At 41.8% G+C, this 71,438-nt stretch overlaps 4 protein-coding genes across 9 annotated transcripts; 3 read left to right on the top strand and 1 right to left on the bottom strand.

Annotated features, from left to right (window-relative positions):
* Positions 1–592: 592 nt before the first annotated feature.
* uchl3 (ubiquitin carboxyl-terminal esterase L3 (ubiquitin thiolesterase)) lies at positions 593–4,516 on the bottom strand. The gene is made up of 9 exons (XM_083921732.1): positions 4,401–4,516; positions 4,213–4,224; positions 2,896–3,024; positions 2,554–2,710; positions 2,159–2,244; positions 1,796–1,843; positions 1,589–1,664; positions 1,406–1,464; positions 593–1,311 (listed from the first exon to the last, which is right to left on the bottom strand). Exons 1-9 carry the CDS (start codon positions 4,440–4,442, stop codon positions 1,222–1,224), a joined length of 699 nt encoding a protein of 232 aa, XP_083777858.1. The 5' UTR covers positions 4,443–4,516; the 3' UTR covers positions 593–1,221.
* Positions 4,517–10,070: 5,554 nt separating this feature from the next.
* Positions 10,071–12,959, top strand: LOC310952455 (acyl-CoA desaturase-like; the record flags this gene model as incomplete). The annotated part of the gene is made up of 5 exons (XM_083921071.1): positions 10,071–10,302; positions 10,566–10,696; positions 11,442–11,647; positions 12,007–12,239; positions 12,760–12,959. The coding sequence occupies 5 exons, from the start codon at positions 10,071–10,073 to the stop codon at positions 12,957–12,959; spliced, it is 1,002 nt and encodes a 333-aa protein (XP_083777197.1).
* Positions 12,960–15,450: 2,491 nt separating this feature from the next.
* Positions 15,451–20,311, top strand: commd6 (COMM domain containing 6). The gene is made up of 7 exons (XM_083921548.1): positions 15,451–15,650; positions 16,823–16,881; positions 17,964–18,029; positions 18,125–18,201; positions 18,708–18,876; positions 18,984–19,136; positions 19,222–20,311. The coding sequence occupies exons 1-7, from the start codon at positions 15,626–15,628 to the stop codon at positions 19,270–19,272; spliced, it is 600 nt and encodes a 199-aa protein (XP_083777674.1). The 5' UTR covers positions 15,451–15,625; the 3' UTR covers positions 19,273–20,311.
* Positions 20,312–21,285: 974 nt separating this feature from the next.
* Positions 21,286–49,813, top strand: tbc1d4 (TBC1 domain family, member 4). Of its 6 annotated transcripts, none has more exons than XM_083921521.1 (23): positions 21,286–22,351; positions 28,214–28,342; positions 28,429–28,666; positions 29,719–29,957; positions 30,993–31,082; positions 31,517–31,621; positions 31,692–31,824; positions 31,918–32,009; positions 32,174–32,284; positions 32,987–33,109; positions 33,589–33,648; positions 35,599–35,816; positions 36,292–36,444; positions 38,693–38,850; positions 39,289–39,511; positions 41,798–41,952; positions 42,258–42,416; positions 42,986–43,086; positions 43,206–43,349; positions 44,887–45,046; positions 45,206–45,375; positions 46,223–46,399; positions 47,066–49,813. In XM_083921521.1, exons 1-23 carry the CDS (start codon positions 21,953–21,955, stop codon positions 47,294–47,296), a joined length of 3,768 nt encoding a protein of 1,255 aa, XP_083777647.1. In that variant the 5' UTR covers positions 21,286–21,952; the 3' UTR covers positions 47,297–49,813. The 6 variants fall into 6 exon arrangements, with proteins under 6 accessions (XP_083777647.1, XP_083777648.1, XP_083777649.1 ...); XM_083921522.1 differs by having other exon boundaries at positions 39,289–39,501; positions 41,791–41,952; XM_083921523.1 differs by having other exon boundaries at positions 35,602–35,816.
* Positions 49,814–71,438: the final 21,625 nt, after the last annotated feature.

Below are 71,438 nucleotides of genomic sequence, written 5' to 3' on the forward strand. Positions count from 1 at the left end.
TGGATCCACCCCAATTTCTGAAAAACATAAATTGCCATGGTATTTAAAAGAAAATAAATTAAAAATAAATAAAAAACCTTTTGCGTCCCTCCCAATCCTGACATTGGATCTACACCCCTGGACTTGATGCAGCATGTGACTCCATTAATTGGTCATTTAATTTTAAGAGCAGCACTGACAAGCAACGCTACAATTTTGAGGTACTTGTCCAGTGGCACACTAATGAAACAAGATAAAAAACATAAATTAGGATGAATTTTGCAGCTTTTAGAGTAGGCTCCTGTTCGCATTCAAGTCAGCCACCATATGTAAACAGCAATAAATAAACAGCGTTTTGTATTTCCAGGGGAGAGGACTGTTCCACGCTTCTCAGATGATTTAATAGTAGTAATGATATGTTTCATAATTGCAATTGCAGTGTGACAAAATATATCTTTTAATTATCTCCAGTAGGCCTAATCAAGTTGCACACATCAGACAGTAAACCCATCAAAGAAATGTGTTAAAAAAAAAGATACACAAGAGAAATGTTTAATAAATTTGCCTTTTATTTGTCAGAATTTCTAATTCTCATTACAAAAATGTAGGCACCTTCCACAGGGATGTACAGTCTGCATTTTTCAGTTAGCCTCACTTACAGGACAGAGGTTTTGTTTTCTTCTGATAATCTTTTCAGAACATCGTTACTGCATACAACAGCATCAGCAGCTATCTGTTTTTTTCAAAGCTATGCCTGAATTTAAAGCCTTGCAAAACATTGTTTCTTCAGCTGGTTTTGACCATGACATGGTCAAAAACAAAGCACTACATTGAACCCAGAGTAAAAAAAAGAAGTTGATCTCCTTCCGCTAAGAAGAACATTTCTTTCTTAATTGCCAAACACGCCGTGTAAACAACTATAGTGCAGTGTCAAGGTAGCACAGCTGATATCTGTATTACAGGTATCGAGATGGTTCAGCAGTGGCAAATTGGAAGATTTTGATCTAAACAAGAAATACTTTTAGTCAACAGCACTCTAACTCCCTTAGGATGTTATCCAAGACGTAATAAGTGCTATATAACGATAGTGGAACATTACTTCAGAATGATATCCCTGACATTTCAATATTTTTCTGCGCAAGTATTTTGAAAACAACAAATTACAATTTCCAATAAAGTCAGCACTTGAGAATGTTTGGCAGTAATGTTTTCTTTGTTTTCTTCGGACACACGGGAGTTCCCTCAGTATGAATCTTTGGAGAGGGTTATGATGGTGAAGCGCATTTCCTGAGGGTCGCGAGCCATGAAGACCTTACAAACCTCGGCAGCGTCCTGCGGTGCAATCGAACACATCAGAAAACGGCAACTCAACTTGAGAAGATATTTTTTAATGACAATTTGTCTGTTCTATTCTTTGATGTCTTACCTCGAGGAAAGTATCTTCTGAAGTTTTTCCATGAACAATAGGGAAAGGCTTCCGGCCATCTGTGATTGTAAAAAATACAGTTCATCAGGAGGTTTGCTTGTGATTGCAATTATCGTTAACAATGAGACAAATGCTACTCAATATTTTTGATATACACGCATACTCCAGCAGCGGTTAACTCACCTAGTTCATACAACTGTCCTCCGACATTCACAAAAGCTATAAAATGCAGATTCACTTTCTCATCTAAACTTGGGGCCTAAAACAGATGGGAAAGAAACACAGGGTGCTTTTGAGTTAAACACATTCTTTTTCAACACAAATTGAGTGGTTTTATTTCAGTCAGAAGCACCCTCAGACAACATAAATCTGTTAAAACCCAATACAAACCTCAGTCTGTCCCTCCTGTGCACTGGATTCATGTGTAACACGTATACTCTGAAACAGTGAGAGGAAAAAAAGCCAATGATTTGCAGTGTAAGCAGTGGTTCATTTTGAGGGTATTGAAGCCAGTAGCTTTTTAAAGGAAGCAGATTTGCCGGGGGACTTTCTGGTCAAAGCACAAACGCATTACTTGGAGCCTGACAAGATGGATATTTGTGTGACGTGTGAACGCCAATCTCATGTGATCTCGTGTTATCGTGAGAATTCGGTTGCTGTGCAAGATAAAGGACAAAAAAACAAAACTATGCTGAACTGACCACCTCGTCAACCTATCCGTGAGCAAAGATATTGTTTTTAGTGTTTTCTTACCTCGTCGTTTTCCAAGAAGACAGCCCTTTCCTCTGGGGTCATTTTTGAGGTTTTTTCAATAAACTTCTTAAGGGCAGAATCAGCCTCTGAGGAGAAAGGACAACATTCAGTGAAATCAACAGAAAACACTGGGTGACGCGGAAACACACTGCTGTTGTAATGCGAGATAAAGCAATGCATTGTAGTTATTATGACAAAACTAAGTGATACCAAACTGGCTGAGAAAAAAAACCCAATGCTAAAAAGTGTTATTTTGTCAACTCACAGAATTTTTAACCGACCCACACACACAATCAACTCTGCACTCATAAAACCGTCTTGAGGTGTTGCTCTCAAGTTGAAAACATGGGTATCTTGTTTTTTTGCAAAATTACACAAACAGAATAAATAATCACCAAAGTCCAGATGTGCCTGGTTGTTTGCCACGGCATGAATCAATCCTATTGTCCCACAGGCGTTCCCAATTGTTTGCTTGATGAAGTAGACGTCAGGAGAGACCTCCTGTCCCTGACCCTTGAGTTTCTCTTCCTCTTCTTGCTTGAATGCCTCATACTGGACAGAAGGAGGACATAAGAGAAATCTCTGTTGAACATTGTACCTTATGGCATGGACATGAGCCAGTACATGTATAGAATGTGTAAGTTACAACATGCCATGCTTAATGTGGAGACATTCATTATGGTTGATAAGCATGCGATACAAATTTACACCAAAGATGTTGCAAAAATAATAAGTACCTTCTCTGTCACTGGGAAGAGAAGTAGCACTGCGCACACTGGTTTTGGTACCATGCCGAGAAGCTCTGGCTCCAATCCGTATACATCTCCAAATTGCCAGGTTGGTTTCATACCTAAGCAATTGACGAACTACACAAAAAATGAGAGTACATTTGTATGCATACAGAGATGTAAATCTGAACTAAGACTATCTGGCAGACATTTTTAACTCAAAGTAAAGTTGTATTTAATAGCTGGCTGCTTATTAACATCAGAAACAACTGACCTACAACCGACCAAAAAGACTAGAATGCACATGTGACATGACAAAAAATGTAAAACTACATGCAGTTGCAGCTATAAAATACAATACAATAATCTGATGTTTCTGTAATAAAGGCCTTGCCTTTTGCCTTTTAATGTGTATACATTTTAGCTGATACATATTTCTCAAAAGTTGCCCCTAAGTTAAGTATCACTGACAAACTTCTTAAATTGGATAGTTGCCTGAAGATACATTTCCCCATTTATTGTGTACAGCTGACGTGCTGTGAAGTGACTGAATCGTTACACATGCAATCGATTTAAATTAATCGAAAATTTACCAAGTAAACAATTACTTTTCTCTCATACTTTGCACCAAACTACATAGTTCCTGTGAACAATACAAAATGATCGAGATGAACTGGCCTTACACCTATAGACTAAGACAACCTCCTGATATCTTCACTGCGGACTGTCCAGAGGCTACATTGACAGGTGGATGTTCACACACACACACACACACACACACACACACACACACACACACACACACACACACACACACACACACACACACACACACACACACACACACACACACACACACACACACACACACACACACACACACACACACACACACACACACACACACACACACTTTTTTTGACTGTTTTTAGCTATTTTTAACAGTCATTATTTTTTTGCTGTATACATAGGCTACTATAATACTTTGTGTTTTGCATCTGTTATTGGTGCTTTTGTTATTTGCACTATCCTCTTTTGCTGCTGCAGCACTGTAGTTTCCCCACTGTGGGACTAATAAAGAATTACCTTATCTTAACTAAGCTGCGATTCTGTTTTATGTATAAAGGTCGTGGAAAGAGCCAAGACTACTTTATAAAATATATTCATGGACACACAATTACAAAATGCTACCCTTGACTTCTGTTAATGCATGTTGGCTGTAGCATCGCTACAGGGTAAGTTGGGCCTTGTCCCTCTGCAAGTCGCTCTGTCGCCTATTATTCAGACCCATCAAGTGATACATTAAAATCAGAAGAAATTACTCACTTTTGTCATGACCTGAAATGAGAAGACACAAATAAAAATGTTAATAAAATTGCCTTTGGATTTAGCAAAGCAGCCACATCAGCTTCTGCTTTTGTTCTAACTGCTAGTTAGCGATTAGCCTTCACATTTGTGAATGAATGACTTCGATTAAAAACTATAGAGTTTGTAGAAATATCAACAACACGTACTTCTGGATTCGACTCCAAAGGCAACCAGCGTGGACTTGCCATTTTGAAGAAACGTCAACTGTTTTAAAAGTTCCCTTTAACCGAGAGCTGAAACTGATTTTCCAAAATCTGTCTGACAGCTGGAAATTGCTTCCGCGTCAGAAAAGTGCGACTTGACATTTAGGTGACGCGCAGGGGGGGAGTTAGTTGCTTTCATGTAAACTATAAGACATCACACCCACTACTTTACGATATGAACAGCCAGGTGACATTTATCAATTATGTATAACATTATGTTTCTACTGTTGATAGGTATGTCGTGGTTATTTATCTGCAAAATGATTTTTGTTATGTGCTCCCCCACATCAGCCCAACAGTGGATCAGTCCAGCAGCCTCATCGGCGTGCTTCAGAGATACATTCACTCCCGTTAGTATGATCCAGTGCAGATTTCCTACTGTATGTCAATGTTGGTCGACTTTTCCAATATTCAACATCTATTTCTTCTTATTATTATTATTATTGCAAAAAACAAAAATGCTCCCAAATCAGGGAATCGGCTCAATTCAAAGTGTGTAGCCCTAACAGTCGCCAGAAAGGGGCGCTGCTGTTCGTAATGGTAAATAGTAGGGCTTGTGCTCCGGGTCTGCTGCTGGATGCTGCTCGTAAATGGACTTGTACTTATAAAGCGCCTTTCTAGTCTTCTGACTACTCAAGGCGCTTTCACAGTGTTTGTCATATTCACCCATTCACACAGACATTGACACTGATTGCAGTGGACATCTACAGACCATCTAAGCTAACCATTCACACTACATTTATACACTCATGCGCAGCACAGGGAGCAATTCAGGCTTCAGTGTCTTGCCCAAGGACATTTCGACATGTGGACCCAAATGGAGGACGACCCAGTCTGTCACTAAGCCACAGTCGCCCCTTGAACGACTATATCCAAATCAAAGTAAAGAGGTCTTCAACGGTTTTTAATGCCAAGGTCAGCCCTAGCTGAAGGAGAGGCGAAGCAGGGGCCCCCTATCACAAATATTGTATTACATTTAGTTTCATATTATTAATAATAATTGGGCCTAACAGCTAGGGTGACCTAAAGCCTATACACTTACATACAATACTAAGCTATAACAATGATCATTATTAACACATTTGTGTATTTATGCATTATATGTTAATGTTAAACATACACTAAGAAGGCACATTGAATCCTTCAGCTCAGTTGTACCTGTGCAGAGCGACCTTAGTGGCTACCTTGCCTATAAGCCAGTAAACCTATCATGAACGTTGTGGAAATGCATTTATTTATTTATTCACAGATGTATCTTTGCTTATAACATGCTGCATTCATGTTAGTGGATATTTTCAGATATATTTGAAAAAAAAAAAAAGATTGGAAAGATTATCAAACAATTTTGGCAGACTCCATGCAGTAACTCTGAGGACCACCTGTTGCTTCAAAGATTTAGAGTCTATAATCAAAACAGATTCCCGTTTCATCACATTCAGTGTTAAATATTGTAACTGGAAAGTACAATCTCTATTTATACATGTTAGAGAGGACAAGGACAATAAAGAAAAGCAGTTGCTACAACGCAATAGGCCTAATTATGTAATCATTATAGTGTGTGTGTGTGTGTGTGTGTGTGTGTGTGTGTGTGTGTGTGTCATCGTAAATGTTCAAATGAGAGAGAAAACCTCCATCTTGAGTAGATGAACGTATAAAATAAAAACAGCCTTCTATTGTCAAACTCTGCATCATTCTGCGCAATGAAGGTCAAACATCCAGGTGAAGAAAGAATAAGCAAAACACAGTGAGTGAGTGTTTGTGGACTTTAAAATTCATTTTTTTTTCTGATTATAATGTTGTAAATGACAACTAAAATCAAGCCAAAATTTGGCAACATGAGCATCAACATCAGCATCAATACAGCGATTTGTGACGCATAAACATTCTTCACATTAATCCCCTGAATATTGTTCACTGTTAATGAGTGTAAGTAATGTTTCTAAGAGGCTCCCCCGTTTATGCAGGATGATCCTACATCATCAAGACAACCTTGGCTTGAAGATAGAATGTTACTTTATCCATAGAAATAGAATGAGCATAGAATGAACATTGACTCTGAATGCAGGTGGCCGGGGGAACAGTGGTTAGAGCATTCACCCCATGTAAAGAGGCCGAAGATGCAGCGGCCGTGGGTTCAACTCCTACCTGCGGCCCTTTGCATGTCTACCCCTCTTTCTCTCAAACCATTTCCTGTCCGTCCTATATAATAACAGGCTTGGAAAGCTGCCAAGAAATCTTTAGGGCGGTAGTAGCTCAGTCCATATGTGACTGGGCTTGGAACCGGAGGGCTGTTGAAGGCACCAAACCCCCAACTGCTCGGGGCGCCGGTCACTGGCAGCCCTCTCGCTCTAACATCTCTCCATTAGTTGTATGTATATAGGTCCTGTCTGAGCATGTGTGTTTATTTTGGGCCCGTGAGTGTGTAAAATGAAAAAATAATAGAGTGACAATTGAATTTTCCCCATTCGCGGGACTAATAAAGGAAACCTTCTTCTTCTTCTTCTGTGTGTTAACTAACAGCAAGCACTACTTTCTACATACTATACCTTTAAGTCCTTATTGCTCCGTCCCCCAATTGGTCGATGGTGAAACTGATGCCTCCGTCTCTGAACAGTCAATGGCTGTTTGTTTAAAAGATGTTAACCAAATATCCTCACAGTGTTTGATCAGTATATGTCATATATTATACACATTGTTTCAGGGTTTTTTTTCTCTGCTGATCTATTGTTGATAATCAAAATTGTTGACGGATGTAGTCAGACATGTATATGTTGCTGCATTCATGCTACAACATTGTTGGTGTTATTATGATATCCGTTTGTTGCTGCTGTTGAAAGAAGTGAAATCGAATCTAGAAGGTACCACTTGACATATAAGAGGGGAAAAAAATAGCTTCATATTTATATGAGTACTGTTCTGATTAAAAAGAGACTGAGCACATGCTTAATTGATAAATGTGAACTGATCACATGTCATAGTGACTCATCATGAGTCGTGCATTAGTGTAAGCATTACATAAGTGTTTCCTTTCGTTTCATGTAGCAGCTGTTTACTAAAACTTCAAGAGTGCTTGTATTTTATCTCTTTATGTTTCCCATAATTGTATTTTTTTTAAAGATTTCTTCAATGTTAATGTGACATCCAAGGAAAATATAAAAAAAGCTTGGGAGGGTCTCAATTTTTCACCTATTCCGCCTCTCACCAATCCTTAAAGTTTTTAAAGGCGACCTATGCCCATTTTCAACATTCATATATGTTTTGAGTATATAGGGACATTTTCTGTCTCAGAACTGGGAACCGTACATTAGGATAAAAGTCATATGGGAATTAAACAACAGAAAACAAAGAAAACCAATCTCCCCTTCATGGTCTGTGGAGCGGCTCCAGACTTTATGCTTGATGACATCACAAGTCTGAGACTTACCACTCTGGTGTCTGGCTTTGAGAGAGAGGAGCTCATGTTGAGAAAAATATTGATTGACCCTTCCTAAGCCATGGAAATAACATATTGGAATTCCAATTTAGTTCCCCTTTAAGTACTGTCCTTGTGTTGAAATATGGTTCTGAGTTACTGCTGTTTTGTGTCTAATTATTATGTATTATTAGCTGAATAATAACAAAATGGCAATGTCCATTTTCTTCTATACTTGAGAGAAAAACTCTGTAGCCGTTACAGATCAAACACTTTGTTTAGGTAAACATCAGTTAAACAAACAGCCATATGACATTTCCAGCCGGAGGTAACATTTTCCCAACCGACCAATCATCAGACAGAGCAATAAGAGGGCTTAAGTAACACTTAACGGTGTCCTTTACACTCAATTTTTCTTTAATCTTAACCTTCATCTCACAGCACCTTGATCTCCTGCAGATGTGGGACCTTCCTCTGTAGGGAAAAGCAGTTGGAGAGCATTCGGTGAGTCAGCTCAACCTGGGCGAGAAATTACCTTTTTTTTAATTTTTATTTGTATTAGGATTTGATAGCAATAGTATTTTACTGAAATACCACTTTAAGAACTACACTTTTATTTATATACGTTAAGTTAAGTATAAGTATATAAGTGAGTTATAAAGGTACTAAATTGTTAGAAAATGAATAAGTCACACAATCTTTCAAATTAACCGGAATTACCATACAAGTGTAAGCCTTTCAAATGCAGCAACGAATTGGACAAAACTTCAAATTCCAGCCTATAATATACATAGTATATAAACATAGGCTTGAATTGAAGGAATCAATCCCGTTGTGACCGATCCAGCTATTTGAATCAGTATCGGATCACTGCATCCCTACAATTAAATGAAATAAACAGTCTTTTTTGGGGGCGGCAGTAGTTCAGTCCATAGGTGACTTGGCTGGGAACCGTAGGGTCACTGGTTCAAGTCCCGATGTGGACCATGTATGGAGTGTGGACTGGTGGCTGGAGAGGTGCCAGTTCATCTCCTGGGCGCTGTTGAGCAAGGCACCAAACCCCCAACTGTTTAGGGCGCCGGTCACTGGCAGCCCCCTCGCTCTAACATCTATCCTTAATTGCATGTGTAGGTCCTGTTTGGGACTGTGTGTGTGTAAAATGATTAATAATAAGAGTGAAAAAATTCAATTTCCCCGTTGCGGGATCAATAAAGTAATTCTTCTTCTTCTTTTAAGGAAAATATTAACTGTGAATTAAAATATGGATGGCATAGAGGCACAGAAGTTGGCAGCACCCTTTGTAAACTACAGATACACCTTTTTCTGCTGCATATAGCCCCAACAACTTTTACCAACAAGGTATACAGCCTGCATATAGTCTATATTAATCTTGCACAATTACTGTAAAGGAGACAAGATCATTGTGAAACAGTGAGCAAGTTACAGAACTTGTGAAAGTCTCAGTAAATAGCCAGCAGCTGATTCCATGTGTGGAGACTAGGATTATGTTTAGTCACATCATGTTTGGTCTACTTATAGACTGTCACAGTTGACAAGGGAAACAACACTAAAGACAATGACAAACTCAGTAAATACCCTGCAGTGCGGCAGCTGCTTATAAGAAAATCAGAAAAGGTGAGGGGAGGCCCCATAGCCGGGGGATATTACCCTCTTGGGCGTATGACACTACCAATTATATTCTCCATATGCTGCTCACTTGTATAGACTTACATGACCAGGCTCCACAGTGTATCAGTCATCTTCTGCAATGTCATACCACAAGTTGAGCACTTAGTTCCTCTGCCCAGGGCTTTTTAAGTTTACCTCGGACACGTTTTAATATTCAGGGAGATTGTGCCTTCCAGTTGGTTGCCCTTAAGCTTTGGAGTACTCTCCTAATAAGCCTAAGGTCTTAAGGTATATAATGTTTAAACTTGTGTCTTAAGTGTGTTTTCCCTGTATATTGTATCTGGTGTTTTTATCTTTGCTTTATTATTATTTAACTGTATTTGATTTCACTTGATTGTACTACTTTGACTGTGGAGGTGCTATATAAATAAACTTTACTTGCTTGCCGTTTATAAGCCGCACACAGCAGCGGCATAATCCCGATCATCACTGGAATATGTCAAGAATCGGTATATGGCGTTATGACATTGTGACCTTAACTGAGTAACATGTCCCCTTTTTCTGACAGCATAATGACAGAAACAGAAACCATAAGTTATCATGCTGGCAAGCAACCTAATGGAGATGCCACGGCAGGAACATCGGAGGGGAAGGATGATTTTGACAACACCTATAAAGAGAAAGCAGGGTCCAGACCGGTGGTGGTGGTGTGGAGAAATGTCATACTGATGTCCCTCTTACATATCGGTGCGCTTTATGGACTGACTCACATTTCTTCTGCATCGGTTTCAACTCTTTTATGGTGTAAGTATATAGTAAACAGTGCATATAGCTTGAGGGGTCATGCCTGTGGGAAATATGGAGAAGGAGTCACTCTTAACTCATCATAGATGTGTGGTTGTAAGCCTCCTAATCGATTGTGTCTTTCAGAGTTTAGGTCTGTGGCTCATTGTCAACTAAAGTTGTCTCAGATTAGAAATACGTGAATGTCAGTGGTAGTGAATGGCTGATTAATTGGTGACAGTTTTCCCTACGATGTCTGTCCTTTTCACCTCTCTTTCTTCCAGCTGCAGCGTGCTACTTCCTCTGTAATCTTGGGGTGACGGCTGGAGCACACAGATTGTGGAGCCACAAATCCTATAAAGCTTCTTTTGCCCTGCGAGTCTTCCTCGCTGTCGCTAACTCTATGTCCTTTCAGGTAAAGCAAAAAACAAAAAGATAATATTCTAATTTATTTCCATTTATTCCGTAGTAGCTGCTACGTTACCTTAAGCTATGCTTTATATCCATCATGTTTACTTGTTACAGCATTTACTATCAAAAATAATTAAAATGGTACAATAAAATAAAAGTAATCAGCTTGGTTTTATTGTTTTACCATAAGATGCCTAACCCTAAAGTTCCCATATGGTAAAATCGGAGATTTCCATGTCCTTTTTTATTATAAATCAGGTCAAGATGCAATATACAGTACATACTGTCAAAGTATATAAATGCTCAATTCACAGAGAAATGCACACAGTCTGTATTCAGAAACTGTGCCTTTTAAATGAGCCGTCAGGACTTCTGTACAACTATACTATATAGGAAGAAGGTGCTGCTGCTACAGAGCTGTTATAGTCATTCCCCGGCTGCAATAATGGTGCAGAGAAGCCGAGAGAGCAGATGGGAAGACCCTGAAATACTGACCAATCACAGCAGACTGGATTTTTCGAGAGGGAGGGCTAAAAGAATCAGGCGCTTCAGAAAGAGGGTGAATAAAGGTATATTCAGACAGACAGTATGAGAAAAAATTAAATATTTTTGAAGCATGTAACCGTTATTCTAGTAGAAAGTATGAACCTGAAAATGAGCATAATATGAGCCCTTTAATCAGATAATCTGACACTTTCATGTTTATTTTTGGACGCCTCTTATAATCCTGTCTATCTCTGTGAGTGCAGAATGACATATATGAGTGGGCGAGGGACCATCGTGTCCACCACAAGCACTCCGAGACGGACGCAGACCCCCACAATGCCAAGCGGGGTTTTTTCTTCTCCCATATTGGTTGGCTACTAAGTCGCAAGCATCCCGATGTCATTGAAAGAGGGAAAAAACTAGATCTGTCAGACCTGAAGGCAGATAAAGTGGTTATGTTTCAGAAAAGGTGAGCAAACGTTGACCTGACCCTGAGTTTTTCTTTGGATTTACTGCTGTCGCTTTTAAATATTAATTAAGTTAAATTTGTCTCTCTGAAAGGAGCTCAAACATGTTGACTAAACAGGTCTGAGTCCTCCACATATATTTATTAATTCACAAGTCTCAATGTTGCAACTATTTGTTGTTAAAGTTACGGGAATAAAAACACTTTTGATTGTTGTCAATGTCAAGAGGGTGGATGTAATGTGGCCTGGCCAGAGGTAAGACAAAAAAAAGAAAAACTCTTTTATTTAATTCAGCCTCAGATTGAATTACGGCCAAGTGAGAATTGATCAGTGACAGATATTATTTGTTCTTTCATTTCAGGCATTACAAGCTCTCCGTGGTGCTCCTTTGCTTCCTCGTGCCCACACTGGTGCCCTGGTATTTCTGGGGCGAATCCTTGATTGTGGCATATTCTATCTGTGTACTCCTGAGATACGTTTTGGGGCTCCATAGCACCTGGCTGGTCAACAGTGCTGCACACATGTGGGGCAACAGGCCTTATGACAAGACCATTAACCCGTCAGAAAACCCATTTGTGGCTTTTTTCGCCCTGGGTAAAGAAACATCATGTTCTCTATTATTTGTGTTCACTGTCCTTAATTTTGCATATTGTAGTGTCCCTTACCTCGGGTATAAATACTAGTATTATACTGCAAACAACATTGAGCATTGTTGGCTTCAAAATGGAATTAAAATAAAAGTAACTTATGCATGAGAGTGCACAATCTTGGCATGTCTATATTTCAGTGCAGTCTTATCTGAAAAAACATTGTCTGCCAATTCATTTTCACCTCGTTTTTAGTGCTTCGAGTTTCATAATTATTATTTATTTTTAAAAACAACAAAAATGTATCCAAGTTCCACAGATTTCAGTCTATAGCTTGATCAAAAACATTAGCTGTGTGAGCAGCAGAGTCTTAGGCTTATTTTCTAAGGTAGTACTTCAATCCTGTGATGTGTTCAAATCGTCTTAAAGTATGTTACTCAACTGCTGCCATGGATATTTTCATTCATGCATGTCTGTAATCTTGTTGACATTCAGTGAAACACTAAGCTTTTCTTTTTGGTTTTCAGGGGAAGGCTTCCACAACTACCATCACACATTCCCCTATGACTATTCCACCAGTGAGCTCGGCATCTGGATCAATCCCACCACTGCCTTTATAGACCTCATGTGCTTACTCGGTTTGGCAAAAGACCGCAAGTGGGTGTCAAAGGAGATGCTCACGGCTCGAATACAGCGAACTGGTGACAGAAGCTACAAAAGTGGCTGAGCCAAATGTGCTACAAACTGATTAACATGCTTCTGAGTGTATCCTTAACTTCCCTCTGAGTCTAATATATGCTTTAAAGAATTGTAGAGAATTAGTGTCTGACTTAGCAAGCACAGTCGTCTCAAACAAGTTGTCAGTTGGACAACCAAACAGGTCTTTGTGAATCTATGACTTATTCATTCATGTGATATGTATTGTTAGTCTGTGGCACTTTGTAAGATTTCTAGTGAACATTCTCTGCAGGCAATAATTAACTACTTCTGATTTTAAAGCTATTTTTCTCCAAATTCTGTCTTCGTTCATACTTTGCTCATTCCACTGAGAGTAGAGTTTAATCTTGATATTGGGTTGTCTTTTTAAGGCTAAGGTTTCTCTTTATTTTTGGTAAGTCCGTCGTCTTAGTAAACCATAATTGACTCTGTTCAAGTCGAATCCAACAGTATATCAAACCATCCTCACTTATTTACCAGTAACTCTATTGACTACTGTTCAGATGTGTTGTACGTCATGATACTTTTACACACACTGTAAAAGGCACATTCTTTCAAAGAATACTTTTGTTCACTGTATGTACCGTAACAATAAAACTTGACTAAGATGACTGATCATAAGAATCTCTGACTGTTTCTATCTTCATCTTGCTGCTACTATAATTGAACCATAGCAACTTCAACATCTCCTCCTGCTGTTTTAAGACATGTTGGACTTGTTCAATTCAATTCAATTCAATTTTATTTATGGTGCCAAATCATAACAAAAGTTATCTCAGGACACTTTACAGAGTAGGCATAGACCCAACAATTCCCCTGTAGAGTACGGTGGCAACAAAAACCTTCCCTATAACAGGCAGGAACGTCGGACAGACCCAGCTCTGTGGAGGACGGACATCTGTCTTGACCGGTTGGGGAGGAAGAAAAGGAGAGAGAAAGAGAAAGACAAAGACAGACAAAAGACAGAGAGACAGACACACTTCCAGAGATGCAAGCAACCAAAGAGTAACAGTAACTATAACAATATCTATAGTAATGTGAATATGACTTATATGTAATGGCAGTTAATACAGCAGAATAGTAGGAACACACACATCTAAGGTAATAGAAAATAAAATGATAATAATTATGGCAAACATGATCAATGATGAGTGGGGGCAATAGCAGCTGCGATACAGCAAGCCATACCACTGATGGTGTTTTTATGGCTACAAATGTTAAAATTTATAAGACTAGTCACATTATATATGACTAATAGTTATAGTAGTAGCAGGAAGTGTCATGCAGGACCACGGCAGCAGGCACCACCACGATCAGCAGACACCTACACACAGGACCACGGCAGCAGGCACCGAGGAGTGTTGAAAGGAGAGCCTTGTCTTCTTTCTTCACAACTGATGGGGATCTACCTTTCACGCTGGGCTTACTTGCAGATATTGTTTGAATATAATTTAAGGGTTCAAATAGTGCATAAACCAACCAAAAAGAGGATCTTAGGATCTTATCATCAACACTTTCAATTCAATTTGGAGGATAAGTGCAATGCTCCCTCTGCTGGAGAATTATTGTATGGCTAGTCAAAGAACCAACTCAAACAGTGCATCCTTCTGAGTAAAAGCAGTAAATATGATTTACCTGTTGCAACAGAGAGCAGAAACCTGAGTGCGGTAAAAATGTGCCTTAAGTGTTATGACGAAGAGTCAAAGTCAGAACAGGCTCACATTAAAAAAAATCTCAGTTCAATAGGCAAGTACCCATAAAAATACTGAAACTGTTTTACTTGCTGCAATTGTCCCCCCCTGTCTATTTAGAGCAGGGGTGCCCAATCCTACTGCCCTGCATGTTTTAGGTTCCTCCCTGCTTCAACACACCTGAGTCCAATGGAGTCCTCGTTATCAAGCAGCTGAAGCTCGTCACAGGTTTGATAATCATTAGAGTCAGGTGTGTTGGAGCCGGGAGAAACCTAAAACATGCAGGGCAGTAGCTCTCCAGGAGCAGGATTGGGCACCCTTGATTTAGATTTAGAGATTCCTTATAGAGTGCAGAAGATGGAGTACAAATGTCACTTTGTGTGTAAAAATACATTTCAGAGTTTAACTGAAGCTCATATCATGTTTTAGATTTTAGAGTTAAATTAAATGGGTGTCTTCTAAAGCTACAGTCATTGTCATTGGAAATTCCTTACTGTCCTTTTGACAGGGCTCAGCATGGAAACACTGACATGAGGATGGCATCATACAATAATAAACACTACTAACCACTAACTGTGGAAGATATTCTCATGGCGTGTTTAACACAGATTGTTGGATCATCATATTCGCGTCAGATAATCCTTGGAATACATATTTGCAGGGAAAGGGGATTGTGGGTTTTCCCCACCATCAATTGTATTGGAAAAACATTAGAGCAGAAGACCAGCATCCAGAAGGGGGCAGTGATGCACCGACAATAACCCCAAACTGCCGTAAACCTCAAGAAGAAGAAGAAGACACACCAAAACAGAAAGGAAAGGATTATTGTCGGGGTTCCTCTGCCCAGGAACACACTATAGTTCTTACTTGGCGTTTTTGTTGAAGAATCTTAATATATATATTTTTGGGAATAGTCGCTTAAGGGGTCTTTAAGGTTGCCAAGCGAGAAAGTCCAAAGCCAAACCTGCAGCCTGACAGGGAGAAGATGCCCGCAGCTGAGGAGTCACATGGTGGGTTTGAACCATGGTTTGAACTTGCATTATACAGCGTTTCTTAGTAGATTATAGTTAGACTAGAGTGACTAAGACGCGGGTAAGTATTGTGCCCCATCCAGGCGATGTATTAGAAATCAACTTTTTAATACGGTATGGCCGGAGGAGGTGTGTCCCACCTTTCACCGTTGGTAGAATTCAGTTCAATTCAATATGCGTTGTTGGCACGAGTGTACAGAGGCAATATTGTTTGCCCTGTGTCGTTAGTTGAACCAAACTTAACCCCAGCTAGAGACCATATTGTGATCTTCTTGGGCCAGGGGCGTAAAGTGGTGGGGCAATGGGAAATGGCCCCTTCCCAAGCCCCCACCCAGGTCCCCCAGGCCCCGCGCTCTAATCGGATGCCACAGGTACTGCAGCACACGCCTGTTTAAGTGGCGGTCCTGTGCCCAGAAGCATATTCACCCATTCACTCCCAAGGAAGAGGAGTTCACCACTGAATGTTTTTTTTTTTATATCAATCGAAAGGCTCATAGTTATCTTCAGACCCTCTACTAAAAAAATGGGGTGGCATCTTGAGTGACAGCTACCCGCTGGCCCTCACTTCACCTCTGAGGTATACGTCATCTAGACGTACACCCCCGTGACATCAATGCCCTTTTTGGTAAGAGTAAATGAGGCAGAGTCAAAGTCTGACAAGATGGCGACTCCCGTTGGCGAGTACAATTGGATCACATTGAGAACGGACCCGACGGAGAGGCTACGTCCATTTTTTATACAGTTCTCTTTCTCTCTCTTAGCTGCTTAGTTTGACTTCACAGAGGTGCACCTTGGGGAAATCGATTTTTCCTGTATCTACTTCATGTGTTAACCCTGCTTATTATCCCCCCTGTGTCCTTTCTTCATCCATGTCCTGATGTTATGTTTTGTCTGTTTACTAAATAAAGGTCTGAGAAAAAAAGGATTTATTTAGGGATTTAGATTTTACCTCAGGTAAAAGAAAACTCATAACAATAGGCTAACAATGTGCTCATATCTGTAACAGTTTTATTTTAAATACATCATTTACAGAATAAATGCTATTGCAGCTGAAGTTGCTTGCCGGCTTTTAAAAGGTGAGCACGGTGGTACCATGATTACCACAGTCAGACTCCTATAACACTGTGACTTACTTCACTTCTGTTCTTCAGGTGTAAACAGCACTGTGGACATCATCTGTAGGCTTTCTCCAGATCTGCTGGCTGAAACAGTGAGTATAATCCATACACTGAACACTGTACACTGAAAAAACTGTTATCCATCATGGATAATCCTCTCCACCCTCTCCAACTCACACTGGTCAGACAGCGGAGCACCTTCTCCAGAAGGCTGCTTCAGCTTCGCTGTCGTAGCAACAGATAAAGGAAATCTTTCCTGCCACAATCCATCACTGTATATAATAACTCTCTCACCTCTGCGCGACAGAGAACTCTGCTCTCTCTACTGGTTTGTTGTTTATATTATTAGTGTTTATTGTTTATAGCACACTGTGCACTATATATATACACTATGTATATATTGGATTCTATTTAAGTTATGTACAAAGTGTTTATTTGCTGACCCTCTGCTGCTGTTACAAAATAATTTCCCAGTCTGGGATCATTAAAGTAATTCTATTCTATTATATTCTATTCTATTCTATCTCTAGTTGTATTGCATATCTAGCTTTGCATCACCAGATTCATTTCAAATGCTAATTATTATTATATTATTATTATTATTGCTTATTATAATGCTTGGTTTCTGCCAGAACAATTGAAACATGAGTTTGGCAGGTTCATCTGGTTTCCAGGCTATTGTTTATCCCCTTGCAGGCTGAAAACATGTTACAATTTTAAAAATAGGTAACTAAGCATGTAGCATAGTCCTTCATAAACGAAGAGAAGCACCACACAAGTCACACACGATGACGGCAACATGCACCTTCACACTTCACCTAATAAGAGTTGAAATAGCAGTAAGTTGTCAGGGAGCAAACCTCTGTGGCATTAACAATTGAATGGTAAATGCAACACAATGGTGTGCATTGTAGGGCTAATAGCAGCTCTGCACAAGGTCTGCACAGGGAAGTGATGGTGTTTCTGTAGAAAAATATAATTAAATTAAGTTCAATATGAAATATTAATTTCTGTAAATATTCAGTTCTGTAAATTCAAATTTGAGTCTTTTCTAATAAATGTTTAGTCTGTATAATATTTGTTTGTATATCTGGAGTTTTGTAAAAAAAAAATTAATTATGACAAGTATTTCTGAGTCTGATATACTGTAATTCTAATTGTTTAATCTCCACAGTGTCAGCACATTCTGACTTATCTTAAAGGGCAAACTAGAGGAGTGGATTCAGCTGAAATTTCTGATGTGAGTCAGCATTTCCTTACAATATTTTTTTAACTTATAGTAACCCATTTCCCAAGTTCCTCTTTCATTACTTGTTTTTTTTTTTTTCTGGGCAGAGATTTCATAGAGCTGGGGTCAGACTTGATCATGACGCTCTGCAGAACATGATCAGATTCCTCTTGTTGACATTCAGGTATCCTTAATACATTTTTATTTGCGCCTCTGTATGTGGTTTGTTATTTGGTAACTGGAGAATGTGTCCCACATTTATTCCTATATTATTGATCAAGACCCAACGTGTTGATATGTTTGTCCAGTTTGATGTATTTGCATGTTGGATCCTAATCTCCCTGATAAAAGAATGATAGCATTGGCTTCAATTTAACATATTTTATCTTGGGTTATGTTTCCTGCAAAGAGACTAGACCAAGGGTGTCAGACTGATCCAGTAAAGGGCCGTGTGGCTGCAGGTTTTTATTCCAACCAATCAAAAACACACCTGGTCCAACAAACCAACTGTGTGAAGACAGTTCAGGTGATTGAGTAAGTCGAGTCAGGTGTGTTCTTGCTTGGTTGGAATGAAAACATGCAGCCACACAGCCCTCTACTGGATCACTTTGACACCCCTGGACTAGACCATACATAAAGAAGCACTGTGTTGTACTGTAAGGTGTGTCTAGTTACCATTTGTATCATCAGGTCAGCTGGGAAGAGCAACCTCTCTGGGGCTGACCTTGTGTCAAGGCTGGAAGATGGCAGTAACAAGTGGTCCAAAGCTTCCCTTCAGGTGCTGCAAAGGCTGTGGAGTGAACATGGTGCATTGGTCCATGCTCAGCAGGAGGTCCAGGCCATGCTCAGCATCAGTCGGGTATGACCAAGTCTCAATTTCAATCATTCTCTGATGACCTGAACACAGAACTTGCCAATATTCAAGGCCAATGGGACTTAGTTGTTGTTTTTGCCATATCTTTCTAGTTAGTGGACATGCAGTGGAAGCTTGGCATGGCAGTGAGCTCCGACACCTGCCGATCTCTCAACTCCCCGTATGTGACGCTACTGCTGAAGTTCGTAGAGCCCTCTGGACAGCTTTGTCAGAGGTCTTTTGAGATGACCATTCCACAGTTCCAGGTATGCATGTGTTGATGTTGAATGCAGTGTTGTCGGTGTCATTTATTACAGGCTTGATTTTCTGACGATTTTCTGTCCTCTGCAGAACTTTCACAAGCAGTTCAAGGAGATGGCAGCTGTTATGGAGACTGTGTGATGGTTGCAAGCACACCTATGTTGTTGTTATTACACCCCAGTTTACATGTTACTAACGGAAGAACAGCTTGATACAGGTGTGTGTTTTCAGGCTGTCTCAAAATGTGGTTATGAATTACTGCAAATATCAATTGTCTGCTTTGCACTTCCACTTTTCCACCGATTGCGTAAGCTCCTGAATTATTTACCTTTAGGACCTCCTGCTCAACATATCTGTCTTCAATTTGCATGCAAGGACTTAAGTGTACTTCTTATTAACTTATCCAAATATTAAGGAAACATGCGGTCTAATACACGATACAGCCTACCTTAACAAGGGTTACAATGTTCAGTATTTGGTTTAAACTGTTCTAGGCAGGTGTTGTTGAACTATATTGCATTAAACAGAGAGGTGCTTTTGTTATTTAGTCTACCTTCAGTGGTACGGTGGACAAAATAATAGAAACACTTGTTTTTTTACATTATAACCTCCCTAAATTTACATTTGGATTAACTGCATTAGTTTTAGCTTGGTGTACCAAATCAACTGGTAACTGAGTGTATATATACACTGCTAATAATGCAAAACCCTGACTAATATTTAAATTGTGCCTAATTTGTTACAAACTGTCTTAACAAAGTTATGGTTTATATTAATCCTAGCTTGCACTTGCACTTCAGTTTACCTCTAAACTAAAACTGTGCAGAATAAAAAAACACCACAGTGGCCACAGTTGCTGCTTACATGGTTATATCTATGTATATCTATGAGATATTTTGGTCAGCCCACTATTCAACATCCTGTAGACAATATAGTTCCGTTTAGTGGTTAAAATGTCATATCTACTTTTCAGAAGAGTTTTTAGTTTGACAAGCTTGTGAAGTGAAATGGTCCACGTGATATGTTACATTCCTCTTGCTTTTTGTTAATGTCTAAATTATGAAGACTTTTGCTGTTTGTGTTTTTCCCTGCTAATGCTGAAATGCATATTGTGTGGTTCTAAAGATACCTTTGACTTTTTTCTACTTTGGTCCGTCCTTTCTTTGATGCCATACAACAGTGATGCAATAAACATTCATTAAATGTAAACCTTCATTGCATGGTTATTTGATCCAAACTTCACAGCTAAGAGCAAATCATAGTAAAACAACAACTATACATTCAATCAATTGGCTGCTGTAAATAAGTGGCAGTTTACCATCTGACTCCATCCACAGAGAGATAATTCTGACTCTCAGTAGGATTTCTGGTGGGATGCCTAGGGTCTGCTGGTAGATAAGAGATACTTTAATTAACTGGTGTGTGGTTTTATGATCACATGTCATTAGTTTACATTTCCACTACAATGCATTGACAGTCAATTCAATAAAATGTCAACCCTCAAAATAAAATACAATCATATGATTTCATCAAATGGGGGTCTGGTGTCTGGCTATTTGTTGGGTTGCCCTGTAATAAAAGTCAGCTACGGTTCAAATGTGAATACACAATATTCCAGGACTGGTCCTGTGGGGTCTGGTAGGCTGCAGAGCTCTAGTGGATACTGCCTCAGTGATGAGGTTATATATGGCACAGCTTCTATTTTGGGGATAGGTGGAGTGCTTGGAATCATGGCATTTGGTAGATGGGAACTCCTCCTGTGCGGAAACCATATCCGATTTGATTACAGCTCTGCAAGACTATGAATCAGTAAAGCCTGCTTGTAAACAGTTGTGAACTGCCTTGGAGAAGTATTGCATTATGATGCCAACATATAGTATTTAGCCAAGTCTCGTCCTCACAACTCATGCTCATTTTTACCAGGTGCAGGCAGTATAGGTAGGGTTACAACAACAAACAGAGTAGAGCCCGGAGGACTACTGCCGCGGGGGCTAGATACACTTTCCCCACTACCATGAAGAGGCTTTCCAGTTATTATGCACTGTGGAGAAAGGTGGAGCTCCGTCCTGTCACGTTTTACACGGCGGCTCTGCCCTGCCCACTCCTCCGGCACATGGGATGGTTGGGCGGGCCGTCAAGGCGCACAGCCGCTCCGCCTCCAAGGCGTTGTGGAAGAAAGGAGCACATTCGGGACACTGCATTAAGGCGATAAACAAGCATCAATGTATGTATTTTATTTGAAAAAGAATGCAATCGCGCCGACTAAGCTTAGGCAATATGTAATAGGGTTTTAGGGTTGGGACTGTATCAATGCGCCGCCCCATTTATGCGCTCAGGAGCACCGCGTCAAAGAAATCAGATTTCTCAGGGCGACTTGTGTTTACACAGGAGCCATCCAAAGCCACGTTTTAGCAAGTAAGCAAGCAAGCTTGGTTGGGACAGTACAGTACAGGACTGTTTACCATTTGAGTCACTGCCCATGCAAACAGTGGAGCACCAGAGCAGAGAAGCAAGCTACAAATCCATGACCTTATAAGTGAATTTACTTGAAATCCAAGAAGGAAAACAGTCCATCGGAGACATTTGTGAAAACATGGAGTGTTGCAGCTGATCGTCAGGGCGAGCACATGTTGTGCACGTAGAGAATCATCGTTTCGTTGTATGAACTTTTGCAGTGGATGTGGACATGGAAACAGTTGCAAACTAACCACAACTACGCTATTGGTTGCAGGGAATGGTACAGATCTGCATCATTTTTGAAAGTAGTTTTTAGTCCCTCGTCGCTGTCAACGAGCTTCGGCCGAAAGTCTGCTGGGTCGACATGGAGAGTCACGATGAGAGGGAGAACAGTCCTCCGAAGTCGGACAGGAGGTTCGCCCTGACTTACATCGGCTGGTCCTCGCTCGACAGGCGCACCACCTTGCCCATGCTGCCGTGGCTGGTGGCGGAGATCCGCAGGAAGGGTGAGAAAGGTGACTGCGGCCCCGTGGTGCAGCCGAGAGAAGTTCAGCTGGTCCTCAACCCCCCCTTCGTCCGATGCGTCCCGTCCAGCAGCAACAACTCTTCGGTCTTTATATTTGAGCACAAAGCACAGCTCATCTCTCGCTTCATTCACAACAGCAATGACCTCACCTATTTTGCCTATCTCATGCGGGGCCAGCCCGACAACCCCGAGTCTGAGATGTCCTGTCACGTCTTCAAGGCCGGCGACCCCAACAAGGTAAGCATGTCTAAATGCTTTTACCCATGTCCTGACACAAACACAGTTATCACATGAAGAGAGAAGTACACACAGTACCATGGCAAATAACAATAGACTGAGAATAATACAAAATATAAAAAAATATACAAAAATACTGAAAGAAAATAATGGTATCAGTAGTAAAATCACTCAAATAATAAAGATTATGTCTGGAATATTGCTATAGGCACTTAAGGAGTGAGGTTTTAGGGACCTCATACTGCTGAAAAGTCCAATTTAAACAATACCAATCTTATGTTTTTATGATATTCCAAAAGTATTATAATGTAAAAGTCATGATGCTCCTTAACAGTAAATCTATGATGTCAGGATTTACAGTGAGGTCCACTTGTTTAAATGCTATGATGGGCTGAATCTAGCTTCAAGGTGTAAACACAAGACGGAGGCATGTCCTGCAAAGCCTGAATTGCAATTTCTCTTAGGTGATAACTATGTCATTTAATCTCTAACACAGTAGATTAGTCCAATGGTCCAAACATGTTTGCTTTGGTATTAAGTATTTAGGCCACTGGTCAATGGGAATGACAAACAGAGCACCCTGGATTTTTGGCAGTTAATCTATCAGTGTGCTTTCCTCTTCAGGGGATCAGACATCTCTCTGGTGACTATAGTGTGACAACAACAACTGAATAGGCACAATATCGAGTCAGCACATTTACATGCTGATCAGCATGCCACTCTTGAGTAATAAACCGAAATGTGGTAAACAGTCCAAAATCAGGAACGTGGCAGTGATGGACATGCTGTCATGTCATGTTTTTAAGTCTTTGCTGAAAAGCAGTTAAGGTCATAGTGTCATGTGTGAAGACACACTCAGAGGCTTACCCCAGTGGCACTGATACTGTATGCCTGTGTGTGTGTGTGTGTGTGTGTGTGTCTGTGTGTGTGTCTGTGTGTCTGTGTGTGTCTGTGCGCCTGTGTATGACTGTGTATGACTGTGTATGACTGTGTGAGAGTGAGTGAATGCTTAATGCATGTTTTTTTGGTGTGTTTATATGCAATATGAATCATGTATTGGGGGTTGTGCCAACATGATTATTCACCTGCTCTACTGTAAGTCAAGCTTAAGTCTTACACTCGCCCGTGTTATTATGTTTTTTCCCAATGAACAAAGGAAGCCTTCACAAATAATGTTCACAAACAGATACCCAGTCATGCTGACGTTATGCATTGATTTCACATACGCCTGTGTTGGATCATGTTTCCTGTGGTATGTGCAGTTTTGTTTGTCTACTGGTGAAAGCTGAAGAGGCAACACGTTTGAGGCAGACACACTTTAGAGGTGTCTGGTCTCAACTGGCATCCAAATGTTTGCAGCAGTCAGAAAGGCATCTTGGACATACATCATTCAGCATTATTAGGCAACAAAAACTGGTTTGGCAGCCAGCTAGCTAGCAACACGTGCAAGGTGGGCCACGTGGAATGCATGGGTTATTCTTCCAGTACACTGCTGCCATGTACAGTACAACACCCTGCTGCAGGATTGTTAATGGTTTGATTATTTGCCAGGTATTTCCTTTTTCTAATACAGGCATTCTTATTATGCTACTGTGTGAGGAACTTTTGAGGACACAAGTCTTTGCTCTGTGTTTTAGTGAATGGCATGTATTTAAAATCTATTCTTAGCTGTAGATATGACACGGGTACATTGTGTAAAGCCTGAGGAAAGACCCGTGGCATCACCAATTTGATGTGAAGGTTAAAATGAAATGACACACACATCAGCTTACTCAAGTACAGTTTATTATGTTTTATATGCAAGGAAAATAAAAAAAAGTTTTAACAAGAGGAGATGCTAGCAAAGTATTCATATGCATGGAATGTCTCATTGTGTGTGTTCCCTTGTTTAAAGGTCTGGTATCAAGTTTAACTTCCTCAACTAGAAATACAACTTTGATCCTTACGTTTATAAACATAAAAGGTTTTTGGTCTGCCTTAATCAGTTATGCATAAGGTGCAGCCATTCTGGCATTTAAAACTCTGTCACTTGATTGGTTTATCCATGACAACAGGCAAGCCATAATGTTTGCTAGACACTGTTTTTTAGTTTAATTGTAACAGTTTGGGATACTCATTTACATCCTCAGTGAAGCTCTCTCATTGCCTGCACAAATAAAAACACTGACCTAACTCATCTCTGTTGGGCTGTAATCAAGCCAGCAGTAGTTAGTCCAAGCCTGCACAGTGTAAACCACAGGCCTGTGTGTTTTTCACCTATGCTCCCACTTGGAGCTGGACCACAGTGAAAGGGTGACCTCACATTGCCAGACCTACCTCCACAGTGCTGTGTAAGCACTGGAAAAAAAGTCCTTCTGCACCACTTATCATTTTGTTGAAGGGGAAAAAAACATTTTTGTGCTCTTGCAAAATAGATAGCGGCGATAGTGGAAGGGAAGGCTGTCTAAAATAGGCGGCCAATGGCAGGCTTTATACCAACAGTCTACATACGGTGAGTCCGACTACACCTCTGCGAGGTTTGGTTAACCAGGGCATGTCAGGTACCAAATGAGTCCCTATATTCTCATCTGGATGTTATGAGACATGGCACACAGTGCTTAATCTGCTCTTTCATTGATGCATTGGAAACCCATTGATTTTATATGTTGACATGTGTTGCATCCAAGCAGTATATTATTAAAGTAGCTCTGCATGCTTGAAAAATATTGCCTGCAGTGGCTTTACCTCCAACTGTTGCAAGTGATTCTCTTTAGCCGTATAATTTGTTTGAGAGTGCAAATCTCTGATTGTAAGCACACTGTGAGAGTAAACTTGTTCTAATAGAGAACTGAACCGAACATCTTCTAGCTAAAATGTAATTGGTCTATTTCTGACATTGTACTTTAATGACATACTAAAGACACACAACATAAATCTTCCATGGAAAAAGTGTTTGATGCAAAACAAAGTGTACAGGAGGATGTGAAGGAAAGTTAAGGAAACTCACTTAATTTCACTCCCGCCTTTGACACATTGTTTTTTTGCTATGGTGATACAAGAGCATTTTGTCTTGTTTTGTTTTGAGTCCGGACGTGAACTGTGTTTAACTACGGTGTCCAGTTTGTCCTCAGGCAAATGGAAAAGCACTGGGAGGACGTCACAGCTGTTGTGAGAACAGTAAGGTGCGTTTAGAACCAATCGTTGCAGAGCTCCAGCCACTCAGAGACAAATATGTTTGAAGCAACAGTATTTATTTATCCAGGTTTGAAGTTATACTAACAAGCAAAAGAAATCCTAATAAGGTGGTTTCTGATTTTCTTTTTCTTTTTTTTTTTTTTGGCTTGTTTGGTTGAACAGCTAAAAGTTGACCATTTTAATTTTGGACAAATTAAGTTAAGCTGTAATTGACATTCAGTCTTGTATTTATAATTGAGTAACTCACCAGATGTACAGTGCTGGGACAAAGTGCGCCGGACGTCAGACCCCTTCTGCTTTCGCCACTATCTATTTTAAAAAGGCGCCATAACAGCATTCAGGGCTTAGCATCGCCCAAGACATTTGTGATTGATTTAAAGAAATACAAACAAGCCACAGAATGTTTCCCCCCCCCCATCCCAATGATAAGCCGGTGTAGCCAGACCATACTCCAGTGCTGACACAGCGCTGTGGACATGGGTCTGGCTATGCAAGACTAAATTAGGCCTAATTGCTAATTGCTGTTGGCAACTGCGTTGGGTCCTTAATGCGGTTTGAATTAATGGTGCTGATAATTGCAACAGACCCATGTGCCAGCTACTGTTTGATCAGATATTTATAGGGCCTACTGTAGGGAGGTTTGACATGACCTGAGCCATGCACTGAGAGTGCTCAGGACTCCACCAGCTCAGAGAGGACAATCCTTGTGTTTGTTTTCTCCTAAGCTCTAAAGCTGCTCGCCTTTATGTAGACAGGCTTTGGATCACAGTCAGTGTCATTGATATTGTTTGATAAAGCCAGGCAATGATGGGTGAAGGTTAGATGTAAAAACCAGTTTGAAGAACCGTCATATAGTGGGAGGCTATGTTTGAAAAGATTTCCAGTGGAAAACACATAGCTTATCCTCTATTTCTCCAACAGCTTTTGCCTGTCTCCACCCAAGGATTGAGCACCCTTTTTTGCTCTGTATTGGGTTGACTACAAATAATTAATCGGATCAAATGGTGCTGTGGTGTCATTTTACGCATGTATAATCCAGCAGTGCCTTTCAATGTTAAGACGGCGCTGTTTTTCCTACACAGGCCTAGTGTGACAGATCCAACAGCTGTGATTCTCAGCCACTAAGTCCACCAAGTGAATTATCTTGACCTCAAAGTATCAGAGCTGCACTTTTTTTGGTCCTCATAATGGTAGCCACTTTGATCTCACATACTGTTTTTCCCACTTGGCAAATTAGGGTGACATCTTTCTGGTTATTTAGTGTATCTGTACCTAGAAGTGCTGTTACCTCAGAAGATTCTTCGAACATTTTTGAGGACAGTGGAAAATGTAAGAAATAAACCAGCCAACAGCTGCAAAATCAATTACACAGGTCAGTTTTGTTCGAGGGAACCCATTGCTGAGTACGTATGAGCAACCACCCACCACCTGCCCCCTTCCTCATCTCAATGCAGCCCTCTGTCACCAGCCACGCACAACTCAGCCCTTGGGAAGGCAGGCACTTGGAAAATGAGGCTTCAAAATAGCTCATGAAGCCACAAGAGCAATATGGTAGACAAGGTTTTAATCCCTGTGCCTCATATAAACTGGCCCCAAAAATCAGGGATACACTTTCTCTGGTTGTTGTAGTTTATTCACCATCATTCCTTACCTGTTTGCCTTGCCCTCCTGCTTCTATCCTGTTGTTCTGGTCACACCTGTGCAGTAAGACTGATGTTGTTACATAACTTCCCTCCCTAGTCTACATAATAAATGTATTTGCTCAACATTCAGTTGGCAGTTCTTATCAGATAGGGCAGGAGATGTGTGCTGTGTGTGGAGCCACTGTTTGTTTTTAGTGCTTATTGTCGTCTTAAACACGGTACTTGGCTGACCTTGGCTCCAGCCCCAGTTCTAGGCACTTTCACTTTTTAGAGAGAAAGAACTCTGAGGCTGTCTGTCCTGTTGTGTCTGCCAAAAACACTGTAATCTCAACTGTCTCATGACTGAGAGATGGACTGGCTTTAAATTCCCAAGTATTGCTTAAGAGTGTGCTTTGAAAGACTTACATTTTTCTGTCTTGACTTGTTTTTTCCTGAATCAAGTTACCAGTTCCTGCTTGGATGTTTCTAGCTGTTCCTGCAGGTGTTGAACAAGGTGCAAGTGTCCAACACAGTGAAGCAGAAATGGACTCAGTGACCTTCAAGTTTCTGATTCCTCTTTGTTTCGTCTGCTTTCCTTTAGAGTGCGGGTGTTTCCTGTCTCCTCGCCTACTTCTGTTACCAGTGTTGTGTTTGGTGTCCCTTTTGTTGACTAGCCTTAGATGGTTCAAGGCTAGTGCTGTTATTTCTTTTAACCTTGAGTTATTTAAAGTTGCAACATGAAGTCAGCTCATGTCAAAACAAGCTCTTGAATGAACTGTAACTGTCAGTTGGTGTATTGAGTCTATGCATGTCCAAAGCTCCTGCAATGATATGATGTGATTTGCAATTTAATAGAAACAAGTCAGTAAACTGTATTTCAAGGTAATAGTGTTATTGCATTTCTTAGTTGTGTTGTTATTCTCACGTTGTTCAGCTGTAAGAAGAGCTGCAGAGAAAACTTTCTCTGGTGTGGTTCCAGTTCACTTCCCTTTCTCTTTTGTTATGGTTTTCCTCCGTGCCTCTTCCTATTCATCATATCTTTTCATTCCACTCTCCTTTCTTACAGGTCCCTGAGGTGATCAGCAGTATCCGCCAAGTGTCCAAATCAGCCCTAAAGGAAGATGCCAAGCCCAAACAAGAAGCAGACGAGGCCTTTTACAACTCCCAGAAGTTTGAAGTGCTTTATTGTGGCAAGGTAGAAAATAAAGCACTCCTCAAATGTAAAGTGTTTTCATTTTATTAGACATTTTATTAATGTGGCTGAATATAAAAATATTCCAGGTGACCGTTCTGCACAAAAAGGCTCCAGTCACTCTTATCGATGACTGCATCGATAAGTTTCAAATGCATGAAGTGGAGCGCAAGCGCCTGCGACTGCTCAACGGTCAGCGAGGGTCCACAGAGCATGCCCCTGTGGAGTTCCTCATTGGGCCAGAAGGAGACCCACTCTCCTCTGTTCTGAAAGGGAACGCAGAAGACTCTGAAGGCCCTGGACTGGAGGACATGCCTGCAGGTGGAGGTAAGAGCCTCATGCACGTTTAGGATTATCATTAGCCATTTTATGGAAATAATGTGCGCGCACGCTTTTGCTGTAAGAACAAAAGGTCAAAGCTGAATCTGAAAGTAGCCTTAGTCAGATTTTTGCAGCACACAGTTGACCGTTCGCCTAGACCCGCACCCCTTGGTTACTGTTGCTACGCCTGTCAAGATTTATGTTCTTGCGGTTCACAATTATACCAGTGGCTGATTTACTTCTTGGAATTCATTGTACATTTGGAAACTAGCTAATAGGGCTGGCACTTTTAACAGTCAAGTTCGAATTTGAACTAACATGTAATTTGTTAAAATTACTTTGAATGCAACTTGTAATGCATGAGGTACAATGTGCTGTGTGTCACCAGCAATGTTCATCTGCCGGTAGTCAGAGTGTCTTACCCTTCAGTGTAGTTATCACATTTTCCCATATGGTGTAATTTTCTCCTTTCTGGGGCTGCCACTACCTTACTTGGGTGGAAGCTGGCAGGTGATTCCTCTTATTAGTTGCTGTTATAGAGTGGGACAGCCGCTTTTTACAAAATCAGCAAACGCTTTAATTTTTCCATATATGGTGTAAGAAACCAAAAATACAGCCACACATTGCTCCTCGGTAGCCTGGAAACCAGATGAATCTTCCAAGCTCATGTTTCATTTGCTACGACAGGTACGCCTGGCCCCTGTTCCATTCAGTCAGACTTACCAGCTGGCCAATCACAACCCTTTATCTCATGTGGGGCGGGTTTAAGAAGACGACTGACAGGGCAGGGTATAGCATAGTATTAAACATAACAGGAGTTCTCTGGCCTGTGGAACAGTCCAGGCTCACGAAACTCGAAGTCAGAGTGAGATGTTCCAGACTAATAAGAATTTGGAAATGAATCTGATGATGCCAGGCTATTATTATTATTAAGTATGATAAGGGAAAATCTAAGATTAGATGACGATATCGTTCAACTGGGTAACACAATCAAATTTGTCTTATCGGTTATGTGGTGTCCCCTGTACATAAAGTGTTTCTTTGCTGCATGTTTAAAGGCCTCTGTAACAGCACCAGTCAGGGCAGCCTGCGAGGAGCCTTCCCTGAGTGCATCCTGGAGGATTCTGGGTTTGAGGAGCCTCAGGAGTTCCGTACGCGCTGCAGCAGCTTGGCAGGGAGTCTGCAGAGGAAGCCGGGTGAAGGGGTCATCATGGGTCCCACTCGTCGCAGACACTCAAGCGCACCAACCCATGTTCAGCCATCTGATTCAGACAAGAACCGCACCATGCTCTTCCAGGTAGAATGATATATAATCATGCCATATACTTCCATGAAATCAAATGATGGGCTTTACTTTTGCTGATGTCTTGGTTTCCGAATGAGTGTAGCGGCTCAGAGGTTTCTTATCTCTGCGCTCAGCTGTCTGTAGAAGCTCAGTCCGTTGGTAGACCACAGCACTGAGGACCTTTATCGTAACAGCAATGTTCTCTCATTAAAACCTGAAGCTTAGTTTTCACTCAAATGCCTGGCCTGGACCAAGGGGTTTATTGTATTTGAATTACAATGATTTTAACTGAAATGAATGGATACTGTGTGTGATTGTGGTATAGTTGTACTGAGTTGTAGTAATATTTTACACTCTTTGGCCTGTCTCCAAAACTGTTGTGGATCTAGGGTTTATGGGCAAAATTCTAAATATACTCCCTTTGTCAATGAGATTGATGGATGTTTTCTTTCACTTGACTCCCACCTGTCACACCAGAAAACCAAATGCTTGCTTGCTTCACACCGTGTCATTGAAACTCTCGCTGCAATGAGGTGTGAGCGTCTTGCAACTGCAAATCATTTTTATGTACATGTGGCAGGCACTTATGTACAGAGCAGCTAGGCCCAGTGTTACCGCCTCAGCTAAAGAGGCTGTAATTTCTGAGTAGAATTTCTGACTGCGGCGCTAGTTCTGTGTAATTGTAAGGCGCTTTATGAAAAGCATGTGGACTGCAATGTGAGCAGGCTGCCAGTCGTCATACACCATGCCCATTTCTTCACAAAGCTAATTTTAAAAACTAGAGCACATCGCTCAATACGTTACTCCACATAGCAGTCCATTATGGGAAAAATCGTTGATGCAGACCTGTTGACCTTGGTTTTTAGAGTGTGCGAGATTGTTTAGGTTGTTTATGTCATTGAACGGATCTCACAATAGTCGTAGTCCTTGCCATGATCCACAAATAGTATGATGACATTATAGTTTTGTGTCGGTACTTTTTTGTATGCATCTGTATGTGTTCTTGCATGAATCTATCAAACCATAATATACTTTTGTGCTTCACAGGTTGGTCGTTTTGAAGTGAATCTTATAAGTCCAGACAGTAAAACAGTGGTGCTAGAGAAGAACTTCAAAGATATCTCATCCTGCTGTCAGGTTGGTTTATTTTTACTTGCTGTATTTACATTAAGAGCCTATGTTTTCTGACTCTGCTGCAGTTGTAGTGGCAAGATAACTAACAATATGCATTTATTTTCTAGACCTTTAATCCATTACTTCCTGTCTTCACACAGCAGCAAGCCTTTTATTTTCAGTCCTTAATTTAATGAAAAATAATGTCTTTATCACTTATGTAGAAATATATTCCTTTTTCAATTTCTTGAAATAGACTTCCTGCATTGAGATAATGCACTGTTTAGTGTGAGCAAAGTGGTCATTTTACCTATTGAATGTAAAAGGGAAATGGAGTGTCATTGGCGTGTGCTATTCTTAGTTGCCTTTTTGTGATTTGTATTGCTGGACTGAATACCCTTCTTCCGTCTTCGCTTGCTGTAATTTATAATTTCCTGTTTGTCTTGAACTTGATGCAGGGCGTCAAGCAGTCCGACCATTTTGGATTCATCTGTCGGGACCAATCAGAGTCTGGTCCCAGTCAGTATGTGTGCTACGTTTTCCAGTGTGCCAGTGAGTCCCTGGTGAGTCACGCTAAACTTGTGCATTAAAATTACTTTAGCTTTTGCTCCTAACCTTGACCGTATGTGTCAGGTGGATGAAGTGATGCTGACCCTGAAGCAGGCCTTCACTACAGCAGCTGCCTTACAGAGCAACAAGACCGAAATCCAGCTATGCGAGGCTTGCCCCATGCATGACCTGCACAAGCTGTGCGAGCGGATTGAAGGTAAGCCACATAAAGCTCAGTCACTGTCTCTGGCCTGACTTATAAATATATTGATGCATAAAAGAGCATTTCTATTTCCTCCTCTGTTTCCAGGTCTGTACCCACCCAGAGCAAAGCTAGCCATCCAAAAATATCTCTCCCAGGTGACTGACAATGAGCAGGCAGAGATTTTTGAGCGAGTTCAGGTACGGGTTGGCTCTGTTTAGAATAAGCACACTTAAGTATCTGAAAAAAGAGTGACATATTGACAGTTTGGTGATTGACAGTGGATTTTTACGGATCGTGCATCTGCTTCAAAGCACTGTTATTCCATCTTGGGTTTTGAGTGATTGTGTATCCATATCTGCAGAGATTAAAGCCCGGGTCAGACCAAGAGGAGAATGAGCTGGTGATTCTCCATCTGAGACAGCTCTGTGGAGCCAAACAAAAGTCCCACCACCACATCGGAGAGGCCCCACAGGTAAAATCCCAGACTTTGTAGAACATGGATGCAGTCTCTGTGACATCGCCCATAGGTTTCTGGAGAGACATTGTCAAGTTCAATCCGTCTGCATTTAATTATACAGAGACGAGCTTGGGCATGTGTTGAACTTACATTAATCAAACAGTCGGGCCACAGCACGATTGCTTTTAGCTTATACATCATCATCGTTTTCTTTCGTCCAACTGCTTTTGAATATTTTCATCTGACCAAATCTGCAGTAAACACTTCACCTCCGCATCAGACCACCACAAACCCTTCAGTGGCATCTTTTTGTCCGTTGCATATAAATAGTCTTCAGGACCGCCGTCAGTGCTCATGCTCGTGTTCGTCAGTGCAATTGTGCATTAAGGACGGCACACTTGTAATCACGTTGGTCAAACGGTGCCGTCCTAAATGTAAAGTTCATCACTTCCTGCTTGGAAGTATTATCTCCCTACAAAAGACATACGATCGTTATTAAATGAATCACTGTTGTATTCCATATTGTTGCGGGGGAACTATGACATTACACTATGAAAGGGTTATGGTTATGGAGGTTTACTTGAGCATGATCTAGCCTGATTGATTGTATGGTAAATGTTATCATTGAAATGGCAGAACCATGTGTGTACTGAAGGCTCAAAGTGAAAGTATTAATTATTTGTGTGATTATTTTTTTCTATGCCCGTTGTCCGACAGAATGCAGCAAACAGCTCATCAGCAGGAGACGGCTCAGCCACCAGCAGTCGCTTCAAACTTGATATCCTCAAGAATAAAGCACGCTCCTCCCTCACCAGCTCCCTGGAGAACATCATTGCAAGGGTGGGTCACAAGAAAGGACGCGTCTATCTTAATTTAATACCCTGCCGTTATTTTATCTTTTTTTTTTTCTCTCTTTCTCTAAATTTAATCCCCCGTCTCTGTCTATTATGTATCCACCCCAGTCAAGAACATAGCCACTGTAATTTGTAGCTTTGTATCAGTTGCCGTTTCTGTGTCATTGACGTCCAGGGGATTTGGATTGACCCATATCTGCCAGTGAGACAGCAGAATAATTCCTTAGTAGAGGGATCCAGTCAATCTGAGACCTCTGCTGCCATCTGCTATTGTCTCAGAGACTTATCTGAACAATGAGACTGTTCATGTTAAGTCAGAGAATATTAGTCCTTTTTTTTCTTGACATTTATGATGTATGCGCCTATGTACCCTTTCTGTCATACACTTGGTACACTTTTGGAAAAGGATTATATAAACATTTATATTATATCGTGTATTTCATTGTATAATTATCTCTGTCACAGGGTGCCAGTCGGATGCGTGGCCGTTTGGGAAGCATGGGAAGCATCAGCAGTTTTGAAAGGGTGAGTGTCCTTGATGGGGAACATGAGAATTCAGAGAACAGTGCTCAAGGGACTCTGGGAATTCTCACTTTATACCCAGGGGCTTTTGAAAGCATGTTATATTCCATCTCTGTCCTCAGAAAAGGACAAGTGTGATAGACATGCTTTCACTTTTCCTACATGGAGAAATGATTCTGCCCTGCATTATTCCCACATAGTTTCATGACCCAGCTGCATTGGCCCAAAGACAGAACATAACGGCGGGGAGTGCATTTACAAAGCAGTCAGGGAACCATTTGGGGTTGCTCCACTGTGTCACAGCTGTGCAGAATGTGGAGTGAGCGTGTGATGTAGTCCTCTGACTCCCCATCAGACATGATGGATTTAAAAGTACTCCACCGATCTAGCATTGTACATCTGGAACAATGTCGGACTCACGGTGGACAGTTAAAAAGAAAAAGGATCAAAGTTGATGACACAGATCCAGAGACATCATCTTTTTTTATTCTGCTTTTCCTTATCAAAATCTGTGCCTACATTACCCACAATCAACCAGCAATAGTTTAGTCAAATGCTTCGTTACAATTGAACTCGGAATTCTAAATTTACAAGTTACCAGTCGGAGATCTCTCGTAACTCACAATGTTACTACAGTGTTTGTAAGCACAGAATACAGCATAATGCATTATCAGCTGGCATTGCTAACAATGGCTAACCTGGCTTAACCGTTAGTATAGTGGTTCTCCGACTTTGTAACTGGAAGATTCAAGTCTTTTATGTTTGTAGCCTCAAGCCGCTAGCATCCAGCGTAGCTGAAGAGCTACAGAAGTCTGTAAACTCAACACCCCCAGAATCTTTTCATTTTTAAAATGTAGGTCTTTTCCCTAAATGAGACGTCTGGGGACTTCACAGTTATCAGATTTCACATAACTCCCTCTGGAGCTACCAAAGGCAGAATCTGGTGTCTTCGCTTTCAAGGCTCACCTGTGCCCTTCTTTCTTATATTAGTGACAGTGAGAAGAATGTTGTTTTCCCTGACAATAAGCCAACAACTAGTCATCTGGGGATTGTGTCAGGATGCCGATGTCAAGCAGGAAATTCAAGTCAGGATGTCCAGTTGTGCTTCTGCTGAGCCATGCTTGTCTTGGCTTCCTCTTCATTAGCCCTGTCATAGCGCTACACGAATCGAAGTTTATCTTATCATTGTTTCCTAAAATCTTCACATCAGAATCAAGCTGAAAGTAACAGGATTTACATGTGCAACAGACAAACAGGCCTTTTGCAACCTGCAAAGTGATTAGCAGTGCAAGGACTCATCATAGCACCAGTAGCTCTGTCAGACCTTGCAGTTGTTTTTACTTATTTGATCTTTGTATTCAAGAAAAAAGAAGCACACATATCGCTGAATCCCTTCTGTCATGTCAGTTCTTAGAGAGGAAGGACTGTAAAACCGTGAAGGGAGGTGATTGGAACGTTTGCGTGTGGAGTTGAGCCACTTGGGCCTGCCCACCAATAGTGTGTGATGCTGTGAGTCACAGGACATTGTCCATTAGAATACAATAGATGTGGGAGTTGTACTGCCAGGCATGAGGCAACGCTGAGTCCACGAGTGTTGAGTGGAAAGTTAAACCTGGAATGAGTCTTGCTGTAGGATTACATTGGCTAGGTGAGTGCAGACCTGTAACTTGAGCATTTGAGGTGGTGTTTTATTCTGCTTTTGGAGTTACTAGCTGTGTGTGGTTTGACTTCCAAGGACATTTAGCATGAATATTACCCATTTGCCTGATATCTAGGTTATTGACCTGCTTAGCTGTACAGGGTGTTTTAGAGGAATTTGTTATTATTCACCATGATCTCATTGTTTATCAGAAAATCCAGCCATGCTTAAAAATTTCATAAATGCACATTAGTGTCAAAGATTTTTACTAATGCACTGACATCTTTCTCCATTTCACGTTCTGTCCTCCTCAGCAGGATGAGGAATCTCCCGGTCACTCTCCTCCAGGTTCCCCTCCTGCTTTCCCTGATGACGACCCGGAAGCCGGCCTGCAGTTCCGTCGACGTGCCCACACCTTCAGCCATCCACCTGTGAAGAAACGCATCTCTTTCGAGGGCCAGCCGGCCAGCCAGGGCAAACAGGCACCACTGCGCAGACAACAGTCTGTTAACCCAGAACTGCTGCAGAGCAGGTAACTTAAACTTCACCTATCAGTCACTGCCCTCCTAGTGTGAACATGTGGGAGAAAGGTATGATCAATGCAGTATGATATCTCTACAGTAATGCTGCAGGAGTGGATGTTTTGCACAGGGGGGTTGTACTAAAATGTTGCTATAGGAGTGAAGATATGACTAACGTTGACTTTGCTTAGAAAATCAGAACCTGTTGCTTTTCTTTAAATCATTTTAACACAAACTAAATATGAAGTTAACCTTTGATGTACACACACAATGTAATCTATTTACAGTGCTTTGATCACTCCGCTGCATTTCTCCACCTCCTGCTCCACTATCCTTGAACAATAGCATCACAAGTTTCCTGTCACTGTTTTGATCCCTCATGTGTTCCTCCATGTTTTTCTTTGCTCTGACCAGAAGCTCTTTTCTTGTGTGTAATGTGTTTGTTTTTTTTTGTATTTGTGGGCATTTCATGTTTGGCTCGCCTAGTCCGGTGGCTGTCTCGAGAACGCGCAGCGTTTCGGAGAGCGAGACCACCTTCAGCCTCCCCTCCTCCTTCTCTGCCCCCACATTCCTGAAAAGCATTTACCAGGGCTCACTGGGTTCCCTGAGCTCCCTGGCAGACAGTGGGAACCTCAAGAGGTGAGAGGGGGTGCTCGGACAAACCCCCCTACTTAGACCCAAACGCATCGCTCAGGGCCAGAGGGGATGAATTTGGTGGGAGGGACAAACTGGTCATTGCTGGGATGGCAGAAGCCGCGTACTCATTGGCTGTCCGAACCTTTTAACACCTAGCTTTTTTGTCCCTGTATCTTCTTACCTTTTTCCTGTCTATTCACACATAACGACCTTTTTATTGGTAAAATACTTTCCAGCTACTCTTTTCTCGGCTCTGCAGCTGGACCGCCCTCTTCCTGTTTCACTCAGAAGTAGAAGGGGATACTGATATACCCCTCTCTTGTTGTATTTGCATGTGAATTTGAAGCTTTTTTGCATGGGAGATCTGTATTTAACCTGGATTTATAGCCTTTATTAACCACACGTCGCATTCATGCCTTTACTTTTCCTTAGAGGTGCCATCAATGATGCCTTAAGATTTTAGTGATGTATTTATTTTGAAAGGTTGCTGTTAAGGCTCAGCTGAACTAATCAATCAGCTAATTATACTATGTTCAAGTAAACAAGACATACCGCTGTGTGCCTGAGAGTCTCCTCTCAGCTCTGTCTTGACAGGGTCTACTAATTGTCTGGATGGCAGAAAGTAAAGGTTAACATTTCCATTATGAATGATATTCAGTGGCGCAGACCATTGTAAAATGGCATTTCCACAGGATGTTTTTCTCCTGACAGCAGTCCAATCCTCTGAGCACTCCTCTGAGAGCAGGTTTAAAAGAAAACCTCTTGAAAAGCCTCAACCTGTTGAATATAAATGCATGAGAACGCCAACATATTCAGTCGGTTGTACTTTAGATGCTCGATGCTTGAGATGACTTAACTCCAGTGCTGTCTTTTATGTGACACTCTTTATGATAATAAGAGGCAATATGTCAAGTGAGGAATTTTAATCAGTTAAGGAGGCGATGTGCTGAAAAGCTGTGAGAGTAGAGTCATGGTCTCAGGTCACATTTGTCTCAATAAAGGTCACTTCCTGTTTTTCACTGTCCGCATGATCAGACAGGCGCTTGTGTGCTGACCAGGCTTATTAACTACGGTAGCCCTCTCAAGTGGTCCTTAAGGAGTGACATAAAAAATGTTTTTCTTTAATGGAATTTGAACCAATCATTCATTAGATCTCTCCAGTTTTTGACATTCACATTCAACAGCTTTGGAATACATTTTATAGTTATGAATGCATTGAAAAAAAAAAGAATCCTATGAGTAACAAGACAGAGAACAGATACATAGATAGCTAGAGAGATACAGTCTGTAAAAATGGTTGAGTGAGTGTAGCATTATGAAACTAACGTCACATGTATACATAATCAGATCTGGTTGAATGCAGCCTCACTAATTATGTAAAACGACCCAAACTGTGAGTACTAAGTATGCTGTGCTGCAGTCCGTAACTGCACGGTGCATCATTATGCATGTAAAAAAAATTAAATATTGAACTTTAAAGTTACAATCTCAGAAGAGCTTCATTGAATTTTCTTTGGTGGCGCCTTTGGCATAAATTGCAGGACTGTTTTTGGATTTCACTTTCACATGTTTTTGAAGTTCCAGCACCCTCAGTCATCTTTTCTTTGTTTGTGCGGCCATAGTAACTATTTACTGTCGACGCTAGCATAGACCATAAAAAAACAGTAAGCTGCTTCACACACAAATGTGTTGAAGAGAGGGTGTTGGGTTAGCTCCGCCTACCTTCTCTGGCAGAACAACCACTGGTGGGTAATGGAAAACGCGTCCCTAACTGTGCACTACTTGTGATTATTCCATCGAATGTTGCCACAGACAACCAGTTCGTAATACTGTAAATGCAAGTTTTACAGAACTGCAGCAGCTCAGTAACCAAGTTTTCTTCTCCACTCACAATCACAACTTGTTTTTCAGAACGAACCAACAAACAAACAAACATGCATGCGCCTCAGCTGTGGCTGTTTGTGTGGGTGATGACTGTTGTCAATTTACATAACAACACTGCCCTCTACCCTAATAGCATGAACACTGGGAATCAGTCAATTCCTGGCACATGTTCGTCTTCAGTGTGTTTCAAATTGACCATTTCTCATCAGCACAGAGTTTGTTGATGAGAAGCTTGTGTAAGGTTTCCTGTGTTTGTGTTGAACCAAAGGGTGGGTGTGCAATTGTAAAAGTTGCGAAAGAGTGTTGGTGCAAGATGATACCTGACTCGTTCAACGGGTGCCTGTGACACTGCTTTCTTCTCTTGTAGCAATGGAGAAGGCAGAAAGAGGACTCTGTCTGGCTGCAGCAGTGACTCTGTGAGTGGAGGTCTCCCTCCGACCCCACGCAGGGTCTCCTGGAGACAGAAGATCTTCCTGAGGGTCGCTTCACCCATGAACAAGCCGTCTGCATCCATGCAGCACCCAGGTCTGGTAACATAATCCCTCATGCGGTTCAGGCAAGGCACAACATGATGCACAATGAGTACGCTCTGAATAATCCACAAGTGAATAGAAAATGAGGAAAAGGCAGGGAGGACATTTGACGCTAGCGGAAAAAAACTATTGAGACTTTTGACTTTCAATTTGCATGCATATATATGGGGAAAGTAATAATGGTTGAAAGGACAGGGATTTTCCCCTTCATCCTTCCTTCAACATGTGAAAGCGATACCCGTCAACTGTTTTGACTTTAACAAAATCTTTCTTAGCTTTCCCAAGGGAGCTTAAAAATGTAGCATGTAGATTATTCCCAGATCCCAGGAATTCATAACATCTTTGCCGCACAAACTTGGATAGTACACATTTGTCATGTCAAATATTGTGTGTACTTCCTGTTGATGTTTTTTTTTACATTGTGTTTCAGACCATTCTGATGTCAGGGAGCTGTTGCCTCTCTCTCCTCGTGGCTTTGACTTAAATCTGGATCCTTTGGGGTGTCTGCTGCCACCAACAGGTGACCCCATGTCTGGGGAGAGGCGTAAGAGAACTGGGGCTGATTACCAGGCCCTCTGGAAGACTGCCATCCACCAGCAGATCCTACTGCTGCGCATGGAAAAGGAGAACCAGAGACTGGAGGGTGAGTTGCTGTTGGTACTGTGCACATAAAGTGTGATACTTGCCCTAGGAGGAATCCATCCTTTTGTCACATGAATGCTAATTATGAAGAACATGATTTAATGACGTAGTTTTATTGCTGCTAGATCATCAGATCAGATTCAGTGTCCCTGGATGTTTAGTGTTTTTGTTTTTCTGCAGTTACTGGTGGTGTTCATAATATGTCATGGGGCTGTTCTTCCATCGGCTCACACTGGGTCTTATTGTTAAAGTTGCTAAGATATTTATCACACTGGTAAATTCCACTTCTGTCTTGCTGTCCCTAACCGAAGCTTTATGAGTGCGGACAGGAATAGAAGGCTCAGCTACTCCTTACACTGTCATTTCTGTTTATTTTGAGAAGTCAAATGTTGCCATCATGGTTTAAGATTCTGGAGCTCAGCTATATTTAGAGCAAAACGTTTTGGTGTTGAACACACACACACACACGCACGAACACGCACACACACACACACACACACGCACGCGCACACACACATTAGCGCATGTAGATATGCAAGAACACTCAAACCAACACTCAGTAGGTTAAAGTGCGTGTATGAAAACAGTAATTGTTTAAAGAACAGGATATAGCATTTGAAAAGATCGCCCTCTAAATGCACAGGGCCCTCATTACAGAAAAGCTTGTATCATTAGGAAAATTCTTATCTTCCTATTAGAGAAGCTATTCCTAAACTCATGGTTATGTACTATCCTATCTCGGACCTTTTGTCTTATGGAATCCTATAACTGTACATTTGATTCTTTAATCGGCACTCATCCTGTCACACCTTTATCTTTCATTAAAATGTACAACTAGGCTTTTTGAGATGGACAAGCAGTAATATCAACAGCTCTCCCTTGTCACTAGCTAGCTAGCTTACTGATGGACTAAAAACAATGAGCATTTCATTTTAGCTATGAGGAGTCGGAGGCGTTAATTGTGTTAGTTAAGGAGAGGAAAATCCTCCTTTTGGGGAAGTTTTCTTCTTAAGAATTCATCATCTTGGCAGTCAATATAAGTATTTAATAACCCTAGCTGAGATATTAATATATACTGTATATACACACACACACAGGTATATATGTCCATGTTCCCCATCTTCATTGTCATTGCCATGTAGACATAACAACAGTGTTTTTTCTATTTTGAATTTAGAACAGGGTCTATGCCATCCTAATTTAGTATTCTTAACTTGGGACCTCCCTAAGTTAGGATGGTTCCGTAACAGCTAATTTCATATCCTAAGATAAGAGAGGATCCCCCCCAGGTTAAGAAAAAATGTTTCTGTGATGCTTAACATTCTAAATTTCCTCCTAAACTGAGATAAGAATGTATTTCAGGCCGAGTATGTGATGAGGCCCAAGGTTATATAGGGAGTATCCCAAAGTTTATTTTATCACTCCCTTTTTCTCCTCTAATCCCCTCACAACCATTTTAACTTCTAACCAGGAATTCCCATTTGGGACACTTAAATATCTACTTTGATATAAAAAATGCATCTTTACAGTGAAGTGAAGTAAACCCTACCTTAATCATAAAAGTCCATAATGTGTGTCAGTTTTATGCATGCTTAGCTCAAACAAAAAAGAACAACTTCTAACATTTACGTCTTGCTCACAGAGAAAAGGAGGAAATGGAATAAAAAAAATTCAGTCTTGAGATGCGTCTGCTATCTGTAGCCTTTAAATTATATTATACCAACACATCTTTCCCTTTGTTTGTTACTATGAAACCAATGCTGGTCTGAGGACCTAAGTGTGAATATCCGTTTACAATAGAAGGTAAGAGATAAAGAAAAAAATCAGCCCTTGGGATCAAGGCAGTTGGATGTTTTGCATGATTCCGGGTGTTGGTTATTATGTTCATTGAATCCAGCTCCTTTTGTTTGCATGTTCAGGGACAATCGTACTTCTATGGTTGTGTTTTTGTTTCTTTTTTTCCATTGTACCTCTCCCCACTATCTTGATAGAGCCTCCGACAGTATAAGGATGGCTCTTTGGTGTTAGTGTGGCTTGTGTCTATATTGTAGGCTTTCCACGCTTACTGTTGCTAAATTGTATGAGGCATTATATCCAATCTTGCTCTCACATCTGGTGTCTTTTAATAGGCTTTTACAAAAGGAAAACCAAAGGGCTTTTTTGTTCTAAGTACAGCTGTCATTGTTGGCCTTTGATCTTGATTTTCTGTTCCGACAAGAGAACCTTAACTGACAAATTGATATTGAATATGTTCTTTACGTCTCCTTTTATCCTGGTGATTGTGTTGCAGCGAGCAGGGATGAGCTGCACATCCGCAAGATGAAGTTAAACTACCAGGAAGTGGGCCAGTGCTCCAAAGATGCGCAGGCATTATGGGAGAGAAAACTGACAGCCCCGGGCAGAACCACAGTCCCACAGGACAAGGAGGAGATGTATCGTGCACTCTGCCAAGGTGAGAGGTGTGTGTGTGTGTGTGTGTGTGTGTGTGTGTGTGTGTGTGTGTGTGTGTGTGTGTGTGTGTGTGTGTGTGTGTGTGTGTGTGTGTGTGTGTGTGTGTGTGTGTGTGTGTGTGTGTGTGTGTGTGTGTGTGTGTGTGTGTGTGTGTGTGTGTGTGTGTGTGTGTGTGTGTGTGTGTGTGTGTGTGTGTGTGTGTGTGTGTGTGTGTGTGTGCGTGCATTCAATCCAAAAGTGGTTGTGGGGACATGCTAATGTATTTGTGTAAGTTTGTACTAATGTATTCTCCATTCATGTGTGCAGGTGTTCCCAAGAGCAGGCGTGGGGAGGTCTGGTTACTCCTTTCCCATCAGCACCGTCTGCGCCACAGGCTGCCCCAGCGTCAGCAAGCCCCAGACACCCCCTACCATGACCTGCTCAAGCAGCTCACCGCACAGCAGCATTCTATTCTGGTGGATCTAGGTGTGCACGCAATTATATAAAAGGGTTCCCACAGTCACAGAGCACAGAGAAAAGTTTGATATTTTAGACATGGGAAAATGATTCAGGACAGATGTCAAGGATGTTTAGAAATTTTAGGACAGCTTCAGCCTCAGTGTGTAGAAGCTATCATTATTATTAGTAGTAGTAGTTGTCATAGAAGTAGTACTTAGGTTGTTATTCTTCTGACTTGAATTTATTCATTGGCAAAAAAATAGTTCTCCTTAATGCTTTTCATCATGTTGAAAGCTCACAGTATTAGAGACCATCTTGCAATTGGTTCACACCAGCCGCAACACCATTTGGGGCCAGGGGTGTTAAGTGGTGTCCTTACTTGCTCAAACACACACACGCACACGCACACGCACACACACTGACCATGAACAAGAACGGGTCCTGCCAGCTGAATTCCTCCATTGGCCATGATGGGAAGACACACACACTCACACACACAGATTCCCAAGGTGAAAAGAATACCAGTGTTGCTGTCGCGGCTGGTAAACATTTAGTAAATGTTCAGATGTAAATATTATTTATGCCTTCCTGTTCAGGCCGGACCTTCCCCACCCACCAGTACTTCTCAGCCCAGCTGGGCGCAGGGCAGCTTTCCCTCTACAACCTCCTGAAAGCCTATTCTCTGCTGGATACAGAGGTACATACTGCAATCCTGTCTCTTTTCCCCACAGTCCATCACCATGGCAATACCGACCAGCTCATCCAATACCATGACATTTGTAGAACATAATATTACATTTTTTTTGTGCCCCACAGGTTGGCTACTGCCAAGGTATCAGCTTTGTGGCTGGAGTGCTTCTGCTACACATGAGTGAAGAACAGGCCTTTGACATGCTGAAGTTCTTCATGTATGACCTCGGCATCAGGCAGCAGTTCAGACCTGACATGATCTCTCTGCAGGTCAGTACGTGAATTGCTGGGTGGATCAGGAGAACATGTTATAACAATGACAGATCTTGTTACTATTTGAGTTACATAATCATTTAATTCCTGCAAGATCATTTCAGAAACGGACATGATTACTTGTTTCACCAACATTTAATTTAAAACTAATGCAAATCTGAGCCACAGCTTTTACCTGGCGGTTAAATAAAGTGTTGTTCATTTGAACATTTGACACTGCAGGAAATAAAATCCTCTGGACATTAGAGCAATTGTGAAAAGAATTTGACATTTTTAGTGCCCCACATACGTAGTATTGAAAAGACACCGTATCCCCTACACCTCCCCTAACAGAGCTGACCAAGGGACACTGACATTTTAAGCAGCAACACAAAGACTGCTTTAGTTTTCACCAGCATTGTCCATTTTTTCAATGATAATTTGGGCTCAGAGTAATTTGAGCATTTAGTTTGGAACATTAAAAGAGTTATAATCACATAAAAACTGCATAATAATACGTACATTTCATATAGCGCTTTTCCAGGTGGTCAAAGACGTAGGCGTTTTGAAATCTTAATGTTAGAACATATCCCCGCTGTCTGGTGGAAACCTCCTGTCTCCATGTTTTCTTCATTTTTTTTATATTTCTTTATATATCAGTGCTTTTGGTCACTCACTTTGTGTGCAGGTTTTATAAAGTTTTAACCAATGAAAAGTATGAAAAATTGCTGTCAGCAAAACCTTATATCCTTGAAAAAATAACAGTTCATTTCTAACCTGTTAGAAACAATATGTGAGTAAAAAGCCCACTGGACTTTCATTCGTGTTTTAGCTGTCATCTGCATTTTCTAAAATCCGGGTTATTACTTAGCAACAGCAAACAGTAGTCAAGTGTCTCCACCTCCTACTCAGACCACACCTGAATGCCTGCTCTGTTAGCTTCTGTTAAACATCAGCTGACCTGAGATAAAAGCATCAGCAGGCGTGGTAATGTTTAATCTACAGCAGGTAACCAAGCAGTACCCTCTTGGGTCTCTACACTGCTGTTCTGTTCTTTTAAGACTAATCTCTGTCTGAGATAAAAGGTTGCACAGCAAAGAGGAATATTGGCTTTATCTGTGCAGTGGTTCAGTACGAGGAGGTAAAGGCATTGCTTGTCTTCTTTGTTAACGGTCAGGAAATTGTAAGACTGATAATGGTCTAATTTTAGCTTGAGCTAACTTCTGCTTCTCTTTTCTGTCTGCCGTGCGTTTTACTGCAGCATTTGTCAGGATCACTGTAAAACATTGTTGGAGAGTTAGCACAGCTCATCAGTGGCTTGGCCTTGGTGCATGTCTGTGCAAGTCTCTAAAACAACACTGGTAATACTTAAGGAGCTTCCAGCTTGGGTAAATGTTCATTTGCCAGCTAACAATTCTCAGATTGCTCTTTAGTCCTCTTTCCCCTGCAGATCCAGATATACCAGTTTGTTCTGGCACAGTATGTTTTTTCCTGTGTTTGTAATCTGTTTGAATTTTTCTGTTTTTCCCCATGCACACTGTTTGTGTTATCCCAGGTTCAGATGTACCAACTCTCCAGACTGTTACACGACTACAACCGCGACTTGTACAATCACTTTGAGGAGTACGAGATCTGCCCGAGCCTCTACGCAGCGCCGTGGTTCCTCACTCTCTTTGCCTCACAGTTCCCCCTCAACTTTGTGTCCCGCGTCTTTGGTATGTGTTTTGAATAAGGCACATGTGTTTTTGCTTATCAGCACAATGCTATTTTCAAAAGAGTATGACATTGAAATAGCCCTGTAGTAATTACAGTTTGAAGGGAAGGTGTGTCAAACATGGTGATTTTATTGCTGCGTTTGTATGTTCTTTCTTCAGATTTTGTATTTGTCCAAGGGACTGGGGTGATCTTTAAAGTGGCACTCTGTCTGCTGAGCAGCCATGAGGGGGAGATAGTGGAGTGTGACAGCTTTGAGAGCATTGTGGACTATCTGAAAACTACACTTCCTGCCCTTACTCAGACACAGATGGAGCAGACCATTGCAAAGGTACATTATGAAATAGAGTCGTAGGTTTCCAGATAATAAAGTACAGTGACGCATGTAAACTTAATATTTGTTCGTGGGTGGCCACTTAACCCCACCATTATCGTAGTGGTAAACTGACAGTTTGTTGATACTTGTGATATTAGAAAATGGGTTAGAGGTGTCACATTGTTAAAGATCCAGTATTCTTACTTAGTATAATGAGAGACATGGTCTCAATGCGACTACATCTTAAATTAAGGATTAGATAAATTTGAAGTGAAATAGTAATTCGATTACCGGTAGTTTTTCAGATTTGATGCAAACAAAACTTTAACAATAGAATTTTAATTGATTGTGTATTTAAAGTATATAGACAAAGAATTGCATTCTGTTGTGTGCTGTCTTTAAGACAATAACTAGCCCTTACACGTTCTCTGTGACAGAACCTGCAAAAGTACTGGTCCTTTATGTTAAGCCAGTCATGAATAAACTGATTCAGTTCCATTTCAACCCATTTGGTTTCATCACAATAGTCTACTTTTTTGTAGGATTTGACTATGCACATATCATACAGCAAATAAACATAAAATGATAAGGTTGGTGAAATTGTACATTTTTGTTTTGTCAACAAATCCCATGAAAATAACAAAAAAACGTTTGTTTGTCGTTTCCAACTGTGACACTCAACCCCAAGCACATTTGTTCATACTGAAGATGTAAATCTTTCAAATCAATGACTTATTCTTTAAACTCTCTAAACAGGCTTGTTTTGTTGGACCTTAAATTTTCATTTTTGTAACCGTATCAATATTATAATGACTTGTCAGTTGTTGGCATCTGTCTCACTGTGTATCCTGTTGTTTGCCAGGTAATGGAGATGGACATCTCCAAGCAGCTGCACGCATACGAGGTGGAGTACCACGTCCTGCAGGATGAGATGTTGGATGCCGGGCCACAGCCTGATGACTCTGAGCGGCTCGACAAACTAGAAAAGACAAATGTGCAGTTGAAGAAACAGAACATGGACCTGCTAGAAAAACTTCAGGTAAGAAAGAGAAGAATCCCACTCAATTGTTACCTTTCATCTACATTAGTGGGAAAGATTTTTGGAACCAACAGCAAATGCTTGGTATATAATGTGTATATAGTTGCTGTGTAACTGTCGGAGTCCTTCTTTCGTTGGATTGTTGAACGTCTGCCCGCATATTTGTGTACAGATCCACACTGATGCCACTGAACATGCCTCAGATTACCCATAGGTGGCACTAAAACACAAGTTAAGGATTCAATAGAAATGATAGCAGGACAAAGGGATTGGACACTACAGTATATGTCCTCCAAATGCTGATAAGTAGTTTGTAAATCTGGGCAGCAGGACTGGTAAAGTCACACCTGATGGTCTGTATATTAATGAGGGTCATAGAGTTACTGAGCTGTTCTCAAACCTCAAAAAAATAGTTCACTGTTAGACTTATAGTGTCAGATAATTGTTACTTATCAAGTGAATTACACAAAGCATGGTATCAATTTAGGTATGAACTACAATCCTATTTGATGGCACTTTTGATGAGACCATATGCTATGGTTCTGGTACAACCCCATACTAGTGTTGACCTCTTGTGGGGTTTGTAGCTTCTGTGCTTTTTGTTTACCTTGTCTGTCTTTGTATTGTGCCTCGTATTAACTTAGGTACAATATTTGTGTCCTCCAGGCTGCACGGCAGAAGATTCAGACACTGGAGACAAGCGTAGAGAACTTCCTTTCTCGGGAGAGCAAAATGAAGCACATGATTCGCTCTCTGGAGCAGGAGAGGGCAGCTTACCAGAAGACGATTGAACGCATGCGCTCATGCCTTCCCCCTGACGCCCTGACAGATGTGGAGATGACCCAGATCAAAACAGGACCCAACGGGAAAGCCAAAACTGCAGCCAAGAAACCCTGATGGCAACCAGGGGGCTGGCTGCTCTGGGCAGAAGCACAGGCAGAGACTGAAGTGAACAAATGGAGACTTGCTTTTGTGGAAGGCTGCTGAGCTCCACAGCTATTGTTGTACTGCTGCACAAGAGTAGCAGGGCTTTCTAAATGTGTGATGTCTGGACATAAGACGTGCGAACTGTATAGGAAATATCTACGTGGTATTTGTCAGCATATAATAGAGCAGTGGGAGGATGGTTCAGTTCAGTTATATTAGAAAACAAATTGTTCCATCAGTGCATCAAAGCTGCTGTTGTGCCTCATCTGTTTCACTGCCAGTTTGAAGTTGAGATCAAGATGCACATCCTTCCTTATTCAGATCTTTTGGTAATCACGGGGGGATTTTCTAGATTGACACAAGTGAGAAATGTGTCTGCCTCTGCAAATCTTTTTTGAGCACTGCCTTGATGTATTTGCTACCAGTCTCAGTAGCACCAGAAAAGCAGCGAACAGTGGTTGCCTGTTGGCAAACACTCGCTTGGACTTCAGGTTCAACTTATAGCCATTACCAGTGTGTATGACCCTGGACTTTATGCCCAATTGTTTTGTGTTGTTTTTGAACTTGTGGCTGTTCTGCCTCAGAGTAATCACATTGCTTTGTCATTTTCTTGTGTTCACTTGAAATGTGTGAATGTAATTTGTCTCCAAAGATCATTGTGATAATATTGTTTTTCACAGGAGACATCTGAGTGCATGTCTACCATATAAGGCTTTAAATTTCAGAAGACATATATGGTATCTTGTTGCTCATCCCTCAGCACCGCATCACTTCCTTCATGTGAGAGATCTTTAGTACGTGCACTTGTTGCTCTTAAGAAGGAAGTGCTTCTTCCAAAGCTCAGGTAGGGCGTGAGGTTGTCTGCCTTCTCAGTTTCCTGCATGACACCTTGTTTTAGCACCACCCTCAGACACTGACTGGGGCAGCGTTTACACTCTCAAGGAGGCATTGAAAAACAGACTAAGGTGGAGGATTGATCTGAATATGCATCACACGTTTCTGTTCTAAACATGTGTGACATTTTTGTTTTTGTCAGCCCGTGGTTAGTCAAAATGAGCAACACCCTCTCTTCCTGTGGTTCTCAAAGGTGAGACTACAAGCAGCTAGTGTTGTCCGGCTCAAGATTTCAAGACGGCACATGAAGTGTATGTAGTGTATCTGTAGTTGCATGACTGTCAATCACATGACCAATTTTATGTTTGCAGTGTTTAGGTGAATAGAGAGATTATAAAGGAAATGAGTAGAACTTAATTCAGTTTCCTTTTGAGTTGGTATGAGGCTCTCCTGATACTGGGTAATATATATACAGTATATGCACACATACACTCAAGCAAGCTGTGCGGTGAACTGTCTGAATGTAAGAACAGACCGTTCAAATGGGTTCAAAAAGTGTCCCTGGCTCTCTCCTCGGTTCTGTTTTATCCAACCTCAGTGTCTGACTCACCATCGCCCGCTCTGATTGAAAACAAAACAGTCCTGGGCTCAGCTCCGCTTTCATAAAACACCCTTACATTAAAACCAAGGTGATGTCTACCATGAAAAAAAAGTACTTACTAACAGTGTTTATCAGTCATCTTGTCCTTGGTGATATGTTGTGGTGAAAAACTTGTCTTTCAGTGTGAACCTTTTCTTCTCAAACTTTAGTCCAAGCAGACATATCGTTTGGCATACAATCCTGTACAGGAGCTACTGTACATTTATTCACATACATTTTTATAGGTTGTTTAATCCAACTGTAGGTTCTCTGTCATCATGAAATGTTCTTGTGGTAACTGAGGTGATGTAAAGGCTTATCCCAAACTTCTAATGAATAATAGAGAAATGTTCACCTCTGAATAGCAGGGGTTCTCTCAACAGTTCAGAAAGTCAACCATATCAAACAGCTTATTCTGAAATCTGGTGAAGGTTAGGTAGGACACAGACCTACACTGCTTTCTTGCCTCATTTTGCCTGTATTTTTGCTCATCTACAGTATTTGTGTATAATACAAATGGACAGTTGAACCAAAGGTGTGGTTGCTTTTTAAAAATGAATGAATGAATCAATACAAAATGCAGTGATGTACGTATTATGTTAAATGTTTCGTGATAATGTTTTCGTCACTACACATTTTCAGCTTTCTTTAGGTTTGTACTAAGACATGATACGGCTTGACAAGATACCAAATATTGACAGTAAAAACTTAAAAAAAGACCATGGGCAGACCTGTTTACTCATCATTGTCATCTTATTCCTTTGTGCCAAAAATAAAAAAAATCTTAATTCTGCATTAGTCTGAGATATGAGACCATTTTGTCAATATCTAAGGTTAAGTACATCTTCATGGTCTTTATTTTACATTAGGTGCTCTGAGTCCTGACTACTAAACAGTGCTTGTATCACTGTGCTGTAAGGAAAGACACTTAATAATTGATGGATTGTTTTTCTGTCAACACGAGGGCTACCCAAAAACAAAGAAACTGTCAGGAATTCTTCAATAAACTTCACCTTGCCTTGTTTTTTGTCTGCTCATGTCTGAATGTCTTTCCTGCTCAGTAAGCTCTCATAAATCATGTTCTTTTTCTGCTCTACAAGGTACTGTAGCACTTCAAGTGTAGGACGTAGCCTCAAGCTGAAATGATATCTGTGTGTAGACATATTATTGCGTAAAAGGCCAAGGTATAGGCTCCGACAGTTTTAGAGAGTCTATTTAAAGGCCTTTCAAGAGTTATACTTTTGTCAGTGCCTTGGGCATAGAAAAATACATTCTCCAATGGGGGGAAAAATCCTCTATGAAAATGTATACCCTTTACAAAGTATCTGTAACAATGAACGAAGTGTAAATCAGTCATACGCACTAGGCTATGTATTGTGATTGGGAGTGCATGGAAATAAGGAAGTGTTGTAGCGAGTCTAAACAGTTTGCTAAAAGTAACGGATAAATGGCTGAATTATATAGTTAAAAGTATGGACATCTATTCAACAGTTAAGCGTAAGTATTTAATAAACCGTTAAAATAGTTAATAGTAATGGATGGTTTCTTAAATATAACTCAAAATAATGGATAAGTACTTAGCTAATGTTAAAAGCAGGCTACTCGATAAATGGCTCAAAGTAATAGTTAAGCAGCTTAAATAGTTAGCTAACCTGGGAAGTAGCCTACTGAATAAATTAGGAAAAAAACGTAAATAGTTAGCTAATGTTAAAAGGGGAGCATACTCAGAGTCCTATGTTCCTCGCTTTGTATATGATGCTTTGTTTGTGGCTGGGGAACAGCGGACCTTTTTTTAAAAAAAGCTTCCAATGTTCTCCGCTTTTCACAGCAATGTTCCTATGTTCCCAGGTCTGTTTTTTTTTTCCCACAATCAGTGCTGAATTCCCCACCAAATAGGCTTATGTAGACCATTACACTACCCCCTAACCGTGACCCTCACCCTGACCCTAACCGTAACCCCCTAACCCTAACAAAATGCTGAATTAAAGCAGCGAAGGCAGAGGCTTATGCAACCAGGGAACATAGGATCCTTTTCTGGAAAAAGGTCGGGGAACATTGGACCCGGGGAACATAGGACTGACCCCGTTAAAAGTACTCGAGAAATTGTGAAAAAGCTAAAAGTAATAAATAAACAGTTGAAATAGCTAACATAGAAATAGAGATACATGGTAAAAAAGCTAAATGGATAAACAGTTGAAATAGTTTGATGAAGTAATGGCTAAATGGCAAAAAGTAATGGTAAAAGGTTGAAGTGTTTAGCTAACATTAAAGGTACTGGATAAATGGTGAAAATGTGGTTAAAATAGCTATAACTTCTATAACATATGGGTTTTAGGGGTTCTTCAGACAAAAAGGGCTGGGAATCATTGATCTCTTAACTAGTTAACTAGTCTGTCGTCTATGAAAATGAACCACAGCGAGAGCCTAGCAAGAGCACCATCAGCCATTTGAGGGGCTTTGAAAGATAGCAGCGAGACCAGTCGTTGTTTTCCTAGGAGGGTCTTACCCAGAAAGGTATGTTGAGTGTTGCTCTGATCAGCCTCTGCCAAGCCTGGAGCTTGTCACACATACTGTAAGACACACAAATGACCGCCAACAAGGAGCATATCGCACACTAAACAAAAGGGGCCACATTCTTTGCGTATTCCCACACGAGGACACATCCTGCAGCAGGGGAAGAGTGGGATACTGGGGGTCCACTGGGGATTGACTGAGAACGACACTTCCTCTGCCGAAGGTCTTATCAGCTCTGTTTGTGCTTTTTTTTCTCTCTCTCCATCTTCACTGTCTTCATCTTTCAATCCATCTCTACCCCCCACTCTGCTTCCCGCTCTCTTCTTCCCTCCCATTGGAATTGTGAGGCATGATCTGAAGCATTGGTATAATATTGACTGTATTGTGGAGCTTACAGAAAATGTAGCAATGCAGATGCCCAGACAGGTCAGCGAGTGAATGACCGACTGAAAACACAAAATGACAAGTATCAATACTAAAACTGAACCACCAGTGTTTGACACAGCCCTCTATAAAATATCTGCCTGTGTATGTGTGTGTGTGTGTGTGTGTGTGTGTGTGTGTGTGTGTGTGTGTGTGTGTGTGTGTGTGTGTGTGTGTGTGTGTGTGTGTGTGTGTGTCTTAAGGGCATCCGACCACGGTCAGAAAGGCAAGAGTGAACTGACAGTGTGAGCTGGTTGCTGGAGTGAAAGGGTAGGAGAGGGAGTGTGGAGTAGGAGGGAGAAGGACAGAAAGGGTCCTCCTGCCTTATATGGGAATTCATACAGCTCCGCTTGTGGCGCAGTCTAAAAGCTGGAGTTGTTTCAGTAGAAAACACTGGGCTACAGCTGTCATTACAAAGTATTATAGGTCATGAACTATCTATGCAACAGCTCAACTTTTATTTTGCAGCACATTCATCCACCATTCAAATCAATAATGTGGTTTGAAGGAAAAAAACGCAAACATTACGCAACTGCAGAAAATACATCAGCACTGTACAGTGAATGTACAGCTTACAGTTGCAGATAGAGATTGGGAGTTACTCAATTTGGAGGAAGGAGATAAGGGTGATGGGGTGGAGGGTGGGAGGTGGAGAGGGAAACAGCTGGAGGGGTGGGAGAGAGACTCAGGTGTGCTCAGTCTAGTCCAGGGAGAGGAGTTGGCTCCCGAGAGGCCCGTAACACACAAACACACACATTTCACTGCAACCCTTGATTTCAAGCCCCATCTTTCCCCCTGTCCCCCTACTTTGCAAATACACCGGCTGCTGCAGCTCCTTCCTGGTCTCTTCCTTCTCTAAGCTGTAAAATAAACTCTTCACTGCAGCAGCCTTGGCTTTCTATCCATAGCTATCCATACTGCACAGACACACACAAGCATGCACTCATGGCATCACCACACTGACATGTTTTAGTTAGCACAGTGACAGATTTGCTTCCTAAAGAGTACTTTTCTCTCTCTCTCTACCTGTCATGGATGCAGCTGCCAGAGGGGCTCATGGTAAATGGCCAGAGCTGGGAAAGGCAGAAAGAATATGGCAAAAATGAAACCACAGAAGAAACACAGAACTGAACACAAACCCACACTCTTCCTATTCCCATGAAGTCCATTCCTTTGGTTCTGTCCATTGAGAGTAGATCCACCATCAATGCCTGGGGAATTTTGTGATGAATGACACGCCTGTCATGTCTACACCCTCTTCATCCTGAAGAGAGAAACTCTTCCTCTCTTCACCTCCCCAACCCTCAGTGGTCTGGCAGAAACACCACTCCAAATCCCCCGGGGCCAGCTGCAGCGCATGTTGGGGAGTATCGCCTGGCTCACCTAACCCAATGCTTCATTCAACTGTGTGGCCTCTGGAGGCCTGAAAAACACACTCACGCAGATCCTTAGATGCACACAAATGGGGATTACAAATACATGCACACACATGCACTTTAAACTGCCACAGACGTGCTGCCCATACCCTGTATTCCCTCTTGCCTCTGTGTTCTATGACCGTGTTCAGAGATATCAGACAGGGCTGGTGCACACTTACAGACCCTTTCAAAACCAAGGTCAAAGAGAGGAGCGTCACTGTAGTAACAAGAAGATCTTATTGAGGCCATTTTCCACCTGGAGATCCCCAACAAATGTGACAGAAATCCCAGGTGATTGGAATGATCAGAGCAGAGACTTTCTGCCTGAGACCTTTCTAATCACATTATCCACTGACTCTGCGTGGCCCATATCACCTCAGCAATGATTAAGACAAACACAGGCGAGAGAGGAGGAGAAAGAGACAGCGAGAGACACAAAGAGAGTGCTGGCAGGCTGAAAGGAGGGGGTGGTCAGACAGACCGAGGAGTGAGTCAGACAGGCAGATATCCTCCTACATGTAAGTCTGTCCAATAAAAGTGCAAATAATACGTGAAGATCAAGTCCAGAGCTGACTTTATCTGTTTGTGTGTTCAGGGTTAAGCCCTGCAAGACCTGGGCGTATGATATCAGCGATAAGGGACTCTCTGGGTGTGAGGTGAGGTTGGAGAAGCACTTCTGACATCATACAATATGTGTGCGCACATCATTTTCACAAGGCCACTAAGGGCACAAACACAAAGACGAGGTGGTGGGCAGAGCTTGCATGTGTGTGACTCAGTGTGCTCTGGACACATTCTGACGTCAGCCTCTGGAAACTCGATGAAAGCAAAATGATTTGTCCAAGCAGAGAACTCCAGAGGTTTAAGTGTCCACCAATACAAGTCTCCCTGAGCATCACTGGGTTTTGTTTAAAAAAAACAACCAACTCTGAGATTTAGTGATTCACAATTCTCCTCTCTCTTGTTCCCTTTTTTTTCTTTTCGCCAAGCAACCCAGCTGTTTCTGTGAGCACAGGCTAACACACTGGGTTTTATTATGTTGATCTGACATTGCTGAAGTTGGGAGGGGAGACAGCTGTACTTGTGTGGCCTTGGGCGCACCAGCCATTAGTGCCAGCCTCACTCCACTCTTCCTCCATCCCTCCCTTGTTCCAGATTTCTCTCCCGCCCTCCTACATTGTTTCCAAAACAGCACCACACCCTTTTATAACATTTGCTGACCTAATTTCTGCCGGTCTTTCCACCTGTCCATCCTTCTTAATAGGACTCTGCACTCTTGCACATCGTCACCTCCCCACTGACTGCCACCAAGATAACAAAAAACAACCAGTATTGTGTTGGTAAAAGGCTGAGTGCTGTGTGCTTGCCACTTAAGATTTTCTTGAATAGATAATTTCCAAATTGATTCAAGCTGGGCTCACATCTAATGGTCTGTGTGGGCTCTAATGCGAAAACAGGAGATAATCAACACCCTGGGTTTCTGAGCTCTGTTTGTCAGTCATTTATATTTCTGTGAATGTCTCTTTCTGCTAATTTTTCTTCATTGCCTTCCTTTATTTTTCTCTCAGGATCTCATCATCTGCTCATTTTCATGGAACCCATTTCTACCCATACTCTTCCATGCCTTTACCTCTCTATCCCATTTCTTGCGATACTATCTGTGATACTTAGAGGTTGATTTCCCACTGTGCGTCATTAACCTTTTCTCTTGGTTAAACCCAGTGAGTACATTCAGCTGTTCGAGGCGCCGGAGACTTGGGGAGCATGCTGAACTCACTCAAGTGGGATGGAGGTTTCACCATTGATCATAACAGCATCCTTATTAGCGTTTGAACTGACACTGTAACAGCACTTCTCTCTCTTATCATATACCAATATTTCTTCTGCCTTGCTCTATAGGCCTACATGATTACATACTTTCTACCAAATCTTTATTTATATGCCTGTGCACAGAAGAGATACTGTAGAGGTGTCAAGCAAAATGACTCTACATGATACCAATCTCACCTCCTTGTGTCTGCTATGTGACACACCATGCGTTGAAGACAAGAATGCACATGCCATATTGTCACAGTAGATGTAGTCTGATGATATGACCTGGTACTTTGTCGTTGATACGATGCTTCGTGCCTGCAGGGAGAGAGAAAGGTAATCTGCGTGCATGAAATAAAGAGTCTGTCGACTTCCTCTAAAAGTGTGTCTAATCACAATGAGTGAGGTGTAATTAATGCTTCACTGGTGTGCTGTGTATGTGCAGTCCAGGACCGTGGGTGAGAGGATGTAGTGTGCAGTCTCTCTAACAAGCTCCCACTCACCCCAGCGGAGGCAGGCAGGGAAGGCTGGAGTGACTGCGAGGCTGTTAGAGCAAGTGGGTTGCGTTGGACATGTCCATGTGTGTGTGTGTGTGTGTGTGTGTGTGTGTGTGTGTGTGTGTGTGTGTGTGTGTGTGTGTGAGTGAAACTGTGTGAGTGTGTGATTGTCAGTGAGTGTGTGTTGGTGTGTGAAAAAGTGTGCATGTGTGTCCTTTTGTGTGTGCTGTACTGGGATGTGGAAATTGAATGGAGCCTTTCAGTTCTACTGCTCGTCTCCCCGGGGGTGAGAGACTGGTTGCCATGGTTATCCTGGAATCCTGCCGCTAATGGGTGGGAGTTTGTGTAGCTCTGGCAACCTGGCCTGTCTAGGGTGGAATACGAGTGAGTGTGTGTGTGTGTGTGTGTGTGTGTGTGTGTGTGTGTGTGTGTGTACAGTGTGCGTGTGTGTGTGTACTAGTGGGGTGTGGTTGGGTGGAGGCAACATTCTAGGACACAGGAGGTCACATATGTGAGAACACAAGCTTCCATTCCTGTATGCTCCTGCACGTACAATCGCAGACTCTTGTCATGTATACGTGTGCGTCATAATATACCCTAGATACTCTGCATGCAAAAATATCAAATAAAACCTCCATGTCCACTGACAAATTTCAGTAAAGCTCTAAATCAATAGCACAGTACTGCTTGATGTCATAGTTTCAGGCTGAATTCGCTGTATCTTCCAATAGTCATCCACCATTGCAAAAAAATCTGTGATTTACTCACCCTACAAAGTCAAATTACAAGCATGTTGGATATCACAATCAAGCGGTGATGAAATAATCTTTTACTTTTACTGCATTATTGCAAGTGTAAAACATAATGCAGTGAAATAGTTAAGCCCTGCTCTCCTGTCATCCCCATTACCATCCTTTTACCCTCAGGCTAGTGGGACTCTTAACTGGGCACAGAGACCCCACTGAACAGGAACACAGTGGATAGTGGATAATGAAAAACCTCCACACAGAGTAGATTAGTGCAGGGAAAGATACATTCTCACTGAGTTTTTCCCTTGCTACACACTTTCAGATATGATTATAAATGCTTGTCCACGATAGAGTTCCACCTTACAAATATGTGTGCATCAGACAGAACATGCTAACTAGGATGTATTATTACAATTACATTATACTGTGAATTTGACACAGAACACTTAATGGATAGCAACAAGGCAGGGCATGTACTATTGTGAGGAGAATATATGCCTGTGATATGAAATGTGACCAGATAATCCTAGTTTTCCTATTCCCAGTGTTCTGGTAGAGAGGATCAGTCCCTGCTAGTCACACAGATGTCTTGGCTGCCGTTCGTCTTGGAATACTGATCCATACGTTGCGTGAACCCCTGTGGATTTAAAGGATCTTGGCTTAGGAATTTACTCTCCTCCATTCCAGTCATTAAGTATGGCCAATTCACTGTGGCCTGGAAACATAAGGAAAATGTTTCTCTTGTACGGCATCCAACATGCATAAAAATAGAAAATAAAAGCAAATGCAATGTTGTGATTACAATCACGCGTGATACTTTCAGTGTGTGCTCTGGGTGAAGGACAAGGGGCCCAGGGATGAAATCATCTGTAAGGAAACTTGCTGCTGACAAGTTTGATGTGGTTTGATTCTATTTTGTATCGAGCCCCTTTCAGAACATGGCCCATGGAAAGCACACAGATCCCCTCAAAATGCAGTGAGCAGAGGCTGAAGAATGTGGGCAGGACTTGTGGTCAACCCCAGCAAGTCATGGGGGGTTAGAAGGACCTTGTAGATCCAGCTCTTGCTCCTTAGCCCAGATTAATGCCAAGCAGTTACATAATTTAATAAACACTTCCAACTCTGTGGCTGAAGTCCAGCCACAAGCCATCTAACCCTCAGACAACCACATGATCAGCATTTTCAGTTGTATTACTACCAAGTAATTATAGAAAATTTGGAAAATATTAAGAAATTATTACATATTTCAGATGATAGATGCATCTGTTTAGAAGGGGACTGAACATATATATTTCCAGTCTCTCCTGTTTCAGTTCAGATGACCATTGAACATGTTATGCGTATGTCCTGTTGAGCAAATACAGTATCTTATCATGTTATGTAATACATTCCTTCCCAGTGTGCTGCTATACAAGCAGGCAAAGAGGCAGTGACAGTACACTTAGTAGATTTGCAGTACAATAAATGCACAACACCCATTTCCCAGCTTTCCATCCTCATCAAAATCCAAGAAACCTTCTAACCAGGTCATTAGAGTTCTCCTATTCCTTTATTTTGCATGTTCCCCTCTCCTCCCCAACCCATAGCCTTATTGAGATTTCCACTCACTAGCCCAGACAGCCTTAGCCTTGAATCAGGGCCACCCCATGCTCTCACTGTCCAACTATTTAACTAACCGCAGTGCAACAGCTTTAATTTCAGCTTACTGCTCAGCCTGGCTGAATGCAGCATCGCTTGGGGGTCTTTCTGGAAAGCCGTGGTATGGGGCCCAACAGACCAGGCAGGCAGACAAGGGAGAACAACAGCCCTGTGTAGTTAGATCTCAGAGACCCCAGAGACACATGCGTCAGTCAGAGCAGCCTCCCTCGGGAGCCGTTCAGTTAGTTATGACTCTTTTAAATGCTTCTCACCACCTCTGCTTGATACAAGGTGAGAGTTATGGGATAGCCATGTCAACAGCTGGTTAAAAAAAAAAACACGAAGGACTCATCTTTCATCACATCTTTGGAGAGTATCGATTGGTTGCTGTATTTTTTGGTGGCCCTGTTCTGTGGTATTGCAGCTAAAAATGTGCTGTACTTACAAGAAAGAAAACAACGCATGGGTCTGTTTTCCCATGTCTGTTTAGGCTATGACCATCACTCCCATCATTTGTAATGATATTTTAATCACCACATTTTATTGCATGGATATGGGGATGTGGTGACACCACTGCCCTGGCATTGCTCAGGTAACACTTGTTCTCGTAAAAATTAAATGAAATCTGAAGCAGCCTTGTAAAACTGTGTAGTTGAACTTCTTGAAAGTACGCTGGGGTCAAAGATTAACCAGGGCGTAGCTTTACAAGTTTGTAAAAAGTGCCAATCATTGTAGTTTTCCTTTAAAAATGAAAGAGTAACTTCAACATTGCCGGAAATATTCATATTTGTTTTCTTGCTGAGAGTTATATGAGAAGATTAATACCACTTTCATAGCAGACTGGAAACAGGGAGGGGAACAGCTAGCTCTGTCCAAGGGTTAAAATAAATCTGTCTATCAGTGCCTTGGTTTCTTAGCCAGGACCAGCAACTTCCTGAAGTCTCTGTTGGTTGCTTGGCAACTCTTTCCAGCCAAATTCAGCACATTTGTAACATTTTTTTTGTCAACAAGAGAGATGTACTTTAGAGATACTGCTCAGTAAGTGGACCTACCTTTGGATAGAGCCAGGCTAGCTGTCTGTCTTTATGCTCAGCTAAAGTTACTGGCTGCTGGTTCTAGTTTCATTATCATCTAACATGAGAGTGGTATCAATCATGATCCAACAAGAGTGCAAATAATGATATATCCCAAAATATTATACCAGACTGAAAAGCAGCATTTTATTGCTCACATTGAAAACTTGGAATCTGTTGCACCACCGATGATGGGTGCAGTTGGGTGAGATCATAAGTTAACTATGTGGCAACTTAAACCAAAGGCCACCTAACCTGAGATCGATGTCCCAGTGTACTGACACACCCTGGGGTACACATCTACATCACAGCAGTAAGATGAGAAGCTAAGTCAGCAGAGGTCAGCAAAAACAAGGTTTGTGATACGTGTTTTGTATTATGCGGTGTCTGAAGGTTTATCTGGTTTCCCTGCAAAAGTTTGGCATAATAATAGTTCCAGAGGAAAATGTTACTGTTGGACTGGTAGCCCAAAAAAATAAAAAATAAGACCTGAGTTGTAAAAATATTTCCTTATCTTATATTTTCAAGTTATGAACAAAGTAAAAGGTAAAAACAAAAAGTGGAGAGTCTATCTTCCAACAAAGGTGGATGTGTGTGTGTGTGTGTGTGTGTGTGTGTGTGTGTGTGTGTGTGTGTGTGTGTGTGTGTGTGTGTGTGTGTGTGTGTGTATTTCTGCTGACACAGTAGACTGTGAATTTGTCTGGATGAAGGGGAATACATTTATGGTTTTTGAGGAGTGAGGTCCCACACCAGCCACCCTAGGGTCTTGTTATCCTCTCCTATGCCTATGCTCTTGGGGCAACTTTAATGAATACTCCTGCCCTCTTCCGGCTCCAGTCAGGCTATCTACAGGGCTGCCCCCATCCTCCCTGTCTGTATCTGCCTGTACGGCAGAGCAGGTCCCTCTACAGCAAGAAGGCAGGCTAGGTGATCCGACTGAATAATTGATGTGCAGAATTCACATGGGAACAACTCAAGAGTTTGTCTGAACACACTGACCACCGTACGTGCAGTTGCTCCTGTACAGGTTTTAAGGGGGGAATGCTAAGATGGTATTAAAACTTTTGCATAGCGGGCATTTCCCAGACTCACTGTACTTTATATGAATTATGAAACAGAGATTTGCCCATTTTAAAAGGTCACTAATTACTAAATATCCAATTGCCACCGGCAACAGATTAGATACAGTAAATTAAATGAATGTAAACAGCATAATAAGGAGTGAAATCATTCCGCTTCTGAGACTGATAAGAGACACCAAGTGTCTCAAATGTGTACTACTAATAGGGCACCTCCCATTACCTCATGGGTAATGTGAGTTGATAGTGTAAAAGAGCCAAGAAACATGAGGTAGTAACATGAAGTGAAGAAATGTTTCAACATAATAATCTCTCTTTTATAATAAAAGAAAGTCAAACGGCGTCTCACAAATGTTCTCAATAAAAGTCTGTACACTGTAGCTGAACTGAGTCAGGGAAACATGCTCCATTTATGGAGCCAAGTGAGAGGTGAAGTGACAGCTGTTGGTAAAGTTAAATTAACAGGATATATATTTTTTTTTTCAATAGTTTGTGGGCTAAAAAAAAAGATCACAAAAAACATTCATGTTAGATGTCCATTTAGCAAATTGATAGACATGTCCCAGAGCAAGAAACATACAACACTGGTTATTAATGATTAACATTATGTGGCCAAAAAGTGTATAAACCCAATTTTAATAATAAAAGTGTATGATTCCTTTTGTTTGGTCTGTTACAGTGTAACTTTAGGGTAACAGCACAGTGTGTCTGCATGTACAGTATGTGTATGTGTGTGTCTTTGAATGTGGAGAAAGGCTCAGAAAACTAACACTTCTGGAATGCCCCCTGCAGAGTAAAGACTTCGGGGTTGGATGTGTGTTTATGGGAGCGTTTTGGCAGGAAGAGGCAGGGACCAGGTCCAGAATAACGGAACAACAGTGGAATGCGGTACAGCGGGGAATATCCTGAGTCAAACACGCGGCAGTCCTGAGGTCTGAGGAGGAGCAGTTTGTGGCAAGATTTTCATAAACAGCATTTTTATATTACAGTAAGATAGATGACACCCAGCACACCATTCTCTTGTGCGGCTGACAGCGCTACATGGATGCCTGCAATCGGTTTTCATTTGACTCTTTTCATTTCACACCACAACTAAATTAGAAGACCATGTCCCATGGAATATCTTTCAAACCTGTGACTCATTCACTGAAAATCTCTATCCAAATGTGAGAGCCTCAACTGTGGCAGTGTTGAAGTCACAGTGAATATGAAGTGTTAGTATTTCTCTCCAGGCTGTGCATTAGGCCGGATGCCACGCACCTTCGCCCACATGCCTCCCACGACCCAGCGCCCGTATATAGAGGGCAGAATCTGAGCCCAAGCTGCAAGCAGGCAGATAAAGACAATCTCATTGATGTAGGAGCAGCTCACTGGTAAAAAGAGACATCTCTGACACAACCCTGCTTGTGTTACCCTTGCTACGGAATCAGATTAACCACCGCAAAAATATTGTGCTAAGGCTTGAAGGCGTAGAGTCAGCTTTTAAATACAGTTATGGTGGATCTGTATGCGAATATATGTGTATACATGGCCATAAACCTGGTGGTTGTAGGAAAAGGCCCTTAAGTGAAACATTGACAAGCAGCTCAATCCATCAATTCCTTCAGGAACCATGTCTATGCTTGTAATGCCATAAATATGCACCGTGGAGCCAGTGAATGACATGTTCCGCCCGCAATGCAGTGTACAAACTACATATCTTAATAACATTATGGTGTGTCTTTTCTTATGCGAAAACACAAGATTTACAAAGAAAGTTCAAATGTAAACCTGAGCATCTAGTTTGGAAATTCTGGGGCCATTTTATCCTACCCAGCTAGCTCAGTCACGTTTTTTCTCGCGCCTGTGTAATCCACGCAATGAGCCCATCGACTTCATAGTACCACCCACATTTCACCAAAGGACATTTGACAAACACCAACAGCATTCCTGTGTTGTATATCTTATGCTAAACCTGTCTTTAGAAGAATTCCACCCGCGTCGTCTGTTTTTTTTAATCATTATGAACAAGATTTGTGCAGAGCATGATGGGCAATGGTTTAGTATGAGCTGGAGCTGCTTGTCTTTCTAGGTCTGCCTTTTTTTTCCAACTCATATGCTTTCCCTCTTTTACTCTTTTTCTCCCCCTCTCACTCCCAGTCTGTTTCCTCTCACTCTCTTTGTCTTTGCTGTTTTCTCTTGCTATGTCTCTGCCAGACCTCTACTTTACACTCCCCCTCCTCCCTCGCCTCCTCCCTGAAACCAACTCCTTGGCAACCAGTTGCAGCGTCTCCCAGAAAGGTAGACAGCCTCTCAGTGGTGCCACAGCAATCCAATGCAACATCAGACAGCGAGGCATGCTACATTATTAACCAGAAACAGCCAAGAGGGGCTGTCGAGGACGGCATTGTGGACATGAGGGGAAGGAGTGAGAGAGAGAAAGGGAATCAGGGGGGTACTAGTCCCAAACTGCTGGTTGTTGCATTATAAACTTCAGAGGGGAAACAGCACTTTCAGCTTTGACTGGTCATGTTGTAAGAGAGAGTGTAGAGACAGAGCGAGAGAGAGAGAGAGGGGGGGGGGGGGGGGGGGCACTAGAGAGAGAGATAAAGAGACAGAGAGAGAGAAAGAAAGAGAGAGAGCAGTTACATTCAGCCAAATCCACAGGGGAATCAATAAGGAACATCTGGGTTTGGTGTGGACAGGGCGGCTTTTTGTTTGCAGGCAGTACATTGGCCTGACACCTCACCCAGATTCTCTCTGGGTTTTTACATGGGGTGGAGGGAAGGGAGGAGAAATTTCTGGGGGTGCAATGGAAGATGTTTGCTTTTCTGAAGGCAAATTGTGTCTGTCCCAAGGCCTGGGATATATTACAGCAAGTGCTCATATCATAGTATTTGTAAGAAAACTGATTCTTTTTTTAATTAGAGATCTAATTTTTTTGCCACTTCTACATACATGCTAGCAGCATGAGACTGTATTTAGCCTCAGCAGTGCTAGCAGTTTTTACATGTATGTTTGCACCCAGTTTCATGTCAGTCCAATGTTGTGTCAAAACATACAATAGTTGGGCTAATAATGGTGTTTTTAAAATGTATCTAATCCAGTCATCATGTTGGGTAGGGCAGTCCATACCATTAGCATAACGCTATGGCAAAATGAGGGGCTGTATAAATGTAGATGGATAGCTTGACAGCTCCCTGACTGAAGCCAAAGTATCTCAATTGCCCCCTGGTGGCTGGCTGCAGTACAGATCATAAATTCCACCCCTGCATGTTAGCAGATGAGACTTGGGCCAAACTAAAAAAATCAAAGAACACAATAAATTATACCTAAAACATTTTAGATAGTTTTTATTACACTGATGTTTGTTCAAGTGTTATATTTTCTGCTAAGTTTTAACTCGTTATTTGATGCTGTAAAAAAAACGGTGCAAAACGTAATTATTGTCGCGATTGGTTGAGCGGGTGTATGGGTGGGACTTCAATACCGCTCGGTCAAAGTTACAACATGGCGGCGCCAGTATCTGGAATATTTTGGCTTCACTTTTGTAGAGTGAGAGGAAGTGGAGATGCGTTGTTTGTCTTAATATACATTCTATGCTGTGTCTATCTGCATCATGATGGAGCTAGATAAAAAGTCAGATGATCACCAAAGTTGTCAAAAAATATATCTTATAGTTTAAAAGTTGGGTAGCTGGAGTGAACATCGATAGTCTTTATGGTGGAACACACCAGGTGTGGATTAACCTGCAAGGGGGCTTCAGGGCAAAATTGTGCAGCAGCCCCCATTGGCTCCCAAGTTCTCCACTCTCAATGTATTTTATATGTATCTTGTTACCTTTAAGCACCCATTGGGTACAGTGCACTCTGCAGACTACAAATGGCAGCTTCAGAATTATCCAGACCCCAGGAAACCAACCAATTCTTCCGCTGGACGCCCGTTGGGTTTAGAAGCCCCAGAGCAGTTATCTACATTGCCTGACTTGTAATCCAACCTGGGAACAGACAAGAAGAAGACTCCCACCTGGATATTCAAACTCCAAAAATGAGAGTGAAGCCATCAATTAGTACGACACCATGTCATAATATTAAAAGTATTCTGTGGTTGCTAACACAGGTAAACCCCTTAAAAGCCAGAAGGATAAAGAGGCTGTCTAACAAATCTATAAGCTTTATAATCCATTTAAATGCTTCATTGTTGACAACAAATCAGAAATAGCTATTATATGTTGAAGTGAATATTTCAGCAAAGGTCAGAATATGATTAAAATATATGCTGAAAGTATTTCTCTTGTATTAGCGGCAAATTGAATGCAGTATCCGTGCTGAACTACAGACCTCCGCAGAGTCACAGTGACAAAAGAGAAACATCATCTATTCTTCATCAGGTAGTTGAGTCTCTGGCAGCCCACCCCACTTCATGTGCCCGGAGATGAATGTACTCTCCTCACTCTGCTCCGCACTTTTGACATGTGGAAATACACAAAATGTTGAACTGGAGAGACAGACAGAGAGAGCACAAATAAAGGCTTGGGAGGACTGAAAAAAAAAAGTGGAGGAGATGAGAGAGGCTGAAGTGGAGAGAGAGGGGAAAACTAAAAAACAGAGAGGAAGAGAGTTGGAGGGTGGTTTACTCAGCGAGTGAGAGGGGGAGCAAGAGGAGGAGAGAGGAGAGGTAATGAGGCCAGTGACTGGCTTTACACCTCGTCTCTGTGGAAACTAATTGGGAGAGAGCTGGAGGGCACTAATTTGAGCACTCTGCTGGGTAAATGTAGTGCAACGAACTATGAAGGGTAAATCAATGTACTACCTCTCCCTACACTTCGCTTTCTCCCTTTCTCCACATCATACCCCCTCCTCCCATTATTGTTTCCTAATAAAAATTCTATTGACTTCAACTGTGCTTGTGGGCATAAAGGTATCGACCTGGGTAGATATCATGTGTACTGATGAGATACAGCTCACCATATACGAGTTCAGCTAGTTTTCCGGCAAAAAACATGAGGACTCAAGATCTCTGTTCTATCAAACTGGCACCATGAGGAGTCGGCAAGTGGCATAGTTCCTACTGAGGTCAGCTAAACACTTTAAGGTTGTACCTTAGCACTGTATGACCGGCCAGTACATTTCCCAACGGTCTGGAGATACATTTTCTTCCCACACCGGTTGAGTATCAGAGGGATGCAGTGATCAAAATGCCACAATGCTTACTTGGAAAGTATTATGTACAGCATGTGTGTGTTCTCTCCCAGGGTGGTATGCTGTCTGATGGGAGAAAAGGAAACAGAATGTATAGTTACCACCTGCAGTGAGCCCAAGGGTGGCTGAACAAGGAGCCAGAATTTGGGAGGTCTTAAGGGGAATTATCCTCATCCTCAGGCTCAGGGATATAGCAGGCTTTTCAGCATCACATAAGAGAGGAGTCCTGCTCTCATCGACATGTGAGATTCAACAATGCTGAAAGAAAAATGAAAACAAAGACAGAGCTGTGTGTTTTAATGTAGAAGTTTCAGAGCTTGGTTATTCACTATATACAGTAGTTCTGACTTGAAGTGCACATATACACTTTATGTTGTCAGTTCTTGGAAACATAAAATTAAAAGGATAAAAAAGTTGCCGCATGTGAATGACAATACACTGTACTGAGTGATTATGTGTGTTTGTGTCACTCCACCTTTTATTGCGGTACTTGGAGGATGCTGATCTGCTCTGTTCAGCACCATCTGCCCCCCCCCCTGCTCTGCGACTGTGCCTTGCAGCTCGGCCCCCTGGGAAATAGCTGTGGATAAGTTATTCAATTAGAGGGGCATTATTGGCCCGCTCTCTCAGAGGACAGAGTTGATGATGCTGTGATTATACCGCTCTGCATTCCTTTATGGCCCGGCACCCTCTGCATGTGTGTGTGCGTACGCTTGTGTGTGCGTGTGCTGAGACTTCTTTATGTACACGATTTTGCAGTGTGTGTTTTTGGTTGTGTGTTACTGCAAATCATCATATAATGTTTTTTTTAGGTGAATGGGCGTGGAGAGGAGGTGGGGGTTAAAAACTGGGGTCTATCAGTGATGTTTGGGTGTTTTTAAATGAGCTGAATCTAAGTTTGAATTGAAATTCACACTCGCACAAAACACATGGGCTAACCATGCATGGTCTTGGAGAGGAAGGAGACGTGACCCTTCTCAATGACTAATCAGTGTGAGATGAAGAGTCTCAACAACTCCCACTTGCTTTCAATTATCATTTCATTTTAAAATCTTACAGTTACAGTAGGTGTGTTACCATATGATGGACTGTCATCATGATTTCTTGATAATAGTAAGCGATCGTTACCACAAGTTCTTCAGATTCACACTGGAGTCAGGGGATCTCTTTTGTCTCCAGAATTCTGGTCTGAACAAAAAACAACACCGCTTGAGACAAAGAAATGGACGGAGAGACATCTAAGCAGGCCCACACACCCGAATCCAAACACATACCCTCTCTGCGGACCAGTGAGGTGGTCTTTAAAGTGCTGCCATGATGGGTCTGCCCTATCTGCCCACTGCAGACCCACAGATGCCCTCCCGAGGGGACAAGCTAGAGGGGAGCAGGGCATCGGGCCTGGAGCCTCATCTGCTCTGCCCAGAATACAAATAGGTCAGTGTGCTGTGGGAGAGGAGGAGCACAGGGAGGGACACACACACACACACACACAAACACACTCACACACACACACACACACACACACACACACACACACCCACGCACACACACATACTGACCATGAACAAGAAGGGGTCCTGCCAGCTGAATTCCTCCATTGGCCATGATGGGAAGGGCCATCTGGTATCAGTGTGGGGAAGTCAAGCAAGCTTTTGAGAGCACACACGTTCACACCCATACACACGACACACATGAGTTTGTATTTCTTAGAAATTTGGGCCAGCACCTTAACATCATGTCATGGACCTCCCATTCAGAGTCTCCAATCACCTCCAAATAGCGAGTCACCTTTCTCACCATTCAACTGATACGCTCAGCGTGCAGCTGTCTGTTGCTTGACTAATGCAAATGTCATGCCCCTGACGAAAACATCCTTATGATGACGTAATGCATTTACTTCTGCATTTTTGCTTCTCTTTGTTAATTATTCACAAACCATATTGTTATCAAAATTGTTAAATATTCCTCTACTGAAGGGGGGAGATGTCTGCGTGCACTTCCCTAAAATCTGAGGTTCAAACGTACCCCGGATAAGCTAGATTTGAAAGCCAATCGCTGTCTGATATGCAAAAGCTGGAAAAGAAAACAGAAACCTCCAGTGCAGAGAGCAATAACAATGCACAGCTTCGGTCAGTTACATGCCGACAAGCTAACAAATAACATTAAAAAAAGTTGCTGACTACACTTTTCAATACATCTGCTAGTCACCAATTTTGGTGCACAACACACTCCACATCTAATTCTGGGTCTGTCTGTCGCCGTGTTCAGACAGTACGCTGAAACTATTGCTCCAGATTGCCAGCCAGCTGCGGAGCTCTGCGGGGTGGTCACGCATGTCCTATCTGAAAGGCCAATTTGTTAACATAGGTGCCTGAACCCGGTGTGGGGCTCAAACTGAATCTCTCAGTTTCTAGCCGTCCTGATGTGCATTGCTTTTTCAACAGCAGCAGCGGTGGTGGTGGGCAGGGCGCAAAGAAGTATCCGAAGTTTCTCGATGAGGTAGAAAGAGTAGATGTGCTTCCAGCCCCTTTACAAAGTTTTTATTTTTAACTTTTTTTGTGGGAAAAAGTGTGTTAAACTTAATCATCATGCCAAAAATGTTTACATACATTGACATGTGTCTGGAGGGGGACTTTAAAGCAAAAGCATATCTTAATACAAAGGAGCACTATTGCTGCAGTACAGGATTGCACTGATAAGGAATTGATTAGAAAGTATTATTATAATGTTATTGTATGTGTCAATGTATTACAGCTTTTTCAACAAGAAAGCCTTCTGAGACAGAAACCTGGAACTAGTTAAGCTTACACAGACTCCTAACCCCCACAGATTACAATTCCAAACACCCCTGTACGATGTGGAATCCCTGTGTTTTGACCCTGCTTTTGTGACTGCAGTTTAATTTAATTTTTCTGCTGCACTGGACTCAATCTTTCAGATGTCTCCTGTTTTAGAAATTCCTGGATGAAAAACTTTAGCTGGAGTAAAAATAGACATTGTTTGGTTGTGATGTAATCCTGTGGCTGTATTCTCAAGTTTTCTTTCTGCTGCTGGTGCAGGCTCAACATATTGCTGAAAAGGGAAACTGATTTATTTTGGCTTAATATCAAAACCCCGGTCTGATGAGGGAAGGCTTGCACAGAGTAAATCAAGTAGAAAATAAGCAGGGTTGAATTATTTTCAAAAGCCAGCATGCTATTAAGCCAGAGCAGGCCTGTGGCAGCAGCTTGTGAAAAGAAAACATTACTGGGTTTACCATCATACAATTTCTTGCTCTTAATATCAGCACCTCTGCTAGATACATAAACTGTCAGAAAAACACCAAGGGCTTTACATCAGTCTGCTGCAAGTATATAGAAACATGTGAGATCTCTGCTTGACAGTGTATTTGCCGGCAGCGATGGATGAGCAAATGAGAGTTGAATAGGTCTGGATGAACACATGCACTCTGTGCCAATGTTTCAGACACTAAACTACAAGTTACAGAGACACGAACCTAGAGCTCGGAACAAGGAATTGATTTGTCTCCCAGACAATCACATCCTCTCACAGCAATTGAAATTATAACGACTTGAGCCTTCCCTCCTGCACTTGCATTAGCGAGATAAGTTCTGCACCATGGCTTGCAAATATCTCAAGCATCCTCGTCTCCACCCACCACAGTCTTATGTCTGGAAAAAAGAATCATTTGTTGTACAGCATTCTGCGTCTTTTTGATTAACACCCCCATTCTACTTCCTTGGCATGCCCCCGCCTCACCTCTCTTTCTTCCTCCTCCTCCTCCCTCTACGCACATCCATCTCTATGATTATTTAAACGGGTGCCAGAAAAACACTGTGACCCGTCTAATTTGGACTGTGTGAGAGCGTAGAGAGGAGAGAGGGGCCCTGCGATTTTCCACACTCCCTTTTACCGAGCGGGGAAGTGGCGGGTGAGAGAGAAGCTGTTGCCATGGCTACCTGCTGGCAGCTTCTGTCCTTGTGTTTGGAGAGCACTGGCTGTTCCCTCTCTACCCAACGCCTTGGAGGGAGTGGAGGGAGGTGAGGGAGAGGGAGGTGAAGGGAGGAAGGAGGTGAGGGGGTAGAGTTTGGGAGGGGTTGAGCTGCCAAAGGGGAACAACACGAGGTCTTGCTGCAACAAAACCAAAGGGCTTCTGGCTGGGAAAAGAGCAACAAAAGAGCAACACTGAGGGCTCTGGTGGCTGATCAGCCTCTGCTACACACACACACACACACAGACCAGCGTTGATGACAGGCTTGACAGCAGCGGGGGGATGTGGAGGAGTGGCGGTGGATAATTGCTTCAATGCTGCCATACAATTCAGGTGTCTCCATTGCCATGTGAGGAGGCTTATCTCTCAGCCCCTGCTCGCCTCATCTTCTGGTTGAAACTCATAAAGTAAAGCGGTGGATTGATATTCCCATCGTCACACCATTACAGGTTTGGCTCAAGTTGCCACCGATGCCATCCCCACACAAGTGTCATGGTGTTGCATATTCACCTGGTGGTTTCACCGATGTCTGATATTTCATTAATAACCTTTTCATGGCATTCCTAACAGCACTTCTTGTGTGCACAGGGTGGCTTCAGTGTCACAGGCTCCGCCCTTAGTCTAGCCACCCAGTAAGCTGATCCAGGTAATGGATAGCTATGGAATGGACATAATACGGAGCTAAAACACACAGGTCTCCTTGTTACTTTCCTAGCAACCCTTTCATCCCCTTAAGCTCAGGAGCAATAGTTACTTTTGTTAGCTTATCCAAACTATTTCTGTCCCTTATCTTATATGAGTAAAAAATGTGAGAAGCTTGCTACAGGCACCCCTTTCCTTGAATGTGTTTCTATGTCTGTCAGTGCTTTCTTACTTGAGACTTTATTATGTGTCTCTGTATTGGTGCTAAAGTTCATTCTAGGAGTGTGTGTGAGCAAGAGCTTTGCGGTTGCTATTAGACACAGCGTGCTAAGGCCCTGTGGTGGTCATGCTGAAGCGTCCCCCTCCCCGCCCCCGCTCCCCCCCTGGCAGGAGGCTGACCTTGGCAGGGCCTGACAGAGAGTTGGCCTGGAGGGGGATCCATGGAGCTCCACGCCAGCCCACTGAGCCAACCCACTCAGTCTGTGCAGGTGTACTGACGCCTGGACAAACACATGCGCACACACACACACACACACACACACGCACACACATGCATGCATAGCCACTAGGCCAGGGGAGGCCCCCTGAGCAAGCAGATGTCCTAACGCTCCATATCTATGTTACCTTTCTTCTGGATTTCTCTGGATGTTTTTTTGTCACTATTTTACTGTGTTCATGGCTTCTAATACTTGCAGCCATGTATTCATGTAATGCAATAGTGCATAGTGGAAAAATCAATAGGAACATGGCTAAATCACACTTGTAAAGTGTTACATTACAATAGTGTTTATTTTTGATCATTTCAGATATTTTTGTCTTTTCTGTCATTCTAATGAATCAGTCAATGTCAAAGACCATACAGCTCTGCATCTCAGTATCTATTAGTTGATGACAGATGCACATGAATAAATTTACGCATACATGTTTGAATCAATATTTTACTCCTTCAGCACTCATCATCAGTGTTCATTTTAATTATATCCAGGTATCAGAATATTGGATGACTTAAGAGAGGCCAATGCATCTCGGAAGGTGGATACATCTGACGTGGAGGTCCCGGTGGAGGTATAAACCTCAGATCAGCCACACACATACTCTTGAGTAATACTGTATGCATGGCATTCTCTTCCATATCTAAACCTTCAGTATATTGAGAAAAAAAGTCAATTTCCTGATCATTATCTATCTCACACTGGTTTGAAAGCCATTCGTGGAATTTACACAAATGTGACGTGGAAACATGCCTCCAGCGCACATACGCTGAGAACAGAGTTGTCAGTGAAGGAGACAGGAGACAGAGTAGTTAAACCTTGAAAATGAAAAACATTTGGATATTCATAAATCTTTTTCATTGACGAATAGGGAGTAGAATGTTTTAACCAGTTAATTTAATCCTTTTTTTGTGGAAAAACCACAACACAAACTATTATTCCAAACAGAACATAAGAACACATTTTACTGTTGCCTTAAGGCCTTACCTTACACTACACTACATAATAATCCCCTTAACTATGATACTGCTACCATTTACCACTAAAGGATTTTCTTTTTTTGTAGCTTTGCCATCAAATAAAAAAAATTAAATCTTAAATGCTAATTAAATAGGCTGCTGAACATCCCTG

This window comes from Echiichthys vipera (assembly GCF_963691815.1).
Source record: "Echiichthys vipera genome assembly, chromosome: 10".
Lineage (NCBI taxonomy): Eukaryota > Metazoa > Chordata > Actinopteri > Perciformes > Trachinidae > Echiichthys > Echiichthys vipera.

Excerpts from the sequence above, each read along its gene's own strand:
- tbc1d4 (XM_083921521.1), top strand. The coding sequence starts at position 21,953 with ATGGAGAGTCACGATGAGAGGGAGAACAGTCCTCCGAAGTCGGACAGG. Across the intron at positions 32,010-32,173 it reads AGATTTTTGAGCGAGTTCAG|AGATTAAAGCCCGGGTCAGA; the intron begins GTACGGGTTGGC and ends CCATATCTGCAG. Across the intron at positions 39,512-41,797 it reads AGACTGGAGGGTGAGTTGCT|GGATGAGCTGCACATCCGCA; the intron begins GTTGGTACTGTG and ends TGCAGCGAGCAG.
- uchl3 (XM_083921732.1), bottom strand. The coding sequence starts at position 4,442 with ATGGCAAGTCCACGCTGGTTGCCTTTGGAGTCGAATCCAGAA. Across the intron at positions 1,844-2,158 it reads TCTTCTTGGAAAACGACGAG|AGTATACGTGTTACACATGA; the intron begins GTAAGAAAACAC and ends TCACTGTTTCAG. Across the intron at positions 1,665-1,795 it reads CACAGGAGGGACAGACTGAG|GCCCCAAGTTTAGATGAGAA; the intron begins GTTTGTATTGGG and ends CATCTGTTTTAG.
- commd6 (XM_083921548.1), top strand. The coding sequence starts at position 15,626 with ATGCCCGCAGCTGAGGAGTCACATG. Across the intron at positions 15,651-16,822 it reads CGCAGCTGAGGAGTCACATG|GTGTAAACAGCACTGTGGAC; the intron begins GTGGGTTTGAAC and ends TCTGTTCTTCAG. Across the intron at positions 19,137-19,221 it reads TGACCATTCCACAGTTCCAG|AACTTTCACAAGCAGTTCAA; the intron begins GTATGCATGTGT and ends TGTCCTCTGCAG.